The sequence below is a fragment of the Emys orbicularis genome, chromosome 5 (genome assembly GCF_028017835.1).
Source record: "Emys orbicularis isolate rEmyOrb1 chromosome 5, rEmyOrb1.hap1, whole genome shotgun sequence".
NCBI classification, from domain to species: Eukaryota; Metazoa; Chordata; order Testudines; family Emydidae; genus Emys; species Emys orbicularis.
Window position 1 is genome coordinate 31,933,563 of NC_088687.1, and position 72,089 is coordinate 32,005,651.

The following is a 72,089-nucleotide window of genomic DNA, read 5'->3' on the forward strand; positions in this document are numbered from 1 at the left end:
ATTTGGCTCAGGTGCAGGTCCAAAAACACTGGGGGTGGGATGGGGGGAATTCCCCAACCTGAAAATGTTTCAAAATTTTCAGCATATCAAAATGTCCAAAAAAAAAAGTTTCATTTTGATTTTGAGGTTTTTAAGATGTTTTAAAACATATTTTTAAATAAAATGGAGGGAAATTCTAAAATGAAACCTTTTTCCAAAACAAAATGTCTCATTCTGGAAGTGCCAGAGTAATCTGTTCCAACATTTCCAAAACATTTCTCTTTTTTCCCACCCCCAACCAAAATAATTTGCCAAACTAGACCCAAGTTCTTGAATTGTTTTGGTCAACTCAAATTTGGATTTATTTTCTCAAAAAAGGGGTTCATCCAGCTCTAGTCAGGACCCCTGTAGCAGGCTATACCTCTCCATTGCCCCCTTGGGGAGAGGAGTAGGCACTGCTCCCGTCACAGAATCCACAGTACAGCCCCTCTGGCTATACTATTCAGGATCTCCACCCCCTTTTGAGGGGAAGTTAAACAGTCCAAACAAAAAGTTAATATATGCTTCAGCAGCACACAAAAAGCAGAGCCTAGGCTTTCAGGAATCCAAAAGAAAGGAAAAAGGAAAAGTACCAGCCCTTCACCTTTCTGCCAGGAGGACCTGGGCAGCCAAGGCTCTCAAGCTATTTCACCATTCAGCAACTCTTTGTTCCAGGGAACTCTGAGTCGCAGTCCTCCTTCAGAGCACTGTCCTCCATTGAGCAGTGATCCTCCCTCTAAGGACAAGCCCATCTCCAGGCTTGACAAACCTCACAGGTGCATGGGGTTTGGGTCGATTGTGCCCAGAGGTGCTCTTTAACCTTTTCCTGGCAGGTGGGGATCTTTCTTTCTTTCTTTCTGGCTAAAAGGAATGGAAGGTCCCAAAACTTTCTTCTGTTGTAACATAGGATCACAGTCTGAGAAGCTAAGAACCACTGCCCTGTAATTACAATGGGAAGTAACCAGTAAGATGTTTCAAAACTAAAGAAAACTTTTAAGTGCAATCACAGTATTTCAGGAGAATTCAGAAAGCTTTAATCAGATTTAGAGGGGAGTCATTTTTTCATTCAGGGTCAAGTCAAACATCATCAGCTTCTTCCACCTCTTTTCAGGCTATAAGTTTTGAAAGATTTTTCAAGTCTCCATTTTTCCAGAGTCTAGTGTGGTCTTTAATCAAGAATCTTGTCAGAATTTTGGATTTCTCCAGATTATTTCACAATCTTTGCACATCAGTATTATTTTCTACCTGTTCAGTTTTTGCATCATTAGTAACAAGACAAGGACTCAATAGAAGAGTAAACTTTCTTTCCAAGTTCACTATTGCATCAAAAATGCTATTCAATACAATCTAATTTAATTAGTCATGACCAGCTTTGAAAATAGACAACGTTGCCTGTGCAGCTTAGGAAACTCCACCGATACATTCTCTCTACAGAGACAACACCTAGGAATAAGAATTTCTCCCTTAGGTTCCTGTTCCCTATTGATCTGGGGGTAGGTCAAGAGTTAAAGATTTCTCCAATAAACCTGTCTCCTACTGGCTGTAAGTTGAAGCTTATAAGCCATCCTGTGACTTTCCATGGGAAACAGGCTCAACAACATTCAACAAGTTCAAGATTCAAAATTCCCAAACTAACTCCAAAAGGTATATACACCCCATATGAGCTCAACTGAGGCCAAAGAAAATTAAAGTGGTATTATCAACCAGACTTAAAAATCAACAAATTAGATAGTGTGCAGCTGATCTTAACTCAATAATCAGCAGAACTCTGGTAGTTCCCAAACTCAGTAAGGCAGAAAAGTTGATGGCCTGATAAATTCAACAGAGCAAAACCAAGCTTTACCCAATGCCCAACACAAACAGAAATAGCTCACTGCTTAAAAATTAATGCCTAACCTCACAGCCAGCAAAGACAGCGGCAGAGATCCCAACAGCTAGTACTCCATACTGTAACCATAATGAGAGCTTCCACTTCTGGTTCTCTCAGGGACAGGAAGTCCAAAATTATGTGGAAATAACAAGAATAATTGATAAAGCAACAGTTTAACGTCAGAAGTAGTTCAGGTTTGGTTTAGATTTTGGACAACTTTTTTTTTTTAATTTTATTTCAACCAATTCACCCATCCATAGGATTTACCACAATGAAGAGAAATAATGCAACTTGCATGAAAAGTCCAGTTCCCAGGGCCGGCTCCAGGCACCAGCCGACCAAGCACGTGCTTGGGGCGGCACCTTGGGGCAGGGCGGCGCTCGATTTTTAATTTTTATATTTTTTTTTGGATTCGGTGGCGTGGCGCTGGGGGGTGAGGCTTCGGGTGGCATGGTGCTGGGGGGGTGGGGATTTCGGCGGTGCTCACGGGGGGGGGGGGGGTACGGCAGGGCGGCTCTCTTCTTTTTTGCCTGGGGCGGCAAAAAAGTTAGAGCCGGCCCTGCCAGTTCCTCAGCTTTGAATTCAGCAAACCGAACTGCTGTTTTATATACAAATTCAGGAGAGTTTTCATAGTTGTTGTGTATGTTCCTACAAAGCTGTGATGCATTTGGTGCTTGGTGTAGTGCACCTTTACATTTCTAGGCATTCTTCGAATGTACAGAATTCTGCTGCCATTTTGTTCTCGAAGCTCCATACAGCCTGAGTGTGAAGAGACACACACACCGTTCTTTTTCCTGGAGACTTTTGTTCTTTCTTGTCCTGTTCTCTTAATCATTCTGATTGCTCACTGTGTATGGAAAAAAACATAAAAAATGTTTCCCCAGATAAATTTATTTTCCCTTCCAAATGCTGTAATTCTGTAGTTCCCTCTGAGCACCTGTATTCCCTAAAAGATGCCATGAAACCAGTTGTGCTCTGTGATATGATACCCTATACTCTGGAGTGTGACACTCTTAGCAAAGAAAAATCAGGTCCCGGGAAAGGCGATTGTTAGGCTGGTTGATAACAGGCTTTGGTATAGTTCATTAATGGATACCAAGACTTCTGCCAGCCATAGGGTGACCAGATGTCCTGATTTTATAGGGACAGTCCTGATGTTTGGGGCTTTTTCTTATATATACCCCCCATCCTCTGTCCCAATTTTTCACACTTGCTATCTGTCACCCTAGCCAGCCGTGCCTATAAGAAATGAAACTACCATGCCTGCCAACCAAGGTTGGTTTGGGAATTTTTGTCTCGTTTTACTTAAACCCCAAAAATTCCGGTGGGTGGGAGACTGAACAAAGAGTTCATGGCTTAGTCTCTTCTGTAGCCTCTTTTGTTTGGGAGCTGCAGCTGTTCAAATGATTGTTGTCTATATGGTCATCCTTGATTTAATTAATGTGTTAAGGTGCAGAAGCATTGGCTATTAAATTATTTAATGAACAATTAAAGCCTAAGCACATTTTATCCTCTGAAGTATAGTGTCAATGTTTTCTTTTCATGGGCTGTTCCACTATTTTTCTCTCTCTCTTAGGGTTTTGTGCTAGCACCCATCACTGTAGCATCTGATTGCCTCCCACTTGAATTAGATTGGCAAGACATAACTCCTAGTGGATTTCATGGAGTTTTCTGCTCTTCTCTGGTCTCTAGTTACAGGGTCCTTCTTAAGGGGTTGTGGGTATTTCTTGTGTTTTGTTGTTACTTCTTTTTATTTTGGGGGGGGGGGGAAGGGGGCAAAGGTTGATTTTGTTGTTGTTTCTTGGGGTCTTTTTGCTAGATATTGTTGCCATGTTTCATAATTTCTTGATATTTAAAAATAATAGAGATAAAGATAGCAATTCAATAGTAACATCTGTCATTCAGAAATCAGCCTCCGTTAGTTATATAAATACACTCACAGATGTGGACAAATCCCACTCTTAAGATAGATGTGCTCAGTCTGATAAACAGAATATTTAATCAAAATATAGAGCACAAAGCGATTGTTTATTACAATTGTTTATTACAATTACCATTATGCTACAGTAGGATTTAGCGCCATAGTGGAATATAGCTGACCCCAGCAACAAAAGTAGTACCAAACTGGGGTGACCAAACAGTGATTAATTCACATTCTAGGAACTGTGCTTTGTCTGTCCTGGGAGCAAGACCATGTTTGTCCACAGCTGAGGAAAAGGCTCAGGGACACATTGTTGATGCCCCTTGTTCATAAGGGCCAACTATTATTATTTGTTTTGTGGTAGGTACTGCCCAAACCTATAGGAAGCCACCAAAGAGCTCACAATTTAATTAAAACAAACAACAGGCAAAGGAGAGGAATAAAATATACAATCAAAGTAGTATGTTTGTTTTAAATTGGTATCAACTTTTCTAAACTGGCCCTCTACCCAGGTGTTACCTTTAGATATCATGGTAGAAATAGGTCTCAAAGAGGGATTTGAAGGAGGACAGAGTAGTGGACTTACCCAGGGAGGCTGTTCCTTGGTAAGAAGTGGTACAGACGCAAGCACACAGGTAGATAGGATAAACAGATAAATGGGATCAAAAGTAGCATTGTTGGAGGAATCCGATGGTGGAGGTGAACCAGGGTTGGGAGAGAGGGGGTGGGTTGTGTGATTGGATAGAGTGACAAAAGAACCAAAGGTGAAGGAAAGCGTGAAGTGGAGAGAATCAATAAGTGGGTCCCTTGAGGGAGCAGAGTGAGAGCAGAGAAAGTGCTGAGAGTGGCGGATAAGTGATGTACTAATGGATTGGAAGCCTTAAAAGGGCAGGGTGGAGAGTCAGAGGGTAAATTTGCTTTGTTGAAGCAAATGAAGTGATAGTCAGAGAGGGAATTTGGTGCTGGAATGATCAGAATAGGAGCAGTGTTTAGGGAAGACAAGAGTGAAAGGCCATTTTGGTGAGTGAGATTGTTGATCCAGGGCTGAAGGTCAAATGAAGAGGTGAGGGAGCAGAGGTAGGAGGCTAAAGGGTCAGGCAAGATGTCAGTGCAAAAGGAGAAGTCATCAAACTCACTGAAGATAAGGGTGTGATGAAAAAAAAGTGATCCACGCTGATATTGTGTCTAGAGGAGCAGGGGGAAACCTGAGCAAGGGGCAGAGACATGGCAAACAAGGATGCATTGCTGGGACAGGATTATCATAAGTGAAACTGGTCAGTGTTGTGAGACATACAGTATATAAATAGATTGTTGGGCTTTTTAAAGTCTAGCAGGTTCTTTCTGATGGCAGCTTCCACCCACCCACATCCCATTGACATGAATGGCTCCATTCATTCCAACTGGAGTTTTGTGGGTATTAATTTCAGAATCTCTTGTAAAACAAAAATTCATTTGAGGCCCGTACCCCTTGACTCACCCATTTCCTGAGAGTTGCCTTGAGATCAGAGGATTCTTGGTATATGCCCTCAGGAAGGGGGAGAGCCCAGCTCACAATTCTGGGGAGGCTACAAAAAACTCATTAATCAGTAAACTAGCCCCTGACCACACAGGCAAATGTCTCACAGAGTCTTCTTGTGTGCGTTTGTCAGTGCAGCCTCCATACAAGAGATCCGTTACTCTTTTCTACAGTCTAAACATTCAGCATTAGTTTTACCTTACAAGGAATATTAGGGTTTAAGCATTCAAGTTTAAAATTCTGAAAGAAAATTGCAGTAATTATTTTATAGCACAGGGGGAGATTTGGGGAATTCTTTAAATTATGCAGATTACAGATTGCAGACATTTTTGAAAAAAGTTGCTACATTAGCCATGAAATCCAATGAGACCAGGGTGGCAAAAGTATTAAGCAGCAATCAGCGATGGTCAGGCAGCTGCTGTGCTGAGACTGCTGCTTATCACACTGACCGGCATCGTCTAGTTGTTTTCTTGTGCTCCTGCCTCTGTCTGTATCCAGCTGTTGTTTCTTGTCTTATAACTAGACTGTAAGATCTTTTTTTAATTTTGGGGGGGGGGGGGCAGGGACCATCTGTTTTGTTCTGTGTCTGTACAGTGCTTAGCACAATGGTGTCCTGGTCCATTATTGGGGCTCCTAAGCACTACCATAAAATAGAAAAATAATAGTTCTGGTGAGGTACTAAATGCTATATATATATATATATATGACATGCAAAATTTACATTAAACGTAAAATACATGTTCTTGTTATGTAGCGTTCTTAACATACAGTATCACAAAAACATAAAATGGAGCCTTTGAACACGTGGTTTGTAAAAAAAAAAGGGATTATGGGGGTCTAAATAGCTTTTAGGGATGAGTAATGAAATAAAGATCCTTTCATCTCTTAGGGACCGGTTAAATTCTGACTGTGCTGGGAATGAAAGCTGCTACTGATGGTTGCTCGGTCTATGGGAAGTGATTTTGGCAGCTTTCATCCCTTCCAAATGACAAGGTGCACCCATCAGAAAAGCTGTCACCGGGCAAAAAAGTTTTGGGTGCTTTTTAAAAAAAAAAAAAAAAAAAAAAAATGAAAAATGGCCCTTTTTTCTACATGAAACTTTTCACCAAAAATTTGTTTCATTTGAAGTTTCTCAGTTTTTCAGCAAAGAACCAAAAACAAAGTGTTTCAATTTTTGAAAACTGGAAGCCAAAAACATTACTGCTTTGGCCTTTTCCTCCTTTCAGCACTTTCTTCCCCTCTACTACCCTTCTCCCCCCGCCCTTCCTTTTTTCCATTTTGCTACTGGAGTGGGAAGAATGGAGTGGGGGGGGAGGGAGAGAAAAGGGGGGAAGTTTTGAGGAAAAACCAAAACGAAAATGAAAAGATTGCAGAAAATTTAAAAAAAAAACGAATGTTTTGACCAGCTCTAAACATCACACTTAGCACTAATTGTTGGTATAGTCTCATGAGGGAGGCAAGAGGGGGAAAGGGCTGGAGAATAAACTGTCCCCCCTCCAAGAAGATTTCTTCAGGTGGGGCTCATTCACAAGGCAGATATAGAAGCTAACACTGCCACTTCCTGTGCTGTTCTCAGGAATAAAGGACTTTGGTCATGAGGTTAGTCAAGCTAACCCCTTTCTGAAGTGCTCAAATGGCATTGGGGAAAAAAATCATCAAACAAAAACCAAGCAGGCATTTCCACCCTCAAACAGGACTAAAATTGTTTTCTCCTCCCCAAGATCGCTGATGTTTTAAGTGATTTCGTTTCTGGTTTGGTTCTTCAAACAGAGCCTCTAACAACAGATCTGAACTCTGTGGCAGTGACTCAGCAAAGGAGTTATTAGTATCACTTCACCTTGCAAATGGAAAAATCATTCTGTTCCCTCTTTACCTGCTCCTAGCAGTTGGTAGGTTAATTGTGTACAGTTTCCAATTGTTCCACTAATCACACACACATTAAACTCCAGACAACCTGTAGTTGGATAGAGCTCATTGGGTGGTACTCCTGCCTTTTTTTTTTTTTTTTTAAAATTGTACAGCCTGAATCCCATTCAACAAGAGCATCAGCTTTTAGACCTAAAAGCACAAGGGTCAAATGATTCTGGCAAGGCAATTGACAATTAATATTTGTACAATGCTTTTGAAGATGTGTGTTCTAGAAGTGCTAAGTACTATTATGTGGCCTAGAAGGGAGTCGATCTACAAACAAAGCACAGGAGAATTTGACTTATATGTGGCTGATTTAAAACATTTAAAGGAAACAGATAAGACCTCTTTTCTGAAGGATCAGCCACCCACCCTGTCACCTCCAAAACCCAACAAACAAGAAAACTTGCAAGTAGGATTGTTTGCTAACCTCACTTGCATTTTCACATTTTTCCTCTTTTATAAATAAATGCTTTTCAGGCAAAGTATAACAGATCTCACAGAGTTTATTAGAATTATAACACGGGTGTTGGGCCACAGGATTGCCTTGGCATTGTTATAGCTCCCTGATCAGGGTTATGTGACAATGCAGATCAAATGTTTGGAAGTCCTGCTTAGCCAGAACATTGTCTATTAGCTCGCCCCTTTTGCAAGTGCTCTGAGTTACTGTGTAAAAATAAAATTCCTAAAATAAGATTGTGGGTGGCTGAGAAATGCCAGCCATTGGATAAGGTCAAAATGATTTCTCTTCAGATCTGCACAAAGGTAATAGGGACTTCAGAAGAAGAGCATTCTGTTCCCCCACTTTACTCATCAAGAGCTCAAAAGTTTAATAGGATTCAAAAAAAGGATCAGACATTTATATGGTTAACAAGAATTACAACAGCAAGAAATAAAAATAATTTGCAAAACAGAATTTTGGAAAGGATATAAACCCTCATGCTTCAGGGCATAAGACAACCTCTAACTAGTACGGTCAGGTAGAAACTGTCCATGGGTGGTTTAGCCCATAATCACCCACTGTATGGGTTCTTGTGCCTTTCTCTGAATCATCAAGTACTGGCAACTGTCAGACCCATTGAGAGAAATTTGGGGCCATGGTACATCATGTTGACTGAAACACCTTCCCTTCTTATTTCAATTTATTTACACAGATATTGCAGAAGTTTTGGGAGGCCCTCTGAGCTCAGAACAATTTTTCCACCACCACCCCCTTCTTCAGCTCTGGCCACCAGCAGAAATAGGATACTGGAATTAGTGGATAATTGGTCTAATCTGGTATGGCAATTCCTGTGTTCCCCAAGGATAGAACCATGACTGGGGAGGCTGCAGACAAGCATATCACTTACAGGTGGGTTGGAAAGCTGCCAGAATGGAGCATACAGAGCCTACCACAGCCCTCCCTCTCTCCCACTCCCAGAGTGTCACACTTCAGGTGAGAGAACAAGCAACAACAACAACAACAACAACAACGACAAAAGCCATTACTCTCCTCACTACATGAAAGCAGGAGATGGAGACAGAATTACGCAGGAGGCCAGCCCCCTGCTATTTGCAGACAAAGTAACATCAAACCTTCAGTTGGGAAGTTCATAAACAGACCCAAAATGTTGATGCTTTGGGCAAGGAGTCTGGGGGGAGGAGAGCAGTGAGCAGGGCTTGCTTTTTAAACCCCAATTAATGTATCCACCACCAAAATTGTCACGATAGTAGTATAAGAATAGTATCAATTGGGGGACAATTTATGGCTCCCCCCTAGCATTAGTGCCTGCTAGTAAGACCAGAGCAGCAGCATGTATGTGAAGGAATAACCTCTTTATATGTGCACACATGTACAGGTCCAGATCAATTATTGATTTAACTCTTTGAAACCATGGATATCCTCATGCTATGCACTACCACAAACTCTTCAAACTTTACTGCTTGGTTTCCATAGAAATACATCACTAGGCAGTGGAAAAACTACTAGGAACTGAACATTATCTTTCAGCATCCCAGTGTGGGCATAGGTAGAGCTCAGGGAGAACTACGATCTTTAAAACAGACCTTTCCAGTTATTGTGTCTTGTAATGATTGGATTGGGGCAGGCATAGCCTTTTGTATTTGCATAGGGAGGAGAGACTTGGTAAACACAGCTGTTTAAAGGTGTTTTATTGCTGTTGAGGACATTAATGGAGCCTTAATACTCCTAAATCTGCCTCTTTTGTCTTGGCTGCTTAATATTACATGTGATCAAAAAATGGGAGGAAAAAATTCTGCAGAAAATATAATGGGAAATTTTCCATTGGAATGTTGAACTTCTCTAAAATTTTCCAACCTGCAGAATTTTGACAATTTTAAGCTGATCCCCAAAACATAAAATGGTTTATCTGACTGGGACAGTCATTCCAAAAACTATGTTAGAAGGAGATCCAAAAGAAAGCAAACTAATGTTTTGGCAAGTCTCCTTAATTTCACCTCTATTATTGGCGAGAGTATCAGCACATGCAGATCTGAGGGGTTGTGCTTGCAAATGGCTGCGCATCCTGAAAGTTTGGTCACATGTGTCCAAAGATTTTCATATGGGAGGGAAGCTGCTGGGTAAGGGAAGGAGAATGATCGAACGGTCAGGGCAAAATAATTCCTAGAGCATATCTATAGATTTCAGTACCTAAGACAGAATAGGGGGAGAGAAAAGCAGTGCCAGGAAATAACAGAAGGCATTTATCTCTGTAACCCAATGCACCCCTGAATTCACACCCTACACACTATTGGAATAATCTTTGTACAAAATATGCCTTGTGAGGTATCATTTGAAAACTAATAACTCGCTGGTCAATAATATCATGGTGAAGTGTATGTAGCAACATTTTATGTAAAGTTATGAATTCCCACTCTATGGTGGTATTTGTTCAAAACCAGACAGCCCTGCCCAAGCAAAAGTTGTTAAACAGGCCTATCCTAAGCAAAGGAATGTGTGTTTAACTCAAATTACATATAGGTAGAGAACAGGGTCATCAAGGGAGCAGGGGGAGGAGATGGCAGGGAACAGAACAATTTGCATTTCAGCAAATACACACGGGGAGAAGAGAGCCTGGAGCCTCCTTTACCTCGAGACTCCATGTCACCTTCCTCCCTACTTGAATAAGCTCTACATTGAGGGTTAGCCTTCAGAAGAATCTACCTCAGAGATCCAATGGACTATAAAAGAAAGGAGCAGAGAATGCCAACTTCTCTCTTTCCCCTAAGAAGACAAAGGCACCAGCACCATTGGGTCTCTGGAAGACTTCCTGATTGAGGAGATGGTCAGCCACCACCTTGCTGAAAGGCTCTGGATGAGAAAGGCTACCTTGAAGAAAGCCCTGAACCAACACTTGCTAGGTTCAGTTTTAGACATGTTTGCACTTTTATTTGCTTGTAACCATTTCTACCTTCATCTCTTATACTTGAACTCACTACTTTTGTTAATAAACTTATTTTACTATTAATCTAAACCTACAGTGCTGAGTTTGTATTAAAGGGAATGTCAACTCCAATTAATGTGGCAAAGTGGTATGTTTTGTCTCCTTAAAGGAGAAAACGAACCCTATTGTTTCTCTGAACTGTCCAGGAGAGGGCTGGATGTTGCAGAGCATACACTTTTGGGAAAATTCAGGACTGGGGGTGTGTTGGGGGTAACCTTGCAAGTAGTAACCAAGATTTTGCCTTTGCCTTTCTGTGGAGTGGCAGGTTTGGCTGTATTATAATAATCTATTTGGTAAAGAGGCTACAGAGACAGGATGGGTGCTTTTTCTGGGAGTCAGTCACAAGGATAGAAAGCCTGTTCAGTCTGCAGCCAAGCCATTTTTATGTAGTCAGGTGACAGGCATGTCTCTTAAAACCCTCCCCTCTTCTCCTGCTCCTCTCCCTCCCTGATTCCCATCAGATGTGTGTAGTGTTTCATCAGTGCAGCAATAGTGGGACTCCCAATGGGAGCTCACCGTTGCCACTGCACTGAGCTAGAAGCAATACTTTCTTCCCTCAGACACTACGACCAACACGCAGGTGAAGCAGATTGGTAGATACTCTTTGAAATTTCCTCACTTCATTTGCAGTGAGATGATAGATGTTCAATTATAGGTGGAGCTGGGAGAACCACTCTTTGAGCCCCGAAAGGGAGACTAGGACTGGCTAGGCAAGGAGCAGGGAATTGAACCTGGGTCTCCTGAGTCCCAGAGTAGCACCCTGACCACTGGGACCTCAGTGATTTCTTCCTTGTACCCTAGGTTTGTAACTGAGAGTCAAGTTGCATGTTCACATTAAAACCAGGTGGGTTTCACCTAATTTTGAGCCTTATTGCAAACATTGTGCACGTATCTTGTACAAATTCACCTGTAAGTAATTTTTCTAAAACTGACAAGGCTTTGAAACCAGCTCAGCCATATTATGTTCTAGGCTTTTTAAGCTATACCATTGATCTTCATACAAGTAGGAGCTTGAAACCTGAAGGCCTTTGAGTTGACTGTTGTTTTGACTACCTGAAGCAGATTGGAAAAGATAACCACAGACACTATTAGGCAATGCATGAGTGTCATGTGCTATTTTGTTATTCAAGGCCTTTAAAAATGTCTTGGTCCATTGAGGTTGAAGTATATTGAGGGCAACACTTGGTAAACAAAAAGTGAAACTTAAGACAGAGAGCCTGGAAATTTTCCAGTGATTCCTTCCCAGAAGCAGCCTTTGCTATTTGTGTCTGGTTAAGGAGACATTTTTGTAAATAAAACACTGCTTTTAAAGAGGAAAGATGGCTAAAAGGGGTGTAGAACAGCCCTAAGTTTCAGGTCCTGCCAAGCCTCAGTTGGGTTGTGCACTTCATCCCTGATCTTCATTGGTCTGTCTATGGGATGATAGACATGCTGCTCTACATGTGAGCAACAGCCTTTGCAATGACAAATTCAACCAGAAGCAAGTGGCTTCCCCTCCTCCTCTAATCTGTACAAACCGATGGGCCAATGACACTTGCTGCTGGTGTTTATCAACAGTCTGCTTCTCAAGCCCAAGGTTGCTTCTGTAACAGTAGCATTTTGTTTTAAAGAAGCTAAGAATGGAATGCACCAACTCATCTCTAGGGTGGAATAAACTGTTCTAAGTTTAAAAAAAAAAAAAGCCGACTGGAGAGAACATATTTGGAACTATAAAATAACAATTTCAGGTGATCGGTCATCCAAAATGACAACTGTGTTTTCGAGTCCCTCTCCTTAATGCACATGGAATGAGGACACAGATTTCCAGCCCAGCAGAGGCAAGAAACCTGGCATTACCACGGAAAGCCTCACAGAAAGGAGCTGTCTTTACCCAGATACAGAGACTTCACTTTCACAGTGAAGCAGATTAACCCCTTAAGTACTACCGTATTTTATAGTGCACTCTTTGAGGTCATGCTGTTATAGGTGCCAGTCCAGGAAAGCATTTAAGCCTGTGCTTAACTTTAAGCACATGAGTAATCCTATCAATTTCAATAAGGCACTCTTAAATTGGATGCCAGGGCCTACAGCATCTATCCATAGGACAATAGTGGTGTCACTCTGCTCCATTTTGGTCATGCATCTGTGTGACGCAGAGGCCCTGGGCAAGCATGTTGCATTTTTGGGGGGTGTACTTTGTAAACCTGACTGTTGTGCTTTAATTATCTAATTAAACTCTTGAGGCCCAAAGAAAAATCTATTTAAATTGCATAAGGTGAAGAGTTCTTTAATGAATCAAAGAATTTGGGGAACTGCCTGCACTAGAGAAAACGCAGTCTAGTATTTTATGGAGGTACAATAAACCTTAGGGTAAGTAAGGATGTACATAATATTAGCAACAAACTCACCTAGTTTCAGGTCTCTTTACAAACTTCAGACAGCACAGGTTAAGACTTGCTAGCGTTCCCTAAGCCTTTCAAGCAAACAAAGGCCAATTTATGGTTTCAGACCAAAACCATGACAAACTCAACATTTTGATAGGAAATGAGATGAACCTTGATGGAGTCAACCAAGTTTTACTCTGAGTTTTTGGGTGGATTTGGCAACCCCAAGCAAACTGAAACCAAATAAGAAGATAGAACAAATCCCTGCCTATTCAAAATATAGATTTCTCACACGAATACCACCTACAAAACAACACAGTCTACATGAGAGAAAGCTACAGTTTTAATCAGAGCTGAGTCAAAAACGGACACTTCATATCACACCTCTTCAAATTTCAATAGATGCGTGCAGTCAGAGTGTACCCTAGGGAAATGGAGAGGTGCCTTGGCGCATATTCCAGTTACAAATGTGCAACTGATTCTTACAGATTCCAGTTGGCCAACTAGGTTCTGGAACAGAGCCATGGATCTATTGAGCTATTGGTTACTGGGCCACCAAACAAAATCAGCAGAGACCAGTAGAAATCAACAAAAACAAGTTTAAAGAGTCTACTGGAATTTCAATGAGGGACTGAATCCTGGAACTTGAACCTGCCTTCATGGTTAAGCTTCCAAGTCTGTTCCAAAACCACAGTTGTGCCTATTTACTGGTTTTGTCTTGGATGTAGATGACCTCTGGTTATTTTGCCATGCTTATGAGATTTCTGTCCAAGATAGCAGAACACTCTTATGAACAGTTGATCGCAGGAGATTTCCATAATCTCAAAACAAAAGAAGCCTTCCATGATCTCCCAAGAATTTGGCTCTAAATGATGGACATCTCACAAGGTTAGTGTGACAGATATGGTAATTGCCTGCAATATCTTGGGGAGATCTGGCTGTTTGAAGTTTATGTATCATTGTGCCAGGGACTGTATGTAACTCCATGGGGGAGGGTGACAACAGCTCCACCAGGAACTAGAAACAGTGGGGGATAGCTAGGCAAATTCAATCAGGTAGTAACACCACCTGGAGAGGCTCACATATACTAGTTCAGACTAGAGTCTTCAGAGACCAACAGACAAAGAAAGGACTTTTGGATAAATAGCCTGAGTTTAAACTGACTCATGGCTTTCTTTCTAATCCAGCAAATGGACAGGACTGTGTGTCCAAGAGGGGCCCTAGTCCTTCCTGGGAAGGGTGGGAAGGATTTTGGACTACAGAGACCCCAGAAGACTGATGGGTGACTTCTAGTAAGCTTTTATTGTTCTATAGAAGTTTTCTCTGTAATGCTTTCACCTTCAGAACAAATGTGTTGCCCTCTAAAGAGCTCTGTGGTAACTCATAACTGCTGACAATTACATTGTTACGTAGACTTCAGAGAGAAAGTGAAGTTCAGACTCTGGCCTGTTCAGACAGTCTGGCTTGCTGGGGATATCACAGTGTAGGCCGGGAGCTGTGCAACCAAGAAAAACCCTGGTCAGAAGGAAAAGGGAGACATGGGTCTCCGCCCAAGAGAGGTGACAATTGAGGAGCTGCTGCGAGTTTAGAGCGGGTGTCCTAAAGGGATTATGGAGGGGGAAATACAGATACAGTTGCCCTGAACTGTGACTGTCAGCTCACAAAATATCATCTCCATTGAATCTGAACCCAAGTTCTACGTTGGCCATGAATGCTACCCTACCCTGATATGCATCCCAACCTGAGCAATGTCTCTTTGGCCTGTCTTTAGAAATAATCTCTTCTTTAAAAACCAATGGAAAAATCAGCAGGTTATATTTCTGACAATTTAGAAATTGAATGCGAAAGGATCCCTTGTGGCTTTAATTAATTACAACCTGTACATTTCAAACCCTGTTAGCCAATCAGAAGGCTGGAGGTGGAGTTTTTGTATGGAGTTTTTCAATTTTACATAATAAAGACCAAACTTTTTATACTCATCACAACATGTCAGTAAATGTGACTCAGTCAATACACATTACGTGCACCAAATAAAGATGCCAAGATAAGATATTAGGACTGAAATCAATACAGGATTCTCTTTTACGTATCCCAACAGTCTCATTAACTTCAAAGTAGCTGATATGAATGTAATTAAAGAGCAGAACAAACAGAAAAAAAAAAAGGGGGGGGGGGCAATCCATAAGGCCCTGTTTTAGATTCTTACTAAAATGACATAGTATGGGGCTGTACAGTAAACCACACTATACTTTGCAGCAACCCTAGCATATTTTTTTTAACAAATAATAGTGACATTTTACACAATTTAAATGTATAAATATAGGTGTGTGTGGTTTAAACACAAATAAGCACTGCCATCAGGGAATAATTTTAAACAACAACCAAAAGAAGTACTTGGTACTTTAATATGCTAAACCAAACTCAAATATTGCAGTTGACTACTAGAACTAAACCTGCATGCTGCTCACACAAGATAATCCTGTAAAAAGAAGAGCTATTTGCACCATGACTGAACTGAATACTAAAGCTTGACTGGAGCAAATTTGCAAGTCTTCTTTGAATGGCAACAACCAGAAAACACATCGCTGTGCAGCATTTAAACGTACACAGTTGCTAACTATTAACCCGTTGGGCTGTCGCCACTTTTCCAGTCAAACATATGAAATAAAATAAAAATGATTAGACAAAAGGAGTTTGGTGGTCTCACTCCCGTTCACAGTAGACAGGTGTCCACCGCCCAAAAGCCAACATAATAATGGGCAATAATTGGCACTGACAGTAAAGAGGTCTCAGAGACTCCTATAGCTGGTCCCTCTGCAACAAGGTTGAAAAAGCACATAGGTGGAGCAGAAGTGAAGAAACTTGCACTGCTGCTAACCATGCTATCCTGTTCTGAACATAAAACAGAAGACTTCAGTTTTGAGAGATGTCAGCTATCAGAGACACCATGGTAAGGAACAGGGTATGAATATCAAGATAGGTGCAGTGTGGATAGAAAAAAAACTGGGCATCTTTCATGAGTTATTTTTCTAAACCCTCCTCCCTCCATCTCAATAAAATGAATTGGAGAGAGCAGTGGATCAATAGAATAATAGCACAGAACACCTTTAAAGGAACATCATGCCCCCCTTTATTTGTATATATTAGTTGAATGCTCCTACCAAGTGCTAAATTAACATTTACAGTAGTGCTAATTGAAGTCACATTTCTGTGTGTGCTGCTTGCTGTTAGGCAGGATGAGATTTCTTTTTCTAGAGATTAAAACTTCAGTAATATCTTCTTTGTGCTTCATACCAGTTTAATGCCAGAGCAAAACATAATTATAGTATACCATTAATGGATTAGATGGTTGGTGTTGCTGTCTAGCTGTGTTCCAGTTTTTCCTCCATTGGCTTTGTGCTCTCTGTTGTCATTTTCTAATTATCTGTTCTCTTTTCAGTTGGCAGCTTTAATATTTGAGAGTATTATTTAAACCCAAGTTAATGTATCTTTTTCCAGGAATTGCTTAGAGAGTGAGTATTATTTGGAGCGTGATATCACAATAAAAATTTTATCAGATGCAACAGTTTGAGGTTTTTTTTTGTTTGATTGGTTTTTTTAACCCAGATTCACAGTCGTGAAACCATTAATAGTAGAATGTTGATCAGCAATAGAAAATGCTGATATTGCAAAATAAAACAAAAACTTTTTCATGTGTTTTGCAGCTGATTTGACATTTGTTTTCTTGTGGTCTGATGTGACCAGCCATAACCTACAACAGATCCTCCTGATGGTAGGACCCCTTCACTGGCAAAGACATAGCTCTTACATTTGAATCCTTATTGATGCTTAAGGTATTTATAATTATAATGACAACCAGTGTTCAAAGTCCATCAAGAATATAAAAGGAGAAACCTGGTGCTGAAATATGAGGGTTTTCATTCCTGCAGCCAATAAATAAATACTACCACTGCTTATCATTATATAGCACCCTCGGGTCCTAGCTGTCAGGTGCTGAACATCCTTACCTCCCACTCAAGCCAGCACCTTGCAGAATCAGACCCAAAATCTTTGGAGCATAAAATACTGTGCACCCGTCAGGTACTCTGCTAATCTTTGTGGTTTGTTATTGTCACCCAGAAAAATATACAGTAGAAAATAATTCTTCACGAACAGCCATTTTAAGCGTCTACAGGGAAAAGTCCATGAATGCACACCCTACCAGACACTAGGGTAAAGTCAATGAATTCCTAAAGCAAATTTCCTGAATGTAACCAGCTTCCACCATTCCATGTGTTTGCAGTGAATCAAGCCGCACTAAAGAATGTCTTGCAACATTTCAGTATAATATTTTAAAAGCTGTCCAAAAAATCTCTTGCATTCTCTCTTGAAAACCACAGTAATTAAAAAAAAAAGAGGAAGGCAAAAGAAATGCAAAAAGAGTTAATTTGAAACTAATCAAGCACCTCTTTTCCTCCACGGCTTCAGAAATCTCTTTTATTTTAATGATGAATTCATTTTCAAAGGCGTGCCGATCCTTTTAAGGGGAATTCCACATATCACAGCTGCACAATCTGCCCTGCAGTGTAGGTCTCTCACCCACCTGCTGTCTGCAAGCCATCATGAACTTTCCAGAGCTGACGTTGTGCCAGTTTAACTGTCCTGTGCACTAGTCTCCTGATCATTTGTAAAATCAATACCAAATATCTTCTAAAATAAAAAGTTACAAGGTTCAAAACTGTATAACGAATGAGTTAGCCGAATCATTGTAACTTTGCAGAGTGTTGTACTGTATTATGTATAGTTGTCTGTTAATAATGCATGGTTTCCTACAGCAGTTAAAAAGCAGTTTCATTAAACAGTTTCATTTTAACAAAAATTTGTTAAGAATGCAGCTCCTGAAAAAGAGCTATATTCTTGTTCCATATTCTAAGTATAATGCATGTGCTCAGAATAAAGGCTCAGTCGTGTTTTAAACACATATTACAATTCATGCTTTGAAACATCATGAACTCTATCCTCAAGTACTTCCCATTTGATAGTTAATTTATTTTTGCCTGCTTTTGTTTTCTCCTTCATTCATGTAGATTCAATGGTATATATTAAAATTTTAATTTCACGGCTTGCTGTGTGTTCAGGTGCTAACAATGAGCTGGACTTGATCAGTTTTAAAGCTCATTTAGTGGGCAAAATTATGTGTCCCTTTGTTCTTGTAAGGGCCCAAGTAGCTCTTATTATTGTGGAAGATTAAAAGGGCTGACCCTTGGCAGTGAGACATACAGTGGTAACTTCTAAGCAGAGCAGAGACTCAAATGCTCTATAGAGCTGTGTTTCTTGAAACCTTGCAGAGCAATATAACATGTACTGTATCTGCCAGCGGTATTTATTTTACCTTTCATCTTATGCTAGCATTAGCTACTGAATTGGCTATACAATAAAGGAGAACAATGGATCAAATCCAGACTTGGTGAATCCTATCTGACAGGCAAGTATATAAATAGGAAAAACACAAAAGTAAAAATCACACCCCCTCCTTGCTGTTGTGGTTTGTCTCTGCTCTTTTATACAGGGCATAAATAGCCCCTGTAGCACAAATATTCACATGGGAACAGAATACATCAAAATAGTGGAGCAAAATTCCACCCTGTGCTGTTCCTATGGAAAGAATACAGTTACCCACGTGCAAAGACAGTACATGGCAGGGGGAACAGATATGACCTATGCCTAAACCTGGGTAAAAGGCAGCATCACCAGTGTTATAAAAATTACAGTTCTTTCTGGCACCCATCAGCCACACAAGCAGCTGCTGTGATAAGAGCTAGAATAGCAATAGTGTTGCTAACTCTCACAATTTTATTATGGCTCTCATGATACTTGGTGCTTTTCTTAATGCTCTAGCTACTGGAGTCATGTGATTATGTGAGAATCTCAGCTTTCACTTAAAAAAAAAAGGTTCCTAGCCCTCATTATTGTGGAGAAAAGCTTGAAAATGTGAACCATAAAGGCTCAAAAACTAGGAGGCAAATGGAAAGACCCCCAAAAGTATTACTTTTTAAAAATCTCATGATTTTAACCCACTCTTTGAACAGTTGGTGCTGGTAGTACTGTAGCAGCAACCTATCATAGACTATTCACCCTAAGGGCAGCAAAACAAGGTACTACAGAAGGTATAGTGGACTGTCTAATTCTGTGCCCTTTACAATACTGGAACACAGTCCTCTGTGGAGAACGGAAGCCGAATGCAGCCTGTCAGCAGTGACAATGCACCAAAAAGCAAATAAAGTTGCCAACTGCACCAGTAGGGGAATCCAGTACCTAAAATTACTAACTTATTACACCTCTACCCCGAAATAACGCGACCCGATATAACACAAATTCGGATATAACGCGGTAAAGCAGCGTTCCCGGGGGGCAGGGCTGCGCACTCTGGCGGATCAAAGCAAGTTCGATATAACGTGGTTTCACCTATAACGCGGTAAGATTTTTTGGCTCCTGAGGACAGCATTATATCAGGGTAGTGGTGTATTTATTGCTTGTTCATGGTGTCTTGGCAATAGAATCAAGACTGAGAATATATTAAACTTTTCGGTTTCAAACCGTTCAAAGCCTGGCTGGCATTAGAAAATTGCCTACATAAAAGAGCACTGGCATCATTTTATTCAGTGGATTTGTTCTCCATGCACATGGAGTCATCCCTAATTACTACAGTGACAACAAAAAAACCACCACATTTGTACTCCTCCCTACTCCATTTCACACTGCAGGACTAAACAGCAATGGGAAAATAAACTGGATTTTTTTCTGGTTTAGGTATCATGATCAGAGTTGTGAACTACATTCTAGATGCAAAATCTTTCTGACATTCAGATCCTAGGCTCAATTTGTAAGGACAGTGATTAGTAAAAAATATCTTTTTATTTGTAAACTATGAAAATTTTAAAGAGTCGCTGAAACGCAAAAAACTTAGTATATGGATCTTAGTATATGATGTTAACAGTCACTTTTCAAAGCATTTTTACAGTCACTTAGAAGACAAAGTGCAATATTGTTTATACCAAAAGAGCATACTGTGTAGTCCCCAAAGTAGACGCAGCTAAAATGCTTCCATTGACCTACCATCACTTGAGCGGGTGGTGTCCCTACACAGGCAGAAAACAACCTTTCCATCGGTGTAGGCTAATTTTCCCATCCATTTTCTCCTGAGTATTATTTTCTTATCAGTCATCATCATATTTACTTTTCTTGGGCTGGTTTAAACTGCTACTCTCCTCACCAATAATGCACACAGGAACTTCCAATAGCAGTAGTACTAAAAAAGTGTCTGAAATCTAAATAGATTAAATAAAGCTATAGAAAACAATAAAGCTCCCATTGGGGAAGAAGTAAGTAACACTCTTGATGGAACTGAATACTTCGCTGTTATAGATGCATCCAGTGGAGTTAAGCAAATCTGACCAGGAGAATTCTAGGCACATCGGCAAGATACTGCATCTTACTACTATCATGTCTTAACTCCGTTGCACTAGAACTGAGCAGAGTTGTACCTCGGGTGTGGTGATCTAGGGCAAAACCAGAGAGGAATATATGATAGATTAGATTAAGAAAAGCTCTGACTGGAATGAAAAGAGGGTTTCAGATTTAATAAAGGAAAACTTCAAAACACCAGAGCTTAAATAGCTGAGAAACATATTATCCAAAAAAGGCATTAAATTTGAGAACTTCAAAGTTACCAGGAAAGTGGTGGTACCTCAGAATAATAGGAATTATAGACATACTTAGGAATGCTTATGAACGTTTCCAAAATCTTGCCACAAATGTCAGTGGTTTGGTAACCATGCTACTTAGAGAGTTATAGCAAAAGGACTGCAGGCTTCATTCATCCCATGGTTACACCAGCTTCTACTCTGTAACCTAGAGACAAATTCCACCTAGAGGGGGATGTGCACAACTTTTCTCCACTGAAGGTCCAATAGCCAGCCAGCCAGCCAAAAATAGGCAGCACTGGCCAAGAAGGCAGCATGAACGAAGCATCTGGGCAACCTCCATTGGCAGGGTTCTTGTGGAACGCCTACCATAATTGACATGCATGCCTGCTGGATGAAAGCCATGAATCCCCACCGACACCCAAGGATGTGAGCCCACTAAATAGCTATCTGAAGCAAAATCCGTTAAAACAACGGAAAAGGCAAAGTAACTGATAAGAAACATTCTTATCTAGGATTGCTTTGTTCCAAATAAAACACTTAAAAATGACTGCCAATACCCTTACAAAGCAGATTTGGTTCTGTTACATAATGAGCCCACAATTGGTTTTGCTTCCAAAAGAATTACTCCAACTTAAAAAAAAAAGGCTTAAGTTAATGGAAGCTCTATTAATAGGGCACCTACCTGGGAGAGCAACTGAGAAATATCATAATACAATAAGCTTCCCTTCAACTCCTTTCATTTGCACCATCACAGCTGTTAACAGAATAGCTCTTCCATGAAGGTTCCATATTGGACAACACCACTCCAATGTTCCATGCTTGATGCAGACTTTCCAGTAGGGGGCTCCAAAGCAGTACTGCACAGTCTATCAGTCACATCAGAGCTCTGCAGGGCATCTTCAAAAATGCATTTAAGTAATGAATATGTAATTACAATGCCCCACTTAAAATTCTGCTCTACAGCCTCTACTGGCCAAAGAAAGACACTGCCCATAGCATTTAGGTGTGAAACGTTTCACCAGCATGTTCATGGGATTCATGGGAAACAACTTGAGACAGTAACTTGACCATACCCATTAGAAGTCATTCTTAAATAATGTTTGACTAGGACATGCCTTCAAAAATACAAAGAGCGCTGTTGATATTAAGGTGGCAGCTCAATTTAAACCGTGTGCCAGAAAACTAAGAGCATCATGGAACACAAAATAGAAACACAAGAACATATTGCGCTTATTGAAAATCTACTGCTCTCAGCAGCTAAAAATGTTGATAAAAGAAACTTCTGAGGATGCAAGACTGCAAGTCCTCCAAAGGACTGAGGTTCCAGTGAGAAGCTGTATTTCTCTTTTTTGATCCACTTTACACACAGTCATTTTACACACACACACCCTAATAAGCTAGATCTTTAAAAGACATTTGATAATTTCATACGTGAACTGCATAGCCATACTTTGAAAAAATTCTCATAGATTTTGCTGGGAACAGGTCCAGGCCCTTAATGTGTATTATTTTTTATATTGTGGTAGAACCTAGTGGCCTTAATCAAGGATCGGGGCCTAAGGACTGGGGCTGTGTGTGCACATAACAAAAAGACAGACTACATAAACCTATTTGGGGCACAGACTAAGGCTAGGTCTACACTACCCGCCTGAATCGGCGGGTAGAAATCGACCTCTCGGGGATCGATTTATCGAGTCCCGTCAGGACGCGACAATCGATCCCCGAATCGACGCTCTTACTCCACCAGCGAAGGTGGGAGTAAGAGCCGTGGACGGGAAGCCGCGGAGGTCGATTTTGCCGCCGTCCTCACAGTGGGGTAAGTCGGCTGCGATACGTCGAATTCAGCTACGCTATTCGCGTAGCTGAATTTGCGTATCTTAAATCGACCCCCCCCCTGTAGTGTAGATGTAGCCTAAGAGAAGAGACAACAGGCGGATACAACACGTATCAGAATCCTTTAATGACTGCATACAGTGAAGGGAGTGGCCTGGGCTGATGAGTCATGAACTAGGGGTTTTTGCACTTTTAGCACCATGGATGAGATTTAAAACCCTGGAGCTGAAAGTTAAGCTCTTAACTCCTTATGTAGATGCCTAAATAAGCAGCCTGATTTTCGGAAGTGGCGAGCACCTACCAACTCTCACAAAATAACCTCTCTTAGGAATAGTCCACAATTTGAAAAAGTTTGAGAGCCACTGCATTACTGAAGTGATCCCAGCTTTCTGGCTTCAGCACTACATAAGTTCTGTGCCTTTATTTCCTGGGGGAATGCTCTTGGTCCTGATACTGTATTATGGCACAAAAACAAAGCATAGACCCTCAGCAACTTGTTACCTCAAAAGGAACAGCATTCCCACAACCAGTTCATCTGCTGAAAAATCTAAAAGGGTCACATCCCCAACTAAAAAGGTTTTTCACTCCACCAATGAACATTTTTCAACAGTATGGTTTTCTGTAAGAGACAACCCACCCCCATTGCTGTGAAAGTTGAGAAAAGAGAAACAATCCCCTGAAAAGGATTTGTCTCTGCATTGAGAGGGCAACCTCTGAGTACAGCAATGTGATTAGAATCCCAACCATTACCAATATTTGCAAGAAGTGCAAAAGAATCGTATTGGGCAGGACTGTGCCTGGCCTACAAGTTCGTGTACAGCATGTGGGTGGGGTGGGCACAAGGAGTAAGGCACAGTCAGAGTCCCCATGCTGTCCTGAGTGCAAGGACTGCACCTCAGGTGCCAGCTGGTGGGATGAGGAGGAGAAGGCATCATCCCTCCCTATGTACTACCCACTGGAGCTGATTAGCTGCAGATGTGAACGCATGCTGCACCATCCTAAGGGGCCGTGCAGACAGCATGCTTTCCCTGCACACCTGGGAGATCATCATCTGAGAGTAATTGTGCCTTCCAGAGCTCACCATGGGGCTCTCTAATACCATAGACACAGGAAGAATCCAGATCTGATTCCCTGAGCTCTCAGATATATTTTGCCAGCTGTTTTTGCTTTGGCCCTTTGGGAATTGACTGACCAGTTCCTCAGCTGATAATTGACCTGTTCCTTAGCTAATAAGCAACAACAATACACAAGATTTCCTGTATAGTTTCAAAGAACTGCACTAAGATTACTATCTAATTGTCACAACCCCCTTGGGGATAGTTAAAGAAAAGCCTGTTTTGCAAAGGGGTAAATAGAGACATAGATATATGAAATGACTTGCCCAAGAGGCAATAATTAATTTCCTGTCTTTTCCAGTAGTTTTGATATCACATGTTGTTGTTTATTATTCACAGTTCCCCATAAGTCTGCATGGGACATTACAAAACATATAAACAGCTAGATCACTGTCCCAAGGATCTTGCTATTGCACAGAAAAAGAATGTACATGGAAGCACAGTTCAGTTGCAAGAAGGCTTGTGGGCATGGTTGGCAAGGTGATCGCCATAGAAAGTCTTCACAGAAGAAATGGGGTTGAAGGGCAGATCTGAAGAAAGAAACGCTGAATGCTTGGCACTCAGGAAATGGAATGCTGTACAAAAGTGTAGGGGGCGGCATGAAAAAAAATGCACAAAAAAGGAGGGAAGGAGGAGACAGGAGGTTCAGTCTTGCAAGGCATTGATTTCTCAGCTCATTAAAATTAATGGGAGCCGAAGGCACTCAGTGCAATCTAGCTATTGATTATACCTGTGTAGTTACATGGCCTCATCACTGAAGTATCTGAGTGCATCACAATCATTAGGGAAAGTCCTTGTGAGGTAGGGAAGTATTATTATCCCCAGGTTACAGAGGCGGGACTGAGGCACCAAGAAATTAATCTCAGGAAGTCTATGGCAGATGCAGGACTGAACACAGATCTCCTAAGTCCCAGTCCAGTGCTTTAATAAAAAAAAACAGCCTCTCTCCTAAGTGAGTGTGACATACCAGGGTGCAATCCAGACCAGTGAGGCACTGTGTCACCCTTGCCCTGCAACCTGGGGTGCCTCACAAGGTCTTGTTGTTGTAGCTCCCAACCTGGACCACTCACAAACAACTTGCTAGCATGCAGGTCACTCCCAGATGGGTTGGTGTAACTACAGCCTGCCAATCATACTCTGGCTCTCACCAGCCTTGATTATACTTCAGGGTGACCCCAACACACTCCCAAGTCCCAGATTTCCCCCCATAAATATATATCTTGTACTCCCCAGCCTGCTCCTGGATAGTCCAAATATATTAAGTCCGTTATTCCTTTAAGGGAACAATATACAACAACTTGCCATCTTAAATGCAGTTGCCCAGCCACTTTAACTTAAACACACTGGATTAGATAAAACAATAAAACAAGTTTATAAACTACAAAAAGTTAGATTTTAAGTGAGTACAAGCAATGAGGCATAAGAGTAAGAAATAGTTACAAGAAAAATAAAGTTAAAACACTTTCTAGTGCTAAACTTAAACTATATTAGATTCAAGCAAAGTTTCTCACCACATGTGTCGAACAGCATTACTGACCAAACTCTTCAGGTCAGGACACCTCCCTCAGAGTCCAACAGCTGTTTCCTTTGTCTTCTCAGATTCAAAGAATGAGATGGACAGAGAGAGAAAGGGGGGATATCTTGGGGTGTTTGCCCCTCATTTTTATGTTTCAGTCCCTCTTTGAAAAGCATTTCCAGCTGAGAACCAAGAGACGGGGGGCTGGGAAAGGAAGGAGACTTCATGCTGTTTCTATGCTAAAATGCAGATCTCTTTGTTCCTGCCCCACATTCTTGCCAATGGATGGCAACTTGATAGGTCCATCAGTTTTGTTGACACCTGGCTAAGGTGTAAGTTTGCCCTTTATCTTTGAAAAACTGGTTTAGCCACTCCCTAGATTTAGCTGGGAAACACACTTCTGTCATGATTTCAGTTTATGTTCATAACTTTACACATAATGTTGCTACATGCATTTTACCCAGTAGCATAGCTGGGGGGGGGGGTGCAGGGGAAGCAGCCGCTTCCCCTCAGCACATTTTCCAAAAGCGGTGCCTTAGTTAGGGGTTACCATGGTGCCAGTGGGCGGGGCCCACGCTCCGCTCTGAAGCTTGGCCTGCCGGGCCGGCGCTGGGCTCCTGCAGGAAAGGGGGGGCAGCACAGCCGGAGGAGCCATGGGGAGGTGGGGCGGCATGGCCGGAGGAGCCATGGGGGGGGTAGGCGGCACGGCACGGCCGGAGGAGCGAGGGGGGGCACAGCATGGCAGCCCGCAGCGCAGCCGGAGGAGCCATGGGGGGGGGGCGGCGCGGCCGGACGAGCAGGGATGGCCTCGAGCGAGGAAGCGGAAGGAGACAGGCGAATGGAGCTGGCGCCTCTCGCTGCTTCGGGGTGCATGAGGGGAAGTAGGCGGGCCCCGGGGAAGAACAGAGGCGTGCGGGGATGTCAGCCTAGGCGGGAGCTCTTTGCCGCCCGGCCTGAGCTGGGCAAGCGGGGGATGAGTTCTGGGCGGCCGGTGTAACGACACGTATAGCAACCCTCCCGTTTTGCAACTAGGTGCAGTTTCCGCCATGCAACGTGACCATCTGGGCTACTGCTCAGGACTTGCTACTGGCTGACACCAAAGTAGGGAATTGGGAGCGGGAGCTGTTTGTGTCGTTAGACCGGCGCTCAGCCTGGAGCGCAGAGACTCCCCCAAACTGCCCCGCTGCCCAACAGGCTCAGACCCGCCAGGAGCTGCATTCCCGGCCAGCCGTAAGGGGTCAGAACCCCTGAGCAGAGCCGGGCCCTGTAACCCCAATCCAGGCTGTAACCCCCTCTGTTCCCTGCACACACACAGGGCTGGAACTGGGGGGGGGCTGCCGCACCCCAGGCTTGAAGGGGGGTGCAGCATAGCCACAGCATGGCCGGAGGAGCCATGGGGGGGGCCGCGGGGGCGGCATGGCACGGCCGGAGGAGCCATGGGGGGGGGGGCGCAGCGCGGCCGGAGGAGCCAGCCAAGGGGGGGGAGGCGCAGAGTGGCCAGAGGAGGAGCCAAAGGGGGCGCCTTTTTAATGTTTGCTCCCCCTGCTCTTAGAACCTGGCTACGCCACTGATTTTACCATGATATTACTGATCAGCGAGTTATGAGTTTTCAAATGATACCTCACAAGGCATACCTTGTACAAAGATTATTATGGGAGTGTGTAGGGTATGAATACAGGGGTGCATTCTATCACAGTGGGTGAGTCCAGAAAAAAGATATAAAGGAGTATAAGTGACAAGAAAGGGTATATGATGTTATAAGAGCAGAAATGTAGGCAAGAGCAGAACTGTGACCATATCCAAAATCTAACCCCTTTTACAACCTGCTTACCCAAGCACTATTTAACTGCAAGTCCATTTTAAAGCATAGGTGCCCCAGCTGGGGTCACTTTCCCTAGCACTCCCCTGATTGCTCTCCCCCCCCACCCCCATTTATCCAAATACTTTGGATGCCCCCAAACTCTTTTGGATAAGAAGGCTTATGCTGGATTTTTTTGCCTATCTAGCTCATTCACTACTAAAAAAAATTCATTCCTTATTACACCAGCTTAATACTAAGGATAGGTGGTGGTGTCCTATTTTCCCATTTTCATGGCAACAGAGGAGCTGTAAACATTTATACATGATTGAAAGAAATTGACCCAAGTATATAAACTAAAGGTAAACATAAAAAAAAAACAGCCTAAACATTGATCACTATGACTTTCCTACAGCTAGCTACCAGGTATTATTAATTTGTGCTTCCAGCCATATTAAATTGCTAACAAGAAATTACTTAAATAAAATGCAATTAGGGATATGCAGTTATTTCAGTCTGGGCAAAGTGACCCTCATTCTAATAACCTGGTAGTTAATGAAGCTGACTTTTTAAAAATTTCTTTTTCTCCCCCTTAACGGTATCTTTATTTTCTCCTAATCTTCATACTGAAGTTTCAAAATTTAATTAAACATGTTCCACTATCTGGAGGAGGGAAGAAGCAAAAGATAGCCCAGCAATGGAAATGGGAGACTTTAAGTACTCTTCTACCAACTATAGCAGTCATACACTGGGTTGCTGTTAAACTGCTTCTAGGAGGAAGCAGAAAATCTAAAGGCAAGCTAAGCAACAGGCAATGGGAGAGAGTAGTATTACCTCAGCTAGGACCATTTTTATATTGATTAGGGCTAAGAGTTAAAGGGAAACAAAGCCAACTGCCCAAAACTATTTTGTAAGATAGACCTCCAGTATAGGGGCTCTTTGTTTTTTAGAGGGGTCACTGTTGTTTGGAATAGTCCTTTGGTGTTGGGCTTTAGGCTATGCTGGACAGAGGGGCTCAGTCACAGGCAGAGAGTCAGTACTCTGGTATCTTTGCACCTCTCTGTTCAAGGACTCCCAAGAACAGAACTGTGATGAGTGGGGAGTATATGGGCAGGAGTTTCCTCTTCCTTTCCCAGAGGAGGTGAAAGATTCAAGCAAGACTCCATCCTTACAAGGTTCATGCCTCCCTCTCTCCACATTCCTTTACTCACCTGCTGGGGAATGAATCTAGTTGCAATGGAGAGAAACCTCCTGGCTCTGAGCAAATGCCTTTCCCTTTTGTAGTTCTCTAGCTGGCCAACAACTCTTTCCCTTCATTTTATACCAAATTTTCCTCCCAGAAAGGGACTTCTCTGATCACAGATGAGCTGCCAGCCTCTTTGAGGCAGATTACTTACCCAGAGGATGAACCTGTGAAGATCTATCATTTTGTTGTTGGGCTTCTGAATTAAATTTCCTTGTGACTTAGAAACCTCAGAGAAAGGGAGTGCTCTTAAAACAAATTGAGTGCCTGGAGCAGGGTGAAAAGAAAGAAGGGATTTATGGGAACTCTCCCAGGGTTATATAAAAGGCTGCTTAATGCAGAGGAGTTAGTTGGTTACTCAGCTCTTAGTGTAGAAGTATTGTGGTCCCTGCTGTTGCAATGTGTCTTGATCTCTTTTTGCTGGGTATGATGAACACGTGTCAAAAGGCAGTTGCATGAATTATTTTGGGTTTTAAAAAAATCTTTTGTTTTATGCATTTAAAAAGGCTAATTTTAACATTCAACATTGAGGCCCTGACACACTTGTGTATTCAACAGCTGGACCCATCTGTTGTCCTAAGGCCACTGAAAGTGAAACACACACGCACTCGTGCTAACTAAATGTCAGGGTGTGGAACAGCCCATCGGCAACTACTATTCTAGATTTTGCAAGGAATAAGAGCGTTGACCCCTGTACACCATCTGAATAAGAGGTTTTGGTCACTACAGCTGCATAACTGGCCAATCGGCCATATACTGCCCCCTGCCCCCTGCAAAAAAAAAACCTTCTAAACAGTATTCTGCTGTGCTGCTGCTGGTGCAGAGTCCAGCTCTCATACCAGCAATGTCCATTCACCTGTCAGCATTGCACATAGCTGCTCTTTTCTCTCACAGGAGGGAGCTGCCTCCATCTTCTATAGCTCCTACTGTATAATGATTGAGCAGTTTCACCCTAAGGCCCTGTCTACATGAGGAAAACTGTGGAAAAATTTCCCACCAATCCTATCTACATAAGAACGGCCATACTGGGTCAGACCAAAGGTCCATCAAGCCCAGTATCCTGTCTTCTGACAGTGGCCAATGGCCGGTGCCCCAAAGGGAATGAACAGACAGGTTATCATCAAGTGATCCATGCCCTGTCACCCAATCCCAGCTTCTGGCAAACAGAGGCTAAGGACACCATTCCTGACCATCCTGGCTTATAGCCAGTGATGGACCTATCTTCCATGAATCTATCTAGCTCCCTTTTGAACCCCGTTTTGAACCAGATTATCTTGACTGGTGTTAGCAACTTTGGGTCACACAGAGAATCCGTGGAGGAGGAAGGACTTGAGCCCAGGTATCCCAAGTCCAAGGCTAAAGCCCTAGCCACTCTGGATGAAAAATTCATAGTATACTGGTATGTCAAGTCTTTTCCAGAGGAAAGTGTATTCTCAATACATATGTATATTGAGAGGTGGCCCTGGAATCCAAACAGTTCATAGATTTACAGCACATTAACTATGTTCATGGGAAAACACTGTTTTTTCTGCCATAAAAAGGGGCCTGTATAATATGTAAATGCCACAGGCATTAGTACAAGAAATTACTTTTCCAGCATGTGAACGTATGTTGTACCAATTCTCAGAAAATTCATCAGCAGCCTAGCCTCATGACAGACCCAGAGGCAACTGCACGACTCTCATCACAACTGCCCATGAGAAATGAGCCAGACCAACTGATAAATTAGAGCTAAACATGGTCAAGAATGGTATTTTACAACGGGTAGGTTCATAGCACTATGCAAGTTTGAACCAGCTCTGAAGGAAAATAGCTCAAATAGAAAAGTCCCTTTCCTCTGTGACATGATGTTTCACAGCCATTCCTATACAGAAAAGTCCTAAAAAATTTAATTGGAATAAAACCAATTAAATTCTACAGAAATTTCTCTGATCACTTATAAAATAAAATAATCTTCTTTCTTTTTTTTAAACCAGGCTATAGAGTTCTATAGAACAAATCTCATTTTCTAATACATTCTCAAGAGTAGTCATCTATAGAAGTTAACATTTTCTATCGAATTATATAGGACTTTTCCACAAGGATAATAGTTTGTTTCACGTTGTGACAAAGGCAACATCACAAACGGGGAGGAAAACAAAAGATACACAAAAGTGTGTTTAAATATGTGTACAATACTCTTAGCAGAGTATTTTCTAGGGATTCTGAAGGCCTTTTGGATTTAGGTGCGATGGACAGTATGCAATGTGAATTTTACCTACTGAGCAGTGATGCATGATCTACAAATTTTTATTAAATGTTTTATCAAGATTGTCTGATCTCATAATATACCCAATATCTCGTATCTAAGTAACATCTCCTTGATAGCCTTTGTTCAATTAGCTGTTACTATTATTCTTGGGAACTCAGCTGGGAGGAACCATCTAATAAATAAATCAACCAAGGCCCTTCTGAAAGATATTTGAGACCTGCCGTGTCTTTTTTTTTACACAACAATAACAATATGAAGAAACCACAGGGAACCATTCGGTCCAAAGAACTATGATTACTAACGATACACAAAAATGCCATACTTATTGCTGCCCTGGCTGATTTCTGGCAGCATTTAAAACATGGAATACAGAGACCACCACCACTGGGCTTACAAACTACTTAAAGAGATACTACCCTATTCCGATACACACCAAAGATAATTAAGAATATTAAAGAATGGATCCTTAAAGAAACAAGGTCCGAGTGTCAGAGGTGTTGACTCCCTGCAGCTCCCATTGATTTCAATTGGAGTCATGGGCAGTACCTCTGAAAACCAGACCCACAATCGCCTAATATCTATGTATACTTGGGAGACAAGAAAAAAAGATGAATTAGTTGAAACAGGAATTCAGAATAGAATGTGACTTGCTGATGACATCTCCCAAGGCAGAGTTCCAATCCAAAATGGTTTATAGAATGACATAAACCCTTAAAGAAGTTGGCCCAATAGAAGATATTGCCTCACCCACCCTGTCTTTAATGGAGGCATGTGAAAAATGGTCTTTAAAGGCCCCACAGGTCTACAGAGAAGAGAGAGTAGTGTAGGGGTCGGCAACCTTTGGCACGCGGCTCGCCAGGGTAAGTACCCTGGTGGGCCGGGCTGGTTTGTTTACCTGCCGCGTCCATAGGTTCGGCCGATCGCGGCTCCCACTGGCCGTGGTTTGCCGCTCCAGGCCAATGAGGGTGGCGGGAAGCGACGCGGGCCGAGGGATGTGCTGGCCGCCATTTCCCGCTGCTCCCATTGGCCTGGGACGGCGAACCGCGGCCAGTGGAAGCCGCGATTGGCCGAACCTGCGGACGCGGCAGGTAAACAAACCGGCCCGGCCCGCCAGGGTGCTTACCCTAGTGAGATGCATGCCAAAGGTTGCCGACCCCTGGAGTAGTGCAATAAGCCACTCAGAGCAGGAGAGATACCTGGAAGCGTAGGTGGTGTGCTCAGGGGCGGCTCCAGGCACCAGCGCAGCAAGTGCGTGCCTGGGGCGGCAATCCGTGGGGGGCGGCAGTCAGGCAGCCTTCGGCGGCATGCCTGCAGGAGGTCCGCCGGTCCCGCGGCTTCGGCGGCAATTCGGTGGCGGGTACGCCGAAGGCGCGGGACCGGCAGATCACCTGTAGAAATGCCGCCGAATCTGCGTGACCGGCGGACCGTCCGCAGGCATGCTGCCAAAAGCCGCCTGACTGCCGTGCTTGGGGCCGCAAAAAACGTAGAGCCGCCCCTGGGTGTGCTTTACTTCTGTAAAACAAACAAACAAAACATAAACATAAAGGACATCCTGTGCATTTAAGGGTAAGAACTTCTGACAGTTAAAAGAGATCCCACCCAGCACCAAATACTCCCTCTGGGATCTGCTTGATCAAAAAAATAATTCCAAAATACCACAACATGAACCTTAGACTTGCTCTTTACCCCATCTTAAGCCTTCTCTTAAGCCAGGGGTCTGTCCCCAGGGAGCTCACTGCAGGATTGTAGCTTAGCCATACAAAGGAAAAAGTGAAACTAACTATATGTAAAATAATGTCAAAATCACAAAGTAAGGGCTTGTCTACACTTACAGCGCTGCACTGGTGCAGCGGCACTGCTGTAGCGCTTAGTGAAGACACTACCTACGCCGATGGAAGAGCTTCTTCTAGCACTGTAGGTACTCCTCCTGCCCAAGAGGCGGTAGCTGTGTCAATGGGAGAAGCCCATAGTGCTGCTACACCGGAAGTTAGGTTGGTATAACTATGTCACTCAGGGGTATGGATTTCCACATCGCTGAGTGACTTAGTTATATCAGTATAAATTTGTAGTGTAGGCCAGAGCTAAGCAAACTGGAAAAAAGATGAACCATCCTTTCTCACTAACGTTTTTCAGATATAGCCATCTTTTAGGTGTTACTTGTTTTAACACTAGGTACACACGTTTAAAAAAAAAATCTCACATTTCTCTGAATTGCCACTATCCCTTTAACTTCTTTCTTAATCTTTCAAGTACCTCTCAAGGAATGGTGACTATTTTAAATGGAGAGCGTTAGGTTGAGTTTGCTTAAAAATTTAGGCTTTATTGAAAAATAAAGTAAAATAAATAATAACTTTTGATGAAATCTTAATATCAATATTTCTATTATTTTTTTAGCCCATATTGAAACTGTTTCTTTTCTTTAAAAAAAACCCAAACAGGTATTCTTCAGTTCTATTTGCAGCCCAAAATCATAATATTGTGCTAGTGCATGAGAACCTGAACCTGTAATTGATTGAAAAACAACTATAAGCACATGGGAAATTTACTGGTCTATTTTCATCTTCCAAGCTTAGTTCAATGTAAACAATAAACAAAAGAAACAGTAAAGAGTAATTTGTCATTTTAAAATTCTGTTTTCATTAAATAGGGTAAAGAAATCTGATCCACTGTAAATATATAATTTTTAACTTGATAGAAGCCCTCCTTCAGATCCCATCCCTTGGTGGGGGAAGGGAAGTATCAGGTTCACCCTAGCTCAGCTCTGTGTGGGAAGAGACACTTAGGGTGAGATTTTCAAAGCAGGCCAGGAGATTTTAGCTACACAGCTTGCATTAATATCACTGGGGGGGGGGGGGGGCTAAATCCACTGGACTGCTTTCAAAACCATTCCCCTGTATCCCCCAGCCCACCCGCTGTGTTAATGCCTGCAGAGCACAGCTAGTATGATTTTATTTGATTTGCCTAAATTCTTGGCAAACATGAATGCATTTCTTTTGGGTGAAGAGTGGAACAGGAATCGCACCACATGCTGGAGCCCATCATGGTTCTTGTGAATCTGTCCCCAGGGAACCTTATTGAAGGCCTGGGAATGAATGGGAGAAGGGCCGTTTTTGGTTTGGCCTCGATGTAGGCCTGTTTCTCTGTTTGAAATCTCCAGTAACAGGGCTGCTGCTGTGGAAGGAAAGCATTTCTGGTATAGCAAACAAAGGCAGCCGACTTTCCAAGATTTTTTACGTAATCTCCTGGCCTGCCAAGTGGCCCAGCACATGGTGTATGCAGAAGCAGTAGGAGACAGACAACTTTCATACCATGAATTCCTTTGATACGCTTTGACTGTGAATGACAAGAACATTTCCCACTTGTATCAATGGCAAAAAATTCTGGTTTGATCATGGACTGCCAAGCTAGCTATCCTGGCCTGACAGCAGTTTGTAACTTAGCTGGTACAGCTTTCCCTACGGCCTGGTTTTTTTTTTTAATGAAAAATTTGCTTTCTGACATTTGATTTCTCAGCAGGATGTGCACTAATTGCTAAGGGAGGCCAGCTGGTCAGGGAGAGCAAAAGCCAGGTCTTAAAGAACATAAGTGGATTTACTCATTTGAACGTGTATTGTCAATAGTTTTGTTATGCAATTTGCATCAAATTCACTCCAGAAGTTGGGAGCAAATTCTCCAGAATGTAGAATTCATAGTAACAGACAAATAAACCCAGAAAGCCAAGCTTTGAAATACTTGCACAGTTAATGCAAATGAAATGTCTGTTTCTTGTCGAGCAGCATTTGTGATTCTGAGAAATCTCCTCTGAGGGAATGTCTTCTCTTGCTGCGGTAGATAAAATGATTTTCAGAGCGATGAGGCCCACAGGTGGGGGAGATGCAGGTGCCGAAGTCTGTTGCTACAGATGGCATATTTGTTAAGTGATAAAGAAAGACACTGGGGCAAATTCAGCCCAGGAGCAAGTTGGTGAAACAGGCAACAAGGCCACATTCTCTTCTCACTTACTCTGTTGTAAATCAGGACTAACTTCACTGATATCAGTGGAGATACGCTGGTCTGAGAGGAGAACTTGGACCTTGGCTTCAATGAGAGATGTGTGGACCTGACATCAGTGGCAGTTGCCCTTACTCTAGAGCTGAATTTGGCTCATTGTGAGGACATTTTTTAAAAACCCACTGTTTGTGTTCAGTTGTCTGGGTATTATCTTATTGGCTTCCTATAGCATATGTTCAACAGCAAATTTGTCAGCCTTGGGCTGGCAGAGGAGTCACTGGCTGTTATGAAGGCAGCAAGAAGAAGGCATGGAGCAGCTAAAATCACCATCTGACGGGTGAATTAATCAGTCCCAGTGTTAATCCAGAGCTTTGGTTCTAACTTGCATGCACTTTTTTCACCATTACCAGAATCCTTGGCAGCTGCCTGAGTTCTTTTTATTATTGTTATTATTAAAGAGATCTGACATGTCATTGGCTTTATAGGGAAAACGCTCAGGGAATCTTATTCTTATGCAGCATCCAATAATTTAATTGAAGATGAACATTTTGTTAAACTCTCCTCTCTTTCACTGGGGTAGCCGGTATGTCGCCAAATGCCTGCTGACTTAAATGGTGGCAGCTGCATGAAATGGACTTGTGAATCACAAGCACTGTGCAACAGGAGATAATGGATGGGTTAGGACTTCAAAGAAACTGGTTGTAACCATTCCGAAGGCATAGGGCTGCTGCCTCTGACAGTTGGTAGCTCCAAGCTCAAGTGTGTGGCCATGGGCTCCCAAGCAGCTGGAAGTTTGCCATATCTTGGAGGTGATGTACACTAATCCTGAGGGCGGGGGAGTTAGAAGATGGAGGTTAGAAAGGAGCCAACGGTTGTGATACTTCGATCGGCCTCGTTTGGTTCATCAAAGGCCTAGCACTAGTATCAAAACAAGGAAAGGGTTGGAATGAGGGAGGGAAAGAAGTGGGCCACTTCTAGTTTAAAGTCTAACACAGTGATTTCTAAACCGCTATGAAAACTGCATTCAGGAGAAGAGCTGTGCTCAGAAATGCAGAGGCCCCTGCTGCAAGTTAAAACAGCCTCAAAGGTGCTCTAACTTGAACTGTGATATTGTCTCTGGCCCCAAGGGGACATTCTGACATGGGGAATAGCTGGAACACAAGGGGCATCCAGGCATGCTGCCTTTTGTCAGGAACACTCCATACACTGGGAGAGCCAGGAGGGGTGTAAGTGGGAGTGGGAGGGGGTAGAACTGATATGAGCTCTGCACTACCCAGGGATTCTCCTATGCTGATAGAATTCCTGAGGACGGTTCATCATGGCCCCTTTATGCTGGGGCTGTTGCAGGACAAAGAAAGAATCAACACCAAAAATCCATTTGAATTGTAAATCCAAATAAAGAGTGGCTACCGGAAGGGGGCTTTCTAGAAAGGCACTCATGTCCTTGCTTTGGGGAGATTTCTAACGAAAGACCTTTGTCCCAATTTATTTTTGTGACATTGCTGCTGCTAGGGTAGGTAAGTGTTCATGTCAGAGCTCCATGAACCACATGCAGCTAACAGGCATGATGTAACTAACCTTTCTATTATTCAGTAAAAGGTTGTCTGTGTGGCATATAACCACAGGCCATAAAGATAATCCCACCAACATGACTACCATGCTATGCATCTGTAATACAGAAGTGAGGATATCACAGCTGCTAAAAAATAACAACACAGCCTGGAGGAGATCTCCTTCATCGTTTCCATACTTTATTGCTACCAACACCTTACTAATTACTTCTATCGGGTAAACCCATTCCTGCGGTCAAAAACTCTTTTTTAGTATGTAATGATGCTTCCTGTGCTTCCCTGAGAGACAGTATTCAACACGTATGGGGTGGGGTGCAGTCCCAGCACATCATCTCATAGCACAGCAAGCACCCTGCCTCAGTTTCCCCCCACCAGTTCAGTTGCTGAGGGGGCGGAGACCTCCAGCCAAGTCACAAAAAGTCCACCCCCTCTAGGTCCAAATGCCAAACAAGCCCCAAACAATTCTTCTACTCCAGCCTCTCTGGGCACAGTCCTTCCTTCCCAAGGGTCTGTCTTCTCTTCTGCATCCTTCCAACACTGCCCTTTCCTGGGCTCTGCTCTAGCCCCTCTGAGCTCTGTTCAGTCTCTCCGTCCTCCTCTTCACAAGATTCACTGCATCACCTCAAGAGGTGGCAATATAGGGGGAACCCACTCCCACCCCTACTATAGGTTCCAGGTCTTGGGAACTCTAAACAACTGGGCCCTGCAACTCAAACCCAGATTCACTCTCTTTCCTTCACAGGGCTTCTGACTATGTACTGGCTTTTCCAGAAAGGTCTTTTTAGCCCCAATCCTGTGTTCAAACTTCTCCCCTATAGGGCAAGATAACTGCAGCCCCCCCATCTCCCTGGGGCTGTGCTTCATTTCTGGCAGGCTTCCCCAGCTCTCTAGGGCTCTGTTCTACTCCAGGGACAATTCTCTCTGAAAGTGTCTCCTTCACTCTCCCCCAAACCACAGAGCAAGGCTTTATCATGCTCAAAAAGTAATACCCTAGCTGCCACCAGGCCTCCATTTCCAGCTTGAGTCCACCAATTCTTCCTGAACACCTATTCTGACACGTACCATGCCTTGGAATAGGGTTGGCTGGGGCTCCAGGTCCTTGCTGCCCTTGGAGAGGACAGGTCAGCCTGTTACAAACTATCTCCAGCTGAACATTAAGGTTCTGTCAGTCCTAGTGAAAGTAGTCTGATCCCCATCAAGGATAGATACCACCACAATTTATTCTGTTGGCAAGAATTTTAGTACACATATTAATGTCCATATTCAAAAGCAATATTCAAATGGCCCATAAGAATTCTCTATTCAAAAAATATCTGCAATTTATACTATGTGGGTATTTTGTTCCTGTTTCTAGGATGTGATTAAAAAAAGACGAGATGTATCTCTGTAGATATTTTTTGTAGGAAACTCTAAGAAAACAGTCTAGAGCAGGTGAATTGTTCATGGGTAAACTTTTAGACTAGGCTTTTCAAAAGCTAAACACTTTTGCAAACTCCACCTTAAGTGTGTCTACGTTTGTACTTCTTGGGTATTTAGTGATCTGATTAGATGTATGTGTAGATAAAGCATGGTTATTGAGGATGAGGGGTTGGTTGGTTGCTTAATTCCTAGGTTTGAGTCTGGAGCCTCTGAGTTATATAGTTTTTCTTAGTATTTTGCAAATTCATTTCAAAGTATTGTGTATTGTCATTTGAACTTCTACCTTTCAAGTTTCTAATGGCTGGTATTGGTCTTTGTTCAGAGGAACCAGTAAGTAATTGTAGCAGAAAGCAATTAGGTTTGTCAGCAGAACAATATATTTTTAAATGTTGAAGTGTTTCTTATCTGTACATGTGCACAGTAATATACTCAGTTCAGATATGAATGTCTTTAACTTATTTCTAAGTGTCATGTCTACCCAATACTGTTTCAGCATTTGTTGTTGGGCTTTTGGATTTCTCCTTCAATCTCATTTATTTCCTGCCGTTGTAACATACAGGACAATGTACCTGTGTAGCCCCTCTTTTTCAACAGATTGTCCAATTGACATTAACAGGGTTTATGTGCCAATTATTATTATTCATGACCCAGTCTACTCTTTATTTCCCTGATTCATATGCCAGTGAGTTAGACACAAACAAAGAAAAGCATGGAAAGGTTTGTTTGCCGCCTGAGCAGACGGAAGGGCAGGTGGAGATGTCTCATGAAAATGTTTGATCTCAGGGGGAAACATATTCCCCAAATACTGCTGCATGCTCTGATTACATAACATCTGTGAGACCAAGGCTAAGACCCTATCCCCTGGGTGGATGAGCGAGGTGGACAGGCTGTCTGCTGAATTCCAACAGCCTGAAAGCAGGTTAGTTAACACCCACTGCCAGTGCAGTTCAGGTTAGGGAAGCTGTAAAAGCTTCCTTGGACATTGGGCAATAGCCTGCCAGTGTTTCTGTGGGTATGTCTGCACTAGACTGGAAGGTATAATTTCCAGCTAAAGGAGACATACCCATGCTAGCTCTGATTGAGTTAGCACACTAGAAAAGAGCTAGCATGGGTATGTCTCCTTGAGCTGGAAATTATACCTTCCAGATCTAGTGTAGACATACCTACAGAAACATTGGCAGGCTATTGCTCACTGTCCAAGTAATTATTAGTGCAACCAGTGGTACATTGTATTTGTACACTGCTTGAGCGGGTCTTTTTGTTTTGTTCTGTAACATACGTTAATTAATCAATGTTAAGAAGTATTTGACTGGAGTACAGAAGACAATAGTAACATAATTGTTGGTTATTTATAGACTGAGCAAAGACAATTGTTTCTGTAGTATATATGGATTATGGACTTTGAAGTATTTGTTTATTTAGTTAATGAGGTATGGAATCCTTTCTGGCCATATAGATTACTTTCTAGCACTGTAGGCAGCTCTGCAATGCTAGCAATCACAATAAAGATGCAAACAACATGTACTGTATTAGTCACACAATATGCCAGGTATCACAAAAGAGAGGCAGCCACTTACAAACAGCTGTGGCTCTACTAACTGCACACCATAGCTATGCACACAAAGTGCAATGTGCAGACTGGCTGTCAGCACATCACAGATGACAGGACTTATAATCAAAGCAGTTCTTTTTGTTCCCTGCAGTAGAGTGCAATGAAAAATGACCTGGGGCAGGGAGGCTCAAGGAGTTGGGGGTGTATGATCCCTGCCAGTTGCCAATATTGTCCAGGATTTGGAGTGGGTGGAACTACAACAGTGGTGTCCTTGGTACTCCCTAGTTAACAATTAATTCAAGCAGCTGGGTCTGCAGCCCCAGTAGCTGCTGTATGTCTTTCTGCACCTCTCTGTCCTTCCTCCTCTCTTCCAGCAGCTGTTCATGCCACTCCCTAGCATCCTCTACATTTTGCCTGGAGCCCTGTACAGTCTCAGAGATCATGTCCTCCTTTGTGCACATCCTTTTGGCCCTGAGAGTGACCCGATGCTCTACAGGTGTACGTGGGGCTCTCCTCAGGATTCCCCCAGCTGAGGTCAGTGATGAACAAATAGAGAACAATGGTTAGGTTGGGTAGGGGCTGGTGTTCCACACCAGATAACTGTTGCAACTAGTCAGATTTTCCTACCTCATGCAGTATTCATATGTGCACCACCTCAGAATTACAAGAGCATCATGAGTCTTAGATCTTACAGAAGGGTGAGTATACTGGAGTTCTTAACCAAGCCATTTAAGACGAACAGGTGTAGGAGGGGGTTATTGTGGTATATAAACGGATACTGTTTAGTAAAAACAGCTGCACCTATTTCAGGCAGTCGTGATCCCTAAGGATTTATCCAGGAGACAGATCCCAGAGTGGCAGAGCAAGGAGCTGTTCAAGAGGCCTGGAGACATATGCAGCCAAGCTGTTTTCCACACTGATCCCCCTCAGTGGTTCTGGTGGAGTAGCATGAGAATGTGTCATACCGCAGTGTGCTGGCCAAAGCAGCTTTGCCTTGCAATGTCTAGGCAAAGCTTAAATACTCCTTGCTGAAAAAGGTCTGGAAATTGCACTGACAGACTGGAAAGCTAAATGTGTAAAAGTTAACAGGCTGCTCCAGCCGGAGGCCGTAGCACTGCAAAGGCCAGTGGGTGAAGTGTATTTGCTCACTTCTGTGCTCTGTCCCCACCCCAGCCATGCCTCACCTGGAATTTTTCTAAGGTCAGTGTGTATCTATGAGTTTGTGGTTGGGGGTCCAGATGGTGTACAGTGCCTCCATATCAGTGTAATGTCACAATGCTACGTCGACTATAAGAGGAAATGTACAGTGTGTTGTATGATCTTGAATTACTAATTCTAAGTGCACTGTATGTGTTTCTATTCATAATTTATGGTGCCTTGCTAACCTACCTGTAATGTCTTAAAAGCACTGCTCTGTTAGAGAACCATGATGTGTGTATGCACACCCTATATATACACATGCAATCCTATTATTTCAACCTCATGAAATATTTATTACTAATGCTGCCTCATTTGCTTTGCTATCAGCATTGCACTATTGATGCAGTAAGGGCCTTTGCAATAAAAATGCTGTTTGAAAAGAGAAATTTCCTGCAGGCATGCACTTGTCTGCCAGTCTGGGGGAGGATTTGATGATAACGTAGGCACTAGAGCTGGGTTTGTGCTCATCTCACAATATAAACTGGGGGAGTGGCAAGTTAATTTGGGTGCACTGAGAATGTGAGGCGCCTGCGGGAGTGCCATAGCTTTGCCTGCACACACTCATCTCCCCTTAGGCACAAGGAAATCAAGTACCTCACTCCTGGACCAGGCAACACCACCAGAGCCAAAGAGAGAAGCTTGGTCTCAGCAAAATGGCAGCAGGTAATAGGAACAGATGTGGCTGTGAAGACCACACTGATCATTTCAGTGTAAAGTGAATTATGGTAGCCTCCGTTTAAAATTGAATTGATAGTTCTGTGTTAAATGATAGTGTCCCTCGGGGTGAGCTCAGCTCCTGTCTGCTAGAGTTTTCAGAACAATAGGGTGAACAGTACCCTGTACAATTCTCTTTGATTGGGAGACTCTTAGAAGTGCACGAAGAATGAATATGGCGACCACATACACAGTTACAAGTAAATAATCTTGTTTGTTTATAAGTTACACTTATACACAACCCGAGAGAGCCCAAGCACCAGGCAATGCTGTATTCATTCTCACATATCATAGAGTCTGGTGGATTTCCTCACTCAATAGGTGGTCAGTAATAGAGGGGTGGTTCCTGCTCAGGTCTTTCCAATGAGGTCTTCACACCCTCTCCATACCAGGAAACTCCTTTTATCTTGTTCTGACCAGGCCTAACACCTTATGCAAATACAAGAGGATCCCAATCTCCTTCTCCTTATTTGTACTTCCACACCCCATGAAAGTTGGGGTGTCCCACTTTTCATAGGTTCTCTCATTAACATGATGTTAATGTCATGTTCCCATGATAACCTGCAGTCAGAGCAGATCTTTCTGTGTTGTTACAATCAGGTGTCTTGTAGTCTAGATGGATACATTGTGACATTTTCCTGGAACATCACCTCTTGGCACTTCCTTCAGAGCAATCTTGTAACCTTACTGGCATAGGGTCATTCTTGGATCACCCCCTCATGGCAATCTCCTTAAGCCTGAGGCCTAGTGTGGCTAAGATGAAATCTTACAGGCCCTAGCCCATAGGTCTTGCATAATGGCCTTACTTATATACCTAATACACACTCATCACTACTAAATACTTGTCAATCTCATATTCCTATCCTACTTATATCCATTCATCACACATTGATTACCTATGAGTTAACCACAACAATAACACAATGAAATGATTAAAATGAGCTAATTGGCTACATTATGACCCCTTGCAGCTAGAGTTCAAAAGTGCTACCAGTCAGATCACTCCTGAAGGAAATGTTGCATTGTGGGACTACATCAGGAGGACTGCTCATTCCACCAGAAGGTTCATGTGTGTCCATACTGGTGCTGTGCTGATAGACCTAGAGCAACAGGGGGCTTATGTCACGCTGAAAAGGGGTATAAATATGCTGGGGAAAGTGGAGGATTTTGTCATCAGGACACAAAATGTGGATGCATGCCAGGCCGTGCTAACAGAAGGCAAGTTTTGCAGGTACAACTTTCTAGTGTCGACCATGCCTTAGACTGCTGCATGCCGAAGTCTAGAACTGGTTGAAAATTGGAATTTCTGTCCACAGGAAATTCAGACATTTTGAAATTTCCTTTCATCCTGCAAAGGAACAAAAGTTTAAATTTCAAAACACTTCCCACAAAACAAAATTTCTAAAAAATTTTTGTCTCAGAAATATCAGAATGACCATATCAACATTTTTTGATGGAACATTAACATAATATTTTTACTTTATTGTTTTGACTGTTTCATTTTGATAATTTTTATCAACAAATTCAATGAAATCGATACACTCCCATGAAACCTGTTTGATTTTGCCAAATCTGCATTTTCCACTGGGTAACTGTTCCACTGGAAAACATTTTTACTAGGTCTACTTGAGCCACTTTTGAAAATGGGACTTGGGCTCTGTCACAGAGCATGCTCCCTCACCCTGGATTTCTCTTGGCAAGCAGTCCTCACAGACTCTTATGTAAATTCACCACAGTGTATTATATGTCCCCTCACCATAAGGCTTCTTCCAAGCTCCAACATACCCCTTTGGCACAGGGTATGAGGGGGAAGAGAGAGGTCTCCCATCTCTGAGATCCTACACGTCTTTACCCTTCCTTCCAGCCTCCCTCTCTCCCTTCCTGTCTTCCCTTTAACAGTCCCTAGCTGATGAGCTGATTTGCCTCATTAACTGGTTAATTGCCCAGTCCTAATCAATTATCTCCCAATTTGGACATTGCAGGGGCATTTACAAGGTGCACAGAGCGGTGAACCAGTCCTAGGCTACTCCCACTCTGTCACACACACACACACACACTCTTTTTTTTTTTTTTTTTTTTTTTTGGTTTCGTACCAGGACCTTTTCTCTCCTCACTGTTTTTCCTCTAGGGACTGTCGTCCCCTCCCATGAACAAAGTTTCTTTAAACTGTCTCTCTAAAACCCCTGTAGGAAACTTCTTCATCTTCCGCCCACAAATGTGCATTTGATGGAGGCGGTAACACCTACATCTCTGTTTCTGCCCACCTGTCTTCACATTCTGGTAACCTTTTATACCATCGGACAGCACAGCACAGCACCCCTGCTTTTGAAGTCTCACCATCTCCTTCCTCTCCTGTCTTTTTCTTCTCCTGCACCCTCACGGTCATACTGGATGTGGAATTTGTGACATTTCAGTAGCATTTTATAGTCAGTCCACTATGTCATTGTGGGCAGTCACAAACCATGACACACATTGCTGAGGACTGCAAAATGACAAACCTTCCTGGAGGTCTTTGTGCCTTGAACATCATTGGTAGGACCACTGTGGCATGGCTTGACCAGATTGCATATGCCAAATATTTAAGTCAGTAGTTTCCCGCCTTTCCTCCTTGTGTCATGTCCTTTAAATGGACAGATTGCTTTACTAGGGACACCAGCATCTACAACTTCCTCTCTGAGTTTAACGGCAGCTTCTAAAGTAACAGGTTGGTGCCTTCAAACCCAAACCCTAGTGACCTCAGGGAGACTCTGTAACAGCTGTTCCAAAATAATGGAGTCCTTGATCTCCCCAGCTCCTCAGCCATCTGGTCTCAGCCACGTAGTGGCCCAATCAGATAACTTCTGTGCAAAGGCCCTAGGTCTTGCCCCTCTGACCAACTTGCTGCTCAAGACTTCTGCCTGTATCATTCTTGCCACAGAGCAATCCAGTCTAGAATGGCTGTATTTATGGCATCATCATCCTCAGCTTGTCACTCAGATTCACGTAAGCAGCTTGAAATTCTCAGAGAGGTAGGGAGCCAATCTGATGGCCCATACCCTCTTTTCCCAGACCCCTCATCCTCTTGAACATTAACAAAAGGTATTGGGATCATCTGTCAGGCCCATTTTGCACAGCTCCATGTCCATCATCCAGTTATCACTCTCTAACACCACTGGCCATCACCTACAGCCCCCACCTAAAGCCTTTCCGGCACATCATCAAGGATCTACAACCTATCCTGGAAGACGATCCCTCACTCTCACAAACCTTGGAAGGCAGACCAGTCCTCTCTTACAGACAGCCCCCCAACCTGAGGCAAATACTCACCAGCAACCACAAAACGGAAACATCAACCCAGGAACCATCCCATGCAACAAACCCTGTTGCCAACTCTGTCCACATATCTACTCAAGTGACACCATCACAGGACCTAACCACATCAACCACACCATAAGGGGCTCGTTCACCTGCACATCCACTAATGTGATATATGCCATCATTTGCCAGCAATGCCCCTCTGTCATGTACATTGGCCAAACTGAACAGTCTCTACGCAAAAGAATAAATGGACACAAAGCAAACATCAAGAATTATAACATTCAAAAACCAGTGGGAGAACATTTTAATCTCCCTGGACACTCAATTTCAGACCTAAAAGTGGCCATTCTTCAACAAAAAACCTTCAAAACCAGACTTCAACGAGAAACCGTAGAGCTGGAATTAATTTGCAAACTTGACACCATCAAATTAGGCCTGAATAAAGACTGGGAATTGCTGGGTCATTACAAGAAGTAATCTCCCATCAATTGTTGTATGGGCCATCCACCGTGATGGAATTGGCCTCATTAGCACTACAAAAAGTAATTTTTACTCTGTTGACATTCACACCTTCTTGTCAACTGTTGGGAATGGACACATCCACACTGATTGAATCATTGACCCCCACACTTGGTAAGGCAACTCCCATCTTTTCTTGTGCTGTATATTTATGCCTGCCTACTGTAATTTTCACTCCAGACATCTGAAGAAGTGGTCGAAAGTTTATGCTCTAATAAATTTGTTAGCCTTTAAGGTGCTACAAGACTCCTCGTTGTTTTTGCTGAAACAGACTAATACTGCTACCCCTCTGAAACTTGTCACTCTCTATCAAGACACTCACCAGCTGCTCCTAGAGATGTTGCTGCACCTGAGACTGACCCACAATAAATTGCTGTAGGCTTCGTTGTTGTTCTGCTTGCTAGCAGTGGTGGATTAGCCACTGGGGCCCATGCCCATGTGCCCCGGCCAATTGGGAGGGCTCTGAAAAAATGGGTGCCCTTGCACCCTGACCCCATTTCCCCAGCAGGAGCGCCAGGCAGCGTGGTGTGGAGGGGCCCCCTACTTGCTCTGGCTCAGGGCCCACAAAAGCTTAATCCACCTCTGCTTGCTAGAATAACAAAGATTCTCTCTCTCTGAGCTGGCTCTGTTGAAACTCCTGAAGGGTTTTCTGTAACTCCTTTTGCTGCTCCAGGAGTTTGTCAAAACCACGTCGGCCTTCTTATTGGTTCCCCTCTCCAGTCCTTCACCTAAACTGGAGTAGGAAGGTCCCGGACAAGCCCCAAAGTGTCACAGGGCGTGCTCCCTCAACCCTGGATTTCTCTTTGCAAGCAGTCCTCACATACGCATACACATCATAGTGTACTTTTTTACAGTAGATTATGCAGCTTCATGTCCCATCATGATAACGCTTTTCCCAAGCTTCAACATATCCCCTTTGGCACGGGGGGAGGACTCACTTCTCTGTGATCTTGAGCTTCTTTGCCCTCCCTTCCAGCCTACCTTTCTCCCTTCCTGTCTTCCATGTAACCCTCCCCAGCTGATGAGCTGAATTACCTCATTAACTGGTTAATCAATTATCTCCCAATTTGGCCTAGGCAGGGGTGATTACAAAGTGCACTGAGTGGTGAACCAGCTCTAGGCTACTCCCACTCTGTCACAGGCTCCTAAGCCACTTAGGCACTTTTGAAAATGTTACCCATAACCATTAATGAGATTTTGTATTCTTGATCTTGAAATTTCTGTTTTAAGAATATGAAACCAATCTTGTGAGTCTGTGATTTTTTCTATCAAAGTGTATGGCTAGGATTTATACAGCCTAGTTAGTACGTTTTTTTGATATGTGCAACTGATGATCCAAGTACATATCCCACCCAACTCTTTTTCATTTTTACTGTATCCTGTGTTGTTACATGAGACTTATGCATGTTTTACTCAGAGTTCTAGTTTTTTAGGTCCTAATAAATACAGTTTTCACCATTTTTGCATATTTGCTCTGCTTTCTTACATTTCCTGTGCAAGTTTCAAGTATCTCTATACTGATACTCTCTAAACAACTTCACATTTATGCCAGTACAATGCTCTGTTCATGTGTAATGTGGCCCACTTGCCTCTCGTGAGTACCCCTGTCGGCCGGGTGTGTATCTGCACCTGCATTGCTGCTTGGGGTGACCACTGCTGACAGTTAACCTTCTCAGGCAGGTTTTTCAGTGACTCAGCCCTCCAGCCGAGTCACACACAGTCTGTAGGCGTACAACAAAATAAACCCCTTCCGGGGTACACAGTCCAACAGGGCCCATCACAGTGCCCTCAGCTATGTCTCTATCTTTAGCCCTGTCCCTGGACTCAGTCCTCAATCAGTCCAACAGGGCCTATCGCAGTGCCCTCAGTTAGTATCTTTAGCCCTCTCTCCGGGCTTAGTGCTCTGCCCCCATCTGGGCTAACTTTCGAATGGTCCTTCTCAAATGGTCCCTGCTCTGGGATAGAGTAGCACCCCAAGGCTCCCTCCCTGGAGTCTCTTTGCTCTGGCGAGTCTCAACTGACCCCAGCTGAGTCCCTTTCTCAGTTCAGTCTCCTTCTGGGGGGGTGTATCAAAGTCCACAAATGCTGACCCTCTTCAGGGTCTTCAGCCCCTTCCCTAGGCCTGGTTAAACTCCCCTTATTCAGGGCCTTGGCCACTCCACCTGTGGCCAGTGACCCAGGTCCACCCAGTACTTCATGTCCCAACCCAGGGATCCTACGAATAGCAGCCAACTCTGCAGCTACTATTCCCTGGGCCACTTCCCTGCAGCCCCTTCACCTTTACCGTTACCCTTAGCTCAGGGCTGAAGTCATGCTTGAGTCCCTGCAGTCAGCCAGGAGCACCTTCCTTGCTCCCCTGGTCTCTGCCAGCAGCTGCTCTGTCTAGCTCTGCAGCCAGCCAGGAGCATCATCCTTGCACCTCTGACTCCAGCCAGCAACTGATTTTGGTCTGTCCAGCAGCTCCTTTTATATGAGCCTGCTAGACTCTGATTGGCTGCTTCCCCGCAGCTGCTCTAGGCAGTCTGGAGGACTCATCTCTACTTCACTTTTCCTGGGATGGGTGTAGTAAGACCACGAGGCCTCCAGCAGGGGGCCTCAAAGGGCCTGATAGCATGATGTGACAGGGTGTATCTCCAATGCTTCTACTCTTTCATGTTCCATAAATATTTCTCAATGTATCCATTTTTGAAGTACCACAACTAGCAAATTTTCCTTCCTCTGCCAAAGCATGAGTAACTTTCATCTCCCATTCATTTTAGAAAACAGTTGACTTTTAAATGTTACTGAGGAGTAAAAGAAGAGCCTTGTGGTTAAGGCTCAGGACTGTGAATGGGGAGAACTGGGAGGTTCTAAGCCTGGCACTGCCACACATATCCTGTGCTACCTTGTATAAGTCACTTCCCAACTCTGTGTCTTAGGCCTGGTCTACACTAGTCTGTTATTTCAAAATTAGCTGAGTTAATTAAAAAAAAATGATTCCATCCACAGGACCAAACCGTTTTTTTTCGATTTAAAGGGCTCCTTAATCAGATTTCTGTACTCCACCTTGGCAAGTGGAGTAGCGCTTAAATCGAGATCGCAATCCTGGGTTAAAGGTATTGTGGACGCAATTCGACATTATTAGCCTCCGGGAGCTATCCCAGAATGCTGCAGCCCCTGTATAACTGCCCTCCCTCCTCCCTAAGTTCCATAGCCTCCTCACCCAGATGCCCAAGAACACGAAGGGGGAGGCTACGGGGACCCACACACTCAACCCCAGAGGATCATCCAAGCAGCAGAAAGCTGGCATATGTGAACTTTTGATTTGGTTTCTGGACTTGTCCTTCTCTCCTCCTCCACCCCCTTAACCCAATACCCCCTATCCCCCGGTCTACCTTCTGATTTCTCTCAATGTGTTGTTCAACAAATAATAAAGAACGGTTTTTAAACAATTTTGACTTTATTTCCTTTCATATATATAGGGGGCGGGTAACTTCAAGAGAAACAAACACAACTGTCACACCGTACCCTGGCCAGTCATGAAACTGGCTTTCAAAGCTTCTCTGATGCGCAGCGCACCCCGCTGTGCTCTTCTAATCGCCCTGTTGTCTGGCTGTGCGAAATTGGCCCCCAGGCAAGTTGCCTCAACCTCCCACCCTGCCATAAATGTCTCCCCCTTACTCTCACAGATATTGTGGAGCACACAACAAGCAGCAATTACAATTGGAATATTGGTTGTGCTGAGATCTAACCGAGTCAGTAAACTGTGCCAGCGCGCTTTCAAACATTCTACCACCATTCTGCACTTGCTCAGCCTACAGTTGAACTGCTCCTTACTACTGTCCAGGGTGCCTGTGTACGGCTTCATGAGCCATGGCATTAAGGGGTAGGCTGGGTCCCCGAGGATAACTATAGGCATTTCAACATCCTCAACAGTAATTTTCTGGTCTGGGAAGTAAGTCCCTTCCTGCAGCTGTTCAAACAGACCAGAGTTCCTGAAGATGCGAGCGTAATGCACCTTTCCCGGCCATCCCACGTTGATGTCGGTGAAATGTCCCTTGTGCTCCGTCAGTGCTTGCAGCACCATGGAAAAGTACCCCTTGCAGTTTATGTACTGGCCTCCCCGCTGTGCTGGGGCCAAGATAGGGATATGCATTCCGTCTATTGCCCCGCCGCAGTTAGGGAACCCCAGCGCATTAAAGCCACCCACAATGGTCTGCACATTTCCCAAAGTCACTACCCTTGATAGCAGCTGGTCAATGATTGCATTGGCTACTTGCAGCACAGCAGCCCCTACAGTAGATTTGACCACTCCAAACTGATTCCCGACTGACCGGTAGCTGTCGGGCATTGCAAGCTTCCACAGTGCTATGGCCACTTGCTTCTCAACTGTGAGGGCTGCTCTCATTTGGTGTCTTTGTGCTTCAGGGAGGGGACAGCAAGTCACAAAGTTCCATGAAAGTGGCCCTACGCATACGAAAGTTTCGCAGCCACTGAGAATCATCCCAGACCTGCAACACTATGCGGTCCCACCAGTCTGTGCTTGTTTCCCAGGCCCAGAATCAGCATTCCACGGCATGAACCTGGCCCAATGCCACCATGATCTCCCAATCACCACGTGCCATGCTTCTAGGAACGTCTGTGTCCATGTCCTCATCAGTATAGTAATCGCACTGTCGTAGCTTCCTCACCTGGTTTTGCAGGTACTGCACATACTGCTGGATAATGCACGAGGTATTTACAATGGTCAAAACTGCAGCGGAGATCTGAGCAGGCTCCATGCTTACCACGCTATGGTGCCTGCAGGGGTAATCCTGGAAAAAGGGCGCGAAACATAGGAGAGCTGTTTGGTTCAAGATGGCCGATAAAAGGTGGTAAATGGTGGTCTTCTGTAGCTTTCACCGAGTCGGGACGCTCGCCAGAGCTGCAAGAGCAGGAGAGCAGAGTTTGTGGCGGGAGCATGAGCAGAGTTTGCAGCGGAAGCTGTGCGGCTCAGGTCATGATGGCCGAAAAACGGCAGGGAATTGTTTCCGTCTGTAGCTTCCATGGGAGCCCAGGACAGACCACATGGAAAAAGCGGTGGAAGCTGTGCAGGTCAATTCACAATGGCCGAAAAACGGCGGGGAATTGTTGCCATCTGTAGCTTCCACGGGAGCCCAGGACCGACAACATGGAAAAAGTGGCGGAAGCTGTGCAGTTCAGTTCACGATGGCCGAAAAACGGCAGGGAATTGTTGCCTTCTGTAGTTTGCACGTGAGCCCAGGACAGACAACATTGAAAAATTAGCTAGCAATGCAAGAGCGGGAGAGCAAAGTTTGTGGCGGAAGCTGTGCTGCTCGGTTCACAGTAGCCGAAAAAAGGCGGGAAATGGTTAGATAAAAGAGTAGATAGAAAGACGAGAGGACATGTGAGGTGGATTCATAGTACCAGGAGACAGGCGGTGCACCATACTGCACCGTCTGCTGGCAGTATGGCGTCTGCCGTAGCTTTCACGGAGGGAGGAGCGAGTGATGGCACACACCCAGAAACACCAGCGAGAATGTTTTTGCCCCATCATGCACTGGGAGCTTAACCCACAATTCCAATGGGCGGCGGGGACTGCGGGAACTGTGGGATAGCTTCCCACAGTGCACCGCTCCAACATTTGATGCTAGCCTTGGTACTGTGGACGCACTCCGCCAAATTCATACGCTTTAGTGGGGACACACAACACCGAATGTATAAAAATCACTTCAGAAAATTCTAATAAATACGTTTGAATTAATTTCATACTGTAGATGTACCCTTAGTTTTCTCATTTGTAATATGTAGCTTATGATACATACCCTATAATATGGGGACTTTGAGGAATAAATACAAAGTTTATATAGCATTTGGAGATCATTGGAGGGATTTATATAAATACAAAATATATTTATATGGGGTGTAACGTGTACTTAATATGGAGATAGGATAAATGTAGTTTTGTTTTAATTTAACTTGTTTTTGTTTACCTTGTGGAGAGATGGTGGTGCAGGAGTCGTACATTAAAAAGACTATGTACCAGAGAGAACTGGTTGGATAAAGGAAGAGACAGCTGGAACTTTTGATCACATATACCTAGGTAACTTTTAGAATGTTGTTTTCTGTGTACTGTACCTTTCAGTGTTGACAATTCTCATAATTTTGTCATGAGTCTTGTGATATTTGGTGCTTTTCTTAAATCCCCATTTGATTATGTGAGAATCTCTGCTATGACTAAAGTAAATGCCTAGATCTCATGGTGGCAGAGAAAGGTTAAAAAGGTAATTCTCAAACACCAGAAGGCAAATAGAGATAGTTAAGTCCAAAGCTAAATGCAAAGAGTTACAAAGGGATCTCACAAAACTGGGTGATTGGGCAACAAAATGGCAGATGAAATCCAATATTGCTAAATCCAAAGTAATGCACATTGGAAAACATAATCCCAACTATACATACAAAATGATGGGGTCTAAATTAGCTATTGCCACTCAAGAAACAGGTCTTAGAGTCACTGTGGATAATTCTCTGAAAACATCTGCTTAATATGCAGCAGTAGTCAAAAAAACTAACAGAATGTTAGGAACCATTAGAAAAGGGATAGAGAATAAGACAGAAAATATCATAATGCCACTATATAAATCCATAGTATGCTCACACTTTGAATACTGTGTGCAGTTCTGGTTGCCCAATCTCAAGAAAGATGTATTAGAATTGGGAAAGGTACAGAGAAGGGCAATGAAGATTATCAGGGGTATGGAACAGTTTCCATATGAGGAGAGATTAAAAAGACTGGGGGTATGTCTACACTACGAAATTAGATCGAATTAATAGAAGCCGGTTTTATAGAAATCGGTTCTATACAGCCGATTGTGTGTGTCCCCACATAAAATGCTCTAAGTGCTCTAGTCGGCGGACCGCGTCCACAGTACCGAGGCTAGCGTCGACTTCCGGAGCATTGCACTATGGGTAGCTATCCCACAGTTCCCGCAGTCTCCGCCGCCCATTGGAATTCTGGGTTGAGATCCCAATGCCCGAATGATGCAAAACAGTGTCGCGGGGGGTTCTGGGTACATGTTGTCAGGCCCCTCCCCCTCCGTCAGAGCAACGGCAGACAATAGATTCGCGCCTTTTTACCTGGGTTACCTGTGCAGACAACATACCACGGCAAGCATGGAGACCGCTCAGCTCAGCTCACCGTCACCATATGTCATCTGGGTGCCGGCAGACGTGGGACTGCATTGCTACACAGCAGCAGCAGCTAACTGCCTTTTGGCGGTAGACGGTGCAGCATGACTGGTAGCCTTCATTGGCGATCTGGGTGCCGGCAGCCGTGGGGCTGCATTGCACCAGCCCTTGCCTTTTGCCTTTTGGCAGTAGATGGTTTATTACGACTGGTAACCGTCCTCGTCGTACAGCAGTGGCTGTCGATCATGGGCACCTGGGCAGACATGCTCAGTCCTATGGAACTGTCTTGATGATGATGGTTATCAGTCGTAGCATGCCATTTTCTGCCAAGCGCCCTGTTGGCTCATCGCACGTTAGCAGAGTCTTCCCTGAGCAGCAGATCGTGCAATAGGCCTGAAGGCTACTGCCAAGAGCCCAGTATTTGCTGCCAAGCACCCAGAAAATGCCGAGGGCTATCAGTCATGCTGCACCGTCGTCTTAAGATGTAAAAAATAGATTTGTTCTGTATTCATTTCCTTCCCCCCTCCCTCCGTCAAATCAACGGCCTGCTAAACCCAGGCTTTTGAGTTCAATCTTTGGGGGGGGGCCATTCTGTGTGACAGTTGTTTGTGTTTCTCCCTGATGCACAGCCACCTTTCTTGATTTTAATTCCCTGTACCTGTACGCCATGTCGTCACTCGCCCCTCCCTCCCCTGGTCCGTCAGATACTAGTTTCACGCCTTTTTTCAGACCAGACGCCATAGCTAGCACTGGGATCATGGAGCCCGCTCAGATCACCGCGGCAATTATGAGCACTATGAACACCACGCGCATTGTCCTGGAGTATATGCAGAGCCAGGACATGCCAAAGCAAAACCGGGACCAGCCGAGGATGCGATTGCAGCGCGGCCACGAGAGTGATGAGGAAATGGACATGGACATAAACCTCTCACAAGGCACAGGCCCCAGCAATGTGGAAATCATGGTGTTCCTGGGGCAGGTTGATGCCGTGGAACGCCGATTCTGGGCCCGGGAAACAAGCACAGACTGGTGGGACCGCATCGTGCTGCAGGTGTGGGACGATTCCCAGTGGCTGTGAAACTTTCGCATGCGTAAGGGCACTTTCATGGAACTTTGTGACTTGCTTTCCCCTGCCCTGAAGCACCATAATACCAGGATGAGAGCAGCCCTCACACTTGAGAAGCGAGTGGCAATAGCCCTGTGGAAGCTTGCAATGCCAGACAGCTACCGGTCAGTCGGGAATCAATTTGGAGTGGGCAAATCTACTGTGGGGGCTGCTGTGATCCAAGTTGCCAGGGCAATGAGAGACCTGGTGATATCAAGGGTAGTGACTCTGGGAAACGTGCAGGCCATAGTGGATGGCTTTGCTGCAATGGGATTCCCAAACTGTGGTGGGGCAATAGACGGAACCCATATCCCTATCTTGGCACCGGAGCACCAAGCCACCGAGTACATAAACCGCAAGGGGTACTTTTCAATGCTGCTGCAAGCCCTGGTGGATCACAAGGGACGTTTCACCAACATCAACGTGGGCTGGCCGGGAAGGGTACATGATGCTCGCGTCTTCAGGCACTCTGTTCTGTTTCGAAAGCTGGAGGAAGGGACTTTCTTCCCGGACCAGAAAATAACCGTTGGGGATGTTGAAATGCCTATCGTGATCCTTGGGGACCCAGCCTACCCCTTAATGCCATGGCTCATGAAGCCGTACACAGGCAGCCTGGACAGGAGTCAGGACCTGTTCAACTACAGGCTGAGCAAGTGCCGAATGGTGGTAGAATGTGCATTTGGACGTTTAAAAGCGGGCTGGCGCAGCTTACTGACTCGCTCCGACCTTAGCGAAACGAATATCCCCATTGTTATTGCTGCTTGCTGTGCGCTCCACAATATCTGTGAGAGTAAGGGGGAGACATTTATGGTGGGGTGGGAGGTTGAGGCAAATCGCCTGGCCGCTGATTACGCGCAGCCAGACACCAGGGCGGTTAGAGGAGCACAGCATGGTGCGGTGCGCATCAGAGAAGCTTTGAAAACGAGTTTTGTGACTGGCCAGGCTACGGTGTGAAACTTCTGTTTGTTTCTCCTTGATGAAATCTCCGCCCCCCCACCCACCCGGTTAACTCTACTTCCCTGTAAACCAACCACCCCACCCTCCCCTACCCTCCCCCCGTCAAGCACCACTTGCAGAGGCAATAAAGTCATTGTTACGTCACATTCATGCATTCTTTATTAATTCATCACACAACTAGGGGGATAATTGCAAAGGTAGCCCGGGATGGGTGGGGGAGGAGGGAAGGAAAAGGACACACTGCAGTTTAAAACTTTAAAACTTTAACACTTATTGCTCGGGAAATCATCTGGGGTGGAGTGACTGGGTGGCCGGAGGCCCCCCCACCGTGTTCTTGGGTGTCTGGGTGAGGAGGCAATGGGACTTGGGGAGGAGGGCTGTTGGTTACACAGGGGCTGTAGCGGCGGTCTCTGCTCCTGCTGCCTTTCCTGAAGCTCAACCATACGCTGGAGCATATCAGTTTGATGCTCCAGCAGCCGGCGCATCGACTCTTGCCTTCTGTGTACAAGCTGACGCCACCTCTCATCTTCAGCCCGCGATTCAGCACGCCACCTCTCCTCTCGCTCATATTGGGCTTTTCTATAATCAGTCATTGACTGCCTCCACGCATTCTGCTGTGCTCTGTCAGCGTGGGAGGCAGTCTGTAGTTCTGTAAACATTTCATCACGCGTCCTTCGCTTTCGCTTTCGAATCTTCACTAACCTCTGTGAAGGAGAAAGATTTGCAGCTGGTGGAGGAGAAGGGAGAGGTGGTTAAAAAAGACACATTTTAGAGAACAATGGGTACACTCTTTCACGTTAAATTTTGCTGTTCATATTACACAGCACATGTGCTTTCGTTACAAGGTCGCATTTTTCCTCTTATATTGAGGGCCTGCCGGTTTGGTGTGAGAGATAACTCACGCAGTGCCAGGCCACAGATTTCAGCTTGCAGGCAGCCATGGTAAGACACAGTCTTTTGGCTTTTTTAACCTTCTTAACATGTGGGGATGCTTTCAAACAGTACTGCTCTCATTAACCATACCAAGCACCCGTTGGGTTGGCCATTTAAAATGGGTTTGCAATGTAAAAGGAGGGGCTGCGGTTTCAGGGTTAACATGCAGCACAAACCCAACTAATTCCCCTCCCCCACACACCCAATTCTCTGGGATGATCACTTCACCCCTCCCCCCCACCGCGTGGCTAACAGCGGGGAATATTTCTGTTCAGCAGAGCAGGAAGGGGCACCTCTGAATGTCCCCTTAATAAAATCGCCCCATTTCAACCAGGTGACCGTGAATGATATCACTCTCCTGAGGATAACAAAGAGCGATAAGGAATGGATGTTGTCTGCATGCCAGCAAACACCGGGACCATACGCTGCCATGCTTTGTTATGCAATGATTCCAGACTACGTGCTACTGGCCTGGCGTGGTAAAGTGTCCTACCATGGCGGACGGGATAAGGCAGCCCTCCCCAGAAACCTTTTGCAAAGGCTTTGGGAGTACATGAAGGAGAGCTTTCTGGAGATGTCCCTGGAGGATTTCCGCTCCATCCCCATACACGTTAACAGAGTTTTCCAGTAGCTGTACTGGCTGCGATTGCCAGGGCAAATTAATCATTAATCATTAAACACACTTGCTTTTAAACCATGTGTAATATTTACAAAGGTACACTCACCAGAGGTCCCCTGTGTGCCCCCAGGGTCTTGGGTGAGTTCGGGGGTTACTGGTTCCAGGTCCAGGGTGATAAACATATCCTGGCTGTTGGGGAAACCGGTTTCTCCGCTTCCTTGCTGCTGTGAGCTATCTACATTATCTTCATCCTCATCTTCCTCGTACCCCGAACCCGCTTCCCTGTGTGTTTCTCCAGTGAGGGACTCATAGCACACGGTTGGGGTAGTGGTGGCTGCACCCCCTAGAATGGCATGCAGCTCCGCGTAGAAGCGGCATGTTTGCGGCTCAGCCCCGGACCTTCCGTTTGCTTCTCTGGCTTTGTGGTAGGCTTGCCTTAGCTCCTTAATTTTCACGCGGCACTGCTGTGCGTCCCTGTTATGGCCTCTGTCCTTCATGGCCTTGGAGACCTTTTCTAATATTTTGCCATTTCGTTTACTGCTTCGGAGTTCAGCCAGCACTGATTCATCTCCCCATATGGCGAGCAGATCCCGTACCTCCCGTTCTGTCCATGCTGGAGCTCTTTTGCGATCCTGGGACTCCATCACGGTTACCTGTGCTGATGAGCTCTGCGTGGTCACCTGTGCTCTCCACGCTGGGCAAACAGGAAATGAAATTCAAACGTTCGCGGGGCTTTTCCTGTCTACCTGGCCAGTGCATCTGAGTTGAGAGTGCTGTCCAGATCGGTCACAATGAAGCACTGTGGGATAGCTCCCGGAGGCCAATAACGTCGAATTCCATCCACACTAACCCAATTCCGACCCCCTAAGGCCGATTTTATCGCTAATCCCCTCGTCGGAGGTGGAGTAAAGAAACCGGTTTAAAGGGCCCTTTAAGTCGAAAGAAAGGGCTTCGTCGTGTGAACGTGTCCAGGCTTAATTCGATTTAACGTGGCTAAAGTCGACCTAAACTCGTAGTGTAGACCAGGCCTGGGTCTTTCAGCTTAGAAAAGACATGACTAGGGAGGATATGATAGGGGTCAATAAAATCATGAACCGTGTGGAGAAAGTGAATAGGAAAATATTATTTCCCCCTTCATGTAACAAAAGAACCAAGGGTCACCATGAAATTATAGGTATCAGGTTTGAAACAAACGTAAGGAAGTATTTCTTCACACAACGCACAGCCAGCCTGTGGAACTCATTGCCAGGGGATATTGTCAAGGCCAAAAGTATAACTGTGTTAAAAAAAGAATTAGATAAGTTCATGGAGGATAGGTCCATCAATGACTATTAGCCAAGGTGGTTGGGGATGCAACTCTATGCTCTGGGTGTCCCTAAACTCTGACTGCCAAAAGCTGGGACTGGAAAACAGAGGATGGATCAACGGATAAATTGCCCTGTTCTGTTCATTCCCTATGAAGCATCTGGCACTGGCCACTGTCAGGAGACAGGACACTGGATTAGATGGACCAATGGTCTAACTCAATATGGCCGTTCTTATGTTCTTATTAAATAAAAAGAAACCTAGTTGTATTATTTTTAAAAAATTCTTATGATTTTTAAGTCAATCTTGTGATTGTGAACACTTGGAATTAGCAATGGTGGGAGTATTCATGTCTGCAAAGCAGGCTCCCATCTTGAGTTCAGTTCACAGGCAGTCCTATCAGAGGGAAGTCATGTTGCACATTCATATGGGGGCTTTTCTTTTATTCTGTCCTGGTTTGCTGTTCTCCTTTACTCTAGAATAAAGATAATTCAGACTGAAAGTATGTGTTTGCTTTTCATGTACTGCAAAATGTTATACAAAGCTTATCCCAAATCTGAAGTTAACTCTTTCTGGGATTCAAAAATGCTCAGAGGTATTATTATTTTTCACTTTCATTTATCTCTGCATTTCCTCATTCCCACCTGCATCAGAAACCTATGTGCTACTACAGACACTGACCCAGCCCCAAAAAGATTCTACTAGTTTGGGATAGAGTTCAACTAAGTATCTGATCTCTTGCATGTTCTTCTGCTCTTGCCCTTTGAAGCCTTTGAGGGTATAAACATAAAAATCAGAATTTCTTACTTGAGTCTGAGATCCTACCAAGCCAGCCTGTGCAAAAATGTAATCTCTCTTGGCTTCTAAGCTGCACCTGGTCCTGCTTCCTTAAGCACTCATTCAGCATAAGAAAAACACTGACGAGGACAGAATATGAGACAGAGATAGATCTTTTGCAGCAGAGGGGAATTTTACAAACATTCTGGGGAACAAAACTAAATCAGAGGCATTATAACTCTGTCAATAATGTATTATACTTGAAAGGGTCTGGTATATATATCACTTAGCAAGTTACATTCTCCCTTTTAAAGGGAGTTACTGTATGTAAAACCCTTACCTGATTTGATGGACCAGTGCTTTCAAACTAGTCAGCACCTGCTCTCAGACTTGATATACTCCTGATCTGTTTCAAGTGCAGCCAAAGGATCAAGACTTAATTAGTGGTGAAATATCTCACACTGATTAGCTCAATACCAACTCCCTGAGGGACATAGATTTGTCTCTATTTGGAATCCCCACCCCATCCTCACATGCTTGTTAGGCGTTTTGTGGGTTTTTGTCATTTGGCAGACACTTACCTGCTGCGTGTGCTGCGCTGGAACGCTCCTCTTGGTAAAGGAGTCTTAGTGTCTTTAGGAAAAGGGAAGGCATGTTGTAGCAGCTTCATTTCATACTAATGCTCTAGCTCTGCCAAACCAAACAAGGCCAGGTGACCTGCCTCTCGTGATGCTCTGCAAACAGACACTCTTGTTTCTTATTTGTTGGTCCATTGAGTTGTAAAGGAAATTCATTCTTTTTTTTTTCTCACCAGGATAAGTCACTCAGGTGTAATACTTCATTTACAAGACTGTCCTTGGGCAGCGGCAGCAGCAGTAGTAAACATAACCATCGCTCAGGAAAAGAACCTTGCTCCCACCAAAAGCTTAAATTATAATGACATATTTTTGCAGTTATTAAGAGTAGGATTTTCACCAAAGTCTAATGGAATTAGGCGTCCCATTCCCACTGCAGTTCAAAGCCCCTGGTGAGGTTTCATTTGTTAATCTTTATTAAATGCTTTGAGATCTCAGATAGAAGGTGCAATAGAGGTGTAAAGTATTGTCATCAGGGAGCAAGACCAATGGGAATTCAGCACAGAAGAGACTCCACACTTTCACTGACTGATACCCAGTATCAGTGAAAACAAAGGACAAACCCAATACACTCTATAATAGCCAGGCCCTGACCTCTCATTCACTTCTGGCCATAGCTTTTTATTTTTTTGTCATTAAACAGTACAAAGTGAGGTAACCTGGCTGTTCCCTTAATTTTTGCAAGTCTCTATATACATCTGTCTAAATATCCAGAGGCCTAGAGTGGAAAAAGAACTAAGAACATAATTTAAGTAGTATAGTGGTTGTCAAAACTAACTTCTCCATCTTTGCTGGGATTCTTGATAGTAGGTGGGACTTCAAACAGTTTGGCTTGGCATCATTCTCACGCAGACAACTTACTGATGGCAGTGTTTTGGGAAGGGATCTATGCTTATTATCAGGTCCATGGATGAGAGCTGGAATATTTTGACTGAATGCTCACCTTCACTTTAAAGTGAAGATAATCCTGGAAAAGAAATTATAAAAGCAAGCCACTTTCTTCCAAAGAGACATGACTCATAAGTAAATTAAAATACTGCTGAAGTCTCGTATACAATTTGGAAGAGTATCCTGTTTAGAAACAACATAGCTCAGAGAACATTTCGTCGGCATTTCTCTCTCCCGTGCTCTTGTTATTTTTAAGGACATTTACTTGATTTTCAGGTGTTAAGAGTTCATCTGCTTCTCCGGTGGCTGTTGTCATAACCCTATGAGTGACATCATCATAATTTCCACAGTAGCCAGTTATTGTGCTTGTGTTGTTGCTCCAATGGAAGCAGTTTAGAGGGGAGTAATGGAGAAAGAGAGAATGAACAGACTGAAATGTATAGCCTACGTGCATGACTGACTTCTTTGTAGAGGACTGGAGGGAAACTTCACAAGGCAGTGGGCTTACAGCTTCTCTGTCTTTACACTGCTTCCCTGCCTCCATGGCAGCATGCTATACTTGCAAATATTCCCCTATTGGCCACTGTCCACACAAAAGAGGGTCTTTGAGGACAGCCTTAGGAGACTGGGTGCAAAGAAGGTACTTTCCTCAATTAAAGCTGATTTACTCATCATTTCCTTAGGAGGAGATTCCCCACCAGGTTGGTTTGAGGAGATAATGCCATTGACATGGACAGTCAGGGCCGGTGCAAGGAAGTTTTGCGAAACTTCCACCTTGGGCCCCCCCCAGCCCTGCGGCAGTTCCCCGCCCCCCACCCCCGCCCTGAGGTTCCCCCCCTGCGGCAGCTCCCCCCGTCCTGAGGCACCCCCGCGGCAGCTCCCCCCTGCCCTGAGGCACCCCCCCAGCGGAGCCGTGTGGCAGCTCCCCACCCAGCTCACCTTTGCTCCGCCTCCTCCCCGAGCACACCGCCCCCACTCTAAGTCTCCTCCCAGGCTTGTGGCGCCAAACAGCTGATTGGCGATGCAAGCCTGGGAGGCGGGAGAAGTGGAGCAGCGACAGCGTGCTCGGGGAGGGGGCATAGCAGAGGTGAGCTGGGGTGGGGAGCCCTGCGGCAGCTCCCCCCCCGCCCTGAGGCACCCCCGCGGCAGCTCCCCACCCCCACCCCCGGCCCGGGGAGCCGTGCGGCACCTCCCCACCCCAACTCACCTCTGCTCCGCCTCCTCCCCGAGCATGCCGCCCCCGCTCTAATTCTCCTCCCAGGCTTGCGGCGCCAAACAGCTGATTGGCGCTGCAAGCCTGGGAGGCGGGAGAAGTGGAGCAGCGACCGCGCGCTCAGGGAGGAACGCTGTAAAAAAAATTTGGGGACACCACTTTTTGGCACCCCCAAATCTTGGGGGTGCCAAATTCACCTTAATGGTAGCACCGGCCCTGTGGACAGTAAACCTGGTACTGCCTCCTCCCTACATACAGATGCTGGGTCCAAAAGAACACCAATAAAGGGGCTTCTGCAGGGTGCAGAGAAGAAATGGAGGATGTAGCAAAGGTAGCTTTCACCTTCAGTGGTCACTGTGCACCCAGCTGTTCTGGGGTGTGGCTCATAGAGAAGAAAGCAGAATAAGTATTAGCATGTACAATAGCAGAACGAAGTAGTATAGAGCAGTGAGAGAGCAATAATAAATAATAATACCTAGCTCTTATCTAGAGAATGAGAAAGCTAGAAGAGGAGGCAAAAATAGTTAAAAGTTCAAATCAAAGAAATTAGAGGTGGAAAAGACCTTCTAAATCATCCGGTTAATCCTCTCAATGCAGGACTGTTCTTTCCATAATTCGGGTGATTTTTCCAATCTTTTGTCATAAATAGGAGACTATTCTAATCTAATCAGTATCATCACTGAGAAGTGTTTCCTGGCATTTACTTAATTTAAAAAAGTTTTCTTTAATTCCATCCTGCGGCATTGCTACCTATTGTGCCTTGTAAATCTGCGTTTGTGAGACCTCAGATGTGGCCAGAGCGGACAGGAAATGGGTGCTGGTGGGGAAATACTGCATCCTGCCACTCATCTCTAGTCTTCTGTATTCATTTTACTTGCACTATTTTTTTTTAAAATGGGGCCTGATTTAGAAAAATGCAGAGCACTCTCAGCACCCACCAACATCCAAGGACTGTGGGCGCTCAGCACTATTCATGTTCAGGTTCAAAATAGACAAGATTTTTACTTCCTGGCTTTAATTTTATATTTTCAGGCATCTGAATTAATGGGAGGCTAACGTGGCTAACAAGCCTGAATCCTTATGGTCATGGTTGGTGTCCATAATAAGGGGGGAGTTTTGTTAGCCAGTCAGAGATCTGATCTTTCTGTAAATCTGATCAATATGTTCGACCAGCTAACGGCTAGTAGAGCTTTTTGTGTTGCAATATCAAACCCTTATGTTTTATGGGTTTATGCCTGAAAGCAGCTTTTAAAAATAATAATTCTTGGTTGAATCTTGTCATGTGAAGTCTCAGCCTGCAAGGAATTTTCTTTAATTAAATTGGCTGTTTTAAATGGTTATGTATGCAGGCCACTTTGAAGGAGGGTGAGCTTCTTGATGATTACCTCTCTGCCCAGCCTCCCACTCTTGGCTTCTCATTGTTAATATGCTGCAATCTGTAATCCAACGGGGAGACACAGGTCAGAGATTTAGAAACATTGAGTGCAACCTTTAGGCCACTGAAGTCAATGAGGGTTTTGCCATTGATTTCAATGGAGCTAGGATGTCATCCATTGTGTTTAAAAAACTAGACATTTCTTCACTTTTTCAAGGCCATGTCTACACTAGCAAGCTTTCTAGCTCTCACGTTCACATAAAAAAAAATCTAAACGAATGGCAGTAGCTATGTCGGTGGGAGAGTGTCTCCCACGAACATGTCCCCAAAATTCCCATGTGCCAGATAGGACACAAAGGAAGCCGGGCTGGTAAATACGGTGTGACACTCCGCACCCCATATTCACCATAGTAATAAGATTATGATATAATCATGATGCATCTTGTACAGGATATGCCATGTGAGGTGTCTATGTAAAAGTTATAGTTTTCTGAATATGATTATCTTATTTGTATGAATGCATCATTTTTGTACCTGGAGTTATGAATATTAACTATGTATTTGTATTTCAAATGTGCTTGCACCAGGGTAAGACTCACAAAGCTTTATATACAGTCTGTCAACACACTGTGATTGGCCTATTCAAGTTGAATGGCCTATAAACAAGGACAATGGGCCATGGGGAAAGCTTATCTTCACCCAATGCCTGATGAACTGTCCTGGGGACGCTTCAGTCAGCCTATGGATAATGGCTGCCATGATTCATCGAAGTATGCAAGGGCATGTGACTAGATCACATGATACTGAACTCCATTTTGGTATCTGTATTTTTCCACAAACTGGGCTGGGAACTTGGCTTGGAGCAAAGGGTCCCCACCATATGGAAGAAGCTATAAAAGGGGGATGTGACATCACCAACTAGCCTCACTCCCCACACAAGGGAACCCCTGGAAACACCTGAGGAACAAAGACTGAACTGGGGAAAGAGCTGGTCCCAGGCAGGAAAGAAGGAAGCCTGCCTGTGTATGAATCCTTGGTGGACTGTTTATACTATCTAACAGGTTGAGACACTGCTTAATTTAAATCCTGTCTAGTATATTAGGCTTAGATTGTGTTTTTTGTTTATTTGCTAAGTAATCTATGTTGATCTGTTTGCTATCACTTAAAATCTATCTTTCTGTAGTTAATAAATCTGTTTTATATTTTACCTAAAACAGTGTGGTTTGAGTGAAGTGCTTGGGGGAAAATCTCAGCTCAGGAACAAGAGTTGGTGCACGTCCACTTTCCTTTGTAGATGTGGTGGACGTGCACCACATCTTTTGACCAGGGCAGGACGGTACGGCTCTGGGGTCCCAGGCTGGGATGCTGGGGGTATATTGGCTGGAGCCTCTCTATTGTTGGTTCATGCAGTGGCTGGCCAAAGCATTCATGAACACAGCTGGGTGTGGTTCCTGACTGTGGATGTTTGTGTGAGGGCAAACTTGAAGGGCATGGCAGCTTATCACAATATCACAGTGTGAGAGGGAACCCAGATTGGTGAAACAGAGGGCTCATCAATACCCCAGTTATAGGTTGCACCCTGGGGAAATCTGTCACATATGGCTCTATTTTACTAATCCCCTTGAATGTCACAGAAAAGGATAGGCTATATCCAACATGGGTGGGTACTGGTGTGGCTTTGTTAAGGTACTGCATACATCCATAACATATTTGTGTAACAGCAGGTAAGATTTGAAATTTTATTGCACATCCAGAAGGCGCAAAACATCTCACTCAGGATCACATCATTTTTTTATTACTGTATTATGGGAGCATCTAGAGGTCTGAGCCATGACTGAGACCCCATTGTGATAGAGGCTGGACATACACATCATAAGAGACAATCCTTGTCCTGAAGAATTTACAGTTGTTGATCTATAATCAATTTCTGGACAACATTTTGGTTCATTAAAAAAATATGCTCAAGAGACCAATATCCATTGTCAGTCAGGTTTATTAATAGGGACAGGAAAAAGGTTCTGTTTGATACCAGTCTCCAAGGAGCTATCCCGTATAGCAATGGTACATTCACCTTCTGCAGAAGGTGTGCTCCCCAAGTTACACATTTCAGCTGCTATTATTAATATAATTTTACAAGTTACACATCTCTTCCCACATCACTAAAATCCAACCTATCAGTTTGTCCCAGATCCCTAACTTGTTGTTCTGTTCCTTCCTTATCTTTGTTTTGGATATTAGCAATCCAGATACTGGTCCACGAAGGTACTTCCCTCGCTTGTACTAAGACATAGAATGAATGTAACTTGATTCTGACAAGTTTCTGATCTGCTTATGCCAAATGCTTTCTTCAGCAAATGCAAGGAGTTATGGGATTCTTAGCATACAGGAACAGGATTAGGGTATAGGCCAGTTTAGGCTATATCATTGTTACAATATTTGTGCTTAATGTTATTGGCGCTTAATAAGTACTAATATATAAATATGGTGCAGATAACAGATGTTATTAATATATGATAGCCAGCATATATTCATCAACACAGTCTACTAAATTATTTTTAATACAATTTCTCACCAGACATACATACAACAAAACAGGACTAAATTAACCTGTGCAAACATCAGTGGGGTACAAATACAAACACTCAGAACAAAGCCAGCCTGTGCCTTCACACCTATTTGGTGCAATGACATGTCTCTTTAAGGCTACTGTCGCTGGGACGGATGGAGCTGATACACCATGCATTAAACCCCAGTGAACTTGAAGAAGCTGATGAGCCTGTGGCGTTACCAAAGAGACCTTTGAAATCTATTGTCACATCTGCCAAGCCACTTTGCTCTGACCATAGTTCATTGTAACCAATATTTATTTACTGTTTAGGCCTATTCAGCAGCAGAACTAAAACAGAGAAGCAGTAAATCCCACTACAATTTCCTCCATTATATGACTCACTTTGTTAGAACAGAACAAGGGGTTCAGCTCTGCTGGACCACATCAGGTTGGTCTGTGTGAAGTATCACATTTTAGATTCAAATCCCTGCTAAACCCCCTGCTTATGCTCATGGTTAACATTATTTTTATATCTGTCTTCAGAGATGACAGACAGAAGCAGCTCGCACATAGCAGTGACGGCAGCAGCAGCTTTTAAAGGCAGACTCCATAGATTAAAGGGCGATACACTGAACATTGAAATCCCACCACCCCAGTGTCTACTGATTACATTGGGAGTAAAGCTGAATGACAAACATGTTTCCAATCTGCCTAGCCCATGCAGCGAAATGGAGCAATCTGGCCTGAAAAGGGATTTAGACTTTTGTTGTGCCTGAAGAGGGGGAAAAGCTGATCTAAATCCATCAACAATGCTTTCCCTCTTGGTGATCTTGGAGATAAGAAGCAAGAGGCTGGACACAGTTCATATCCTACTTCTCCCCATGTACCCCACTCAAAGACAAAAGAAAAAATGGCCATATTCGCAGAAATAGAGCAAATGATACCGTCTGTCATCATTCATACCATTCATATGAAACATGTTGTACAATATATGGAGTCCATTGGACGTGTCTGCTCTAACAGAAAAAGAATAGTGCGCTATTCTTCCAAACCACCTAGAGAAACATACGACTCTTTCATACATCAAAAGCATTGTCTTTAATGATATGGCCCCATAGGTGTGCATGGGGTTTTATAGACAAGTAAGGTCCTTGCCCCAAGTCGCTTGCAGGCTCAATTAGATAGATATCACAGCAAAAAATGACAACAGACCGCAGTAGTTAGAGGTGGGGTGCGCAAAGAGGAGAGACATCAAAAGATAAAGGGAAAGGGAATACTGCTTCAGGGGGAAGGTTATTTTACAAGGGAAGCAGATCATGTGATTTGTTTGATTCTGTGTACGTAACATGTGCCATATCATGCACGTCACTGAAAATGTCATGAAGATCCAGCCATTAAAAATCTGTATTTACCTATTGCCATGAGGACTATAACATGCAATTACAACCCATTTTATAAGATCTCTGCCAGACCCATGGAAAAAGCTAGATTCCCCCCACCCCCACCCCATCCTAAAGAGATGAAAAGGTTAAAAAAATACTTTAGAAGTTTGGATGGCTGTAGGCAAATCTGCTCTTGGCTTATCATTATAGGCACTCATTTAAAAAAAATTATGTGGAAGGTCAATCCCCTTCAGAATGCAAAGAGGCTCGCTTTCTTGTGGCAGAATTGTGGATGATCCCCTATGATGGCTGTGAAGAATACCAACAAAATGGTTGCCAGAGAACAGCAGCAGCCACTGCCGCTTCTGTTACTCCATGGATGCCCCTTGCTACTGGCATCAGTGCAGGGCTTTCTCGTTCACAATTATTAAAACAGTCTCCAGCAATCTCTTATTCCTACCATATTTGGGAAGCAGCATTCAGATGCAGATTGCCTTAAATCCCATCAACCCATTAAACTGTTTGCGCATGAGTGTGTCTGCCTGTCCTTTATATGTATTTATACATATATACAGTCCCCCACTCCCACCTGCACACACACACACACTCTACCCCATCATTAAAAAGTAAAGCTAAAATTGTCAGAGGAGACTGTTTATTTTCCAGGCTACTTTGTCAGTTGCTCATGTGCACGTCTTATAAATATTTCATACGAAACATTTAACATTATTCTTTCCCCAATCGGATCAGCTTTGAAATGCTCCTCAAAGTGAATTCTCCCCTAACAATGGCTTGACGCAAAAGCCTTTTTTTCTCTCAAGAAGAAGAGGCTGCACATGGTCTGCTGCCATAGCAGCATGAATAGTTTTTCTTTAATGGAAAATAAAAGATACTTTACATTAATTCAGTGGGGGGATGGAAAGCTGGGCACATATGTACCTTACGCTTCAAACATGGAGGGACATCGTATCTTGACCTTCCCTCTCTGGTCCCATGATTATTACTCAACCTGCATTAGAACTGTAATGGGAAGTGACAAGTTTATGTAAATGATCCACACAAGGATTTTGCTCTTGTAAAACAGAGCAGTTACTGTGGGCTTTCTAATTATTTCATGCCTTGTGGTTCTGCGATGGGGCAAAGATGACTATACTTGAAAAGTATATTGTGATTGACAGGTCATTGTCCCCCTGGAACTCATTAAGGCCTGTGCTTTGTAAGTGGGGCGGGGGTGGGGGGAATCCCTACCAGGCAAAAATATATATATATCAGTGCCAGTAGTTCTTTCGCTTCACTTGTTGGGATTTTTGTGTTGGTGGAAAAATCAGGGTGTATCTGAAAAAAGCACTATCTGCTTTCCTACAACTGGACCAATAATCCTCTGCCTTTTGATTGTTAAACCTATATATTTAAGAGCAATATAACTGTCAGGAATATACCAACTCTTAGTTTTCAAGTCTGTTGGATGCAGATCATTTTTTATAGTGAAATATTCACTGGAGGAAGACAGAGAGAGGCTATATCATCTGCCATTGGTGAACGGCTAATATGTGATTTATGGAAGTGCTTCCCTATATGTACATATGGCTGTCCTGCTGCCAGTGGGTTACCTGTTTGTAAGTTGGATGTCCAGAAAAAAAATCAATTAAGGAAGAAAGGCAAGCAAAATGGCAATTTGTTAGGTGAAAGCAGATCCTCTGTCTTTTGAAACATATATCACATGCCAACTATGGGTAAGGGGAAAATCCCATTCAGTCTGCTGCCTTAATACATCCCATTGTAGAGCTGGTTTTGAATTCTGATGTGGGTTTTAGATGTAACACAGTTTAGCATAAAATCAATCCCGTGTTAACTCTAAAGTGGTTAAATTTTACGGGCTCTGAATTCATTCTTTTCCTACCTTTATGGTTTGTGACTGAGGTGAGCTCTCCAGAAAGGCTTAAGGATTGGCACATGGTCCACAGCTGAATTCTCCTGTCAGTGGACATTGTCATTGTGGGCACTCTGGGCTGTCTTGAGTTTTGCACATTAACAATGAACATTTTGGGGCTTTCCAGATAACAGTTGGCTAGGAGGTGCTAGTTAATCTATGACCTTTCCAACTACCCATTTGTTTATGTTTGGTTGATGCAAGATTCCAGCCAGGTAACTCATGATTTATTTATCATGTTCAGGAATGGGCTGGAGTTGAAATTACAGTTACCATCAGTGATACCTAATAGCTTTGTGGGGAACTGAATAACCTAATTCATCAGTAACCCACCCAAAAAAGTCCAGGTCATGGTGTTAAATACTCAAACTAATTACAAAATTGACTTTCCCAACTTTGGACCAAAAGCAGTGTTTCATTGACATTTACTATCATTACCATAACAGGAAGAAAGCAAATTAGAAAGAGAGAAGTAATAAAAGCAATGAAAAGAAAAAGAAGTGTCCCTGAAAGCCAATTGTTCCTTGGAGTAAAAATAAATTAATAGTGGTCTCAGCCCTGGGTTAAGGTGGGTTTTCAAATCACTGAACATTGGCCTAACCTGACTCATATTTAGGTTATGTGAAGTATATAAGTGTAGGTAAGATGCAACTGTGTATATTCTTATTGCACATCTTAGTTGAGTCAGGTTCACTAGAAATGACAGAATGCACTTGGCTTTCACATTCCAGAGTGAGTCTGCAATACTGGTTAGAGAACACATCATTTTACTGTAAACTGAGCAAATAAGTCTCTTACTGATTTCCAGATCAATGAACATGGGACCCCACAATGTTATTTTTCAAAGTAGAACTTCCCTTTAACCATTTGAAGCAGGAAAATCTATCTCCATCAAGCAGACTTAGTGCTGCGATTGACTTTTGTTTGTCAGTAAAGCTGTGGGAAACAGTTTTCCTATCCATCAAATATTTTCAAGAGTTTCATTTTTTCCCATCTTGAATCAAGACAAAAGTCAAAATCTTGAAAATTTAGCAAATCCAAAAAAATTTCACTTTGTGTCAATCAAAACATTTTGTTTCCATTTTAATCTTTGAAGTGCTCTCCTACTGGTTTTTGAATGTTACAATTCTTGATGTCTGATTTGCGTCCATTCTTTTGCGTAGAGACTGTCCGGTTTGGCCAATGTACATGGCAGTGGGGCACTGCTACCATGTACATTGGCCAAACCAGACAGTCTCTATGCAAAAGAATAAATGGACACAAATCAGACATCAAGAATTGTAACATGTAGGAGAGCACTTCAATCTCCCTGGACACTCAATAACAGACTTAAAAGTCACCATTCTTCAACAAAAAACCTTCAAAAACAGACTTCAATGAGAAACTGCAAAACTGGAATTAATGTGCAAACTTGACACCATCAAATTAGGCCTGAATAAAAACTGTGAGTGGCTGGGTCACTACAAAATTTTGTTTCCCTCTGTTGATACTCACACCCTTTTGTCAACTGTTGGGAATGGGCCACATCCACTATGATTGAATTGGCCTCGTTAGCACTACAAAAAGTAAATTTCCCTCTGTTGATATTCACCCCTTCTTGTCAACTGTTGGGAATGGCCACATCCACCCTAATTGAATTGGCCTTATTAGCATTGACCCCCCCACTTGGTAAGGCAACTCCCATCTTTTCATGTGCTGTATATTTATACCTGCTGTGACAAAGTTCCTTCTCTATCTTGGTGGGTCCTGCGCTTATTGTCGGATTTTCTTGCCTCAGAGATTCACCATGTGGGTTGGGGAACAGCCCAGAGACCTTCCCCTCTGGAAGAACCCACAGTCCAGGTCAATTGGGAGGTTTGGGGGGAACCCGGGCCCGCCCTCTACTCCGGGTTCCAGCCCAGGGCCCTGTGGACTGCAGCTGACTATAGTGCCTCCTGTAACAGCTGCATGACAGCTACGACTCCCTGGGCTACTTCCCCATGGCCTCCTCCAAACACCTTCCTTATTCTCACCACAGGACCTTCCTCCTGGTGTCTGATAACGCTTGTGCTCCTCAGACCTCCAGCAGCACACCCTCTCACTCTCAGCTCCTTGCGCCTCTTGCTCCCAACTCCTCACACTCACACCACAAACTGAAGTGAGCTCCTTTTAAAACCCAGGTGCCCTGATTAGCCTGCCTTAATTGATTCTAGCAGCTTCTTCTTAATTGGCTCCAGGTGTCCTAATTAGCCTGCTTGCCTTAACTGGTTCTAGCAGGTTCCTGATTACTCTAGTGCAGCCCCTGCTCTGGTCACTCAGGGAACAGAAAACTACACATCCAGTAACCAGTGTATTTGCCCTCTACCAGACTCCTGTACCCCACTGATCTGGGTCTGTCACAGTACCTAAGAATCCCATTAGTCTTTTTGGCCACTGCATTGCACTGGAAGCTCATGTTCAGCTGATTATCACCATGACCCCCAACAGGGCCAGCCCACAACATTTTGGCACCTGAGGCAGGGAGCTCAAATGATGCCCCCATGTCCCCTTGCTTGGGCCAAAACTTTGAAAGGTCTCAATTCTGCCTTCTTCCTGTTCTACTCCTCTCATGGTACTGCTCTGCTACCTACCCCAATAAAGGAGAACTAACAACTTAAAATGCCTTGTTCAAAAATGTTAAGTAACACTTAACTTTCAAACGCCTGAACAGCAAATGTCACTTTTCTTGTCTGCATAGTAAACACTGGCATTTTTATCTGTTTGAATAATCAAAGTGGTGCTTTCCGTGCCTTCTTTGTGGCAAAGATTTGAACTGCTTCCTGAAGGTCCACAGTCTGAGGCAGCTCATGCTCTATTGAGATAGTTGCAAGGCTGACCAGCCTCTCCTGTGTCATTGTGGAGTATAGGTGTGTTTTTATTAACTTCAGCTTGGAGAAGCTACGTTCTCCACTGGCAACTGTTAAAGGAAGTGTTAGACGTATGCGTAGAGCAACAACAGCATTTGGAAAGAGGGTGGTCATCTTATTTGTGCACATATATTCCAGAACAGCCTTTGGAGTTAATCCTGCTGAAATGTATCTTGAAAGGGCTTTCAGTTCATCACCTAAATCACTCGCATCAATATCGTGCATGTCATCATGTGTCAACACTGTCTCTAGTGCCCTGCATTGCTGGTGTAGGTCTTCTTCAGGTATAGTGAGGAGTTTTGGAATATCATACAACATCCCAAATATACTGCTTTGTTCCTTGAGCTGCATGAAACGTTCTTCAACTGACTGTATTGCACAATCTAGCACCTGGTTAAAGAATTCAACTTTGAATTGTTGTTTGGGGTCTCTTATGGGATTATCCCGTGCCTTGTAATCAAAATGTCTTCTTCTTCAGTGACTCTTGTACTCTTGAATGGGTTGGAAAATAGCTTCAATGTGAAGTTCTTCTGCCAACTTCTGTGCACTCTTCAGAACGTTTTGAAATCCCTCATCTGACCAATAAGACTGTAGGTATGACTTTGCTTTGTCCAGTTGTTCCATTGCTCCAGATATATCAAGGTCAACACCTTGGAGTCTCTTACTTACAACATTTATTTCAAACAGTATGTCATGCCACAACACTAAGCCACACAGAAATTTGAAGTTATGTATGTTTCAGGTGATTCCATTTCCCTCTGCCACTGTTCTCCCACGAACAGTTCCTGTCATAGCGTTATCCTCCATAATGTCAACTATGGCATCATCTATCTTCCCAGTTTGGTGTTTGATAGGCTTTATCGCCTCCACTCAAGTTTCCCATCATGTGGCACTCGGTGGTTTCAGTGTCAGAGAGGTTGTTCCCAGATGTTGCTTCAAAATTTGCCATCGATGAGTTGATGCAGAGAAAAATACATAGACGCTTTGAATTACATTAAAAAATTGAACAGCCTCACTAGAAGCTGATGCTGCATCACTGACCACCAAGTTCAATGAATGAGAACTGCATGGGACAAAAAAAGCTTGAGGGTTTAACTCTCAGATCCGTGTCTGCACTCCTCTGTTCTTTCCTCTCATGTTGGCACCATTATCGTAGCCCTGACCTCTAAAGTCAGCTATTGCAATTCCTGTATCTTCCAGCTTTTTAAGAAGCACATCTGTCATACCAGCTCCTGTAGTATCATCAATGTCAATAAAATTCTATAAAAATGCTCTCTGACAGTCACCACTGCAGGGACATCTTCACTAGGTTCTGTTGTTGTTACAAAACGCACCATTAAAGTCATTTGTTCCGTATGGCTGATGTCAGAATACAGAGTAATATCTTGCTGACTTCAGATCTGCCACAATCTTCTGTTTGACTTTTGTTGCCAGTAACTGTCTGATCTCATTTTGAATTGTTTTTCTAAGGTAGTGGTGTGTGTACATTTATTGGGTGGTGACTCTCCTTAGATGCTCCTGGAGTACAGCATCAAACTCAGCCATCAGCTCCACAATTTTAAGGAAGTTTCCATTGTTTGGCACATATAGCTGATCTGAAGTGCCACGCAGTGCTAGGTTTTGGGTAG